Genomic DNA, 72,089 nt, shown 5'->3' with positions numbered 1-72,089 from the left:
CTTTTTCGTAGGATTAAGCTAACATCAATTGAGAATATTGTTTATAATAAAAAAATATTAAAATTTTGTGATTTCAATTCTTAGCCAAGTTTGGCAATTTCGTAGAGCAATTGTTAAATTTTCTTAGGTTTAAAATGTTTAGAATCTGCATTGCAAATTGAACAACCACTATAAATCTTGAACTCTTTGATTTCATTTTTGGAGTTTTATCATTTAACTAAACCTTGGAAACCCCAAAATTAGTAGCTAGCTATGACTATTCCAAGGCTTTACTCAGGTTTATACAGGGCTGCCACAAGAATCTATTTGGCTTAGAAATCTTGTGTCGTATGTAGTGTCCATATTTTATTATTATGGAATATCATGATTGTAGTGGACTGGCTGAGAAGTCTTAAGTAAAATTTTGAAGAAAGTAATATTGACTATTTAATTCTTTTAGTCTAGGAATCAAATCTTGGTGTAATACAATTATTTATTTAACTTAATAATTAATTTATTGAATAAATGAAATACTTGATAAAAAATGGCGAAAAAAGTGAATTTCAGAGCAAAAGTAGAGCAACAAATAAAATTAATTCGCATCCAATAGTAGCTAGAGATCTCTCTCGTAGAAGATTATACTCCAAAAAATCAAGATTTTTAGCCCAAGGTCCTACATCATCATCGTCAAATAGAACATATCGATATCTTCTATGCAACTTGTGGGCATCAGAATTTCTAGATGAGTCATATCCAGATAGAGTAGTTTTTGATATTGAGGATGCCAATTACTTCTTTGTTTTATCTAGCTTTCAAGATTGTGAGGTAAATCCTATTTTGGATTTGTGCCCTAGGTGTAGAGTTTTTGAGGTTCTAGCATCCTTCCTTGGTGAAAATTGTTTAATTCATCTAGTTTTTGACCTAGACAAACATATTTATATCTTCAATCTTATGAAATATGCTTTTCATAATCTCAATCCCTTCAGTACCTAGCAATCTAGATTCGCATTCATCTCAAATTTAGTTAAGACAAGTCGCTTGAAGCAATCTTCTACTAAGGTTCCTCCTAGTTTATACATTCCTCCCCATCATAGATTTCATTCATCTAACCCTTCTCCTCTCTAGTCTTCAATTTCCCCTCAGAACCCTTATGTCATCACACTAGATCAAGTAGACAAGGTTCTTATTATTAGCAACTGTGATAAAAAAGAATGTTGGAATGAATGTTAGGAGGTTGGTTTGTTCACCTACTGGAATGGTCCTAAAGATGAGCTGCATAATCTAATCAAATTGTTGGAGGATTATTGTGGCTACCAGATAAGTATTTCTCACTATACAGACAGATTGGCTTTTATTCATTGTTGTGAGGAAGATGTAAAAAGAGATTTTCTTGCTAACTCTGAGTGTTTTTATAATGGTCATGCTATTAAATTTTTTGATTGGATTCCTAACTGTAATGAAGATAATTTATGTTTTGTTATTCCAATGTGGTTTTTCATTAACCCTATTCCTCCAAAATTAAACCAAATAGGTATCATTAAAAGGACAGGCCAATCTATGGGAGAATTAATTGGATTAGATGCCTCCTTTGAAAGATGTCCTCAAATGGATAGGATCAATAATATAGACAAGAGTGTAGAAAGTGACACCCTCCAAAAGTAAAGAAGTCAGATAGTTTGGAAAAGTGCCCCAATTCAGATAGGAGGACCTTGGTATAGAGCAATTTTGGTTAGAGCGAAAAACATAAGAGGAAAGAAAAGAAGATCAAAGAAAGTAAAGATGCAACTAAGGAAGAAAGTGATCAGAAGAAATCATTAGATACCAATATGGAAGGCTATAAGTGTGTAGCCTCTCCACTTAAAAATATTGAAGATATGGAACAATCTCTCTTATTTGGAGAAGCACCAACGAGTGAAAAAAGTATTCTTATTAAATCCCCTTCGTAGATTCAAAAGCAGCAGACTGAAGAGTCACCTTGGTTGAACTTAGCAACAGATAACAAGAGTCCGAAGCAACTTAAATTTTTTTGGTAGAATCCCTCCCCAAAGAGAGAACATTTTGAAGATAAGACCAAAATTTGCGTACCAAAAATAAAAAGGTCTAAAGATATTCTAGTAAAAGTCTTTTAGTATTTCTTAAATAAGAATTTGGAAGAAAAAGAAGACTTTGGAGTAGAAGTTTTTATGGAGAAGGAAAAGGGAAACATAGAAAGGCTTCCAAAAGATTTGATCTAGGTATTTGACTTCGAGAATGAAGATAAAGTCAGTCTATCTCAAAAAGAAGATCTTTTAAGACAAGTACTACCGTTGGGAGGGGATAATTATACATTTGAAGATCTCAAAAGGGACCTCATATCATTTGAAGAAGAAAATAAGTCAAGAACATTTACTATGACAAAAAGTAGGATACATGAGGACAAAGACACCATAGAATACCAGTATATGATAGATAAGATACTACAAGAATTGAGTGACGAAGAAGAGAAGGTCAAAAGGAATAATCCATCTGATACAATTAAAAGTGCAAATGAGAATCTGGAATAGTTGGGTATAATAAAAAATCTTGAAGGGATGAAATCCCCTAAATGTGGCAAGTTGAAATCTAGGAGAGGAAGAAAATTGCTTAAGGAACTCAAAGAAACATATGGTATGGCCCGTGAGCAGCGAAAAATCAGCCAACTTTTTAACATTGGGAAGGGGAAGATCCTTCCCAAGGACTCATGAAGATCAAAACATGGAATGCTAGGGGCTTAAATGCTTGTAGAAAAAAAAGAATATTAAAACAAAACATTAAAAAATGTGAATCTGAAATGATAATAATTCAGGAAACCAAACTAAATAAGAAAGAAGGAATCAAATTAGGAAATTCTCTAAGTAACTGAAGCTCTATCTTCCATGAATCTAGAAGTGCATCTAGAGGATTAGGTGTTATCTAGGACCACAAGAAAGTAACTTTAGATTAATTAAGCTCTAATAATTACTGAATTAGTGGTTTAGTTAAAAGGTTGAAATCAAATCTCAAGTTTATTCTTATCAACATTTATGGTCTAGCTAGTAATATAGAGAAAAGACCAGTATAGAAGATATTAGCTAGTTTTTGAAAGATTATTAGAACAGTTTAATTTTATTAGGAGGAGACTTTAATACTATTTTAAATATGAATGAAAAAATAGGGAGCTCTCAATAGATCCCTCATTCTACTAAAGATTTTAGAAAATGGTGTGAGAGTCTTAATTTAATTGATATTCCTTGCAATAATGGGAACTTTACTTGGAACAACAAACATAAGGATTTTGCATACATTGCCAAAAAACTAGATTGGTTTCTAATCAAAGGAGACTTAGATTTCGATAATGTTTTCCTCTAGTCCTCGATTCTCCCTATTACTGGCTCTAATCATTTTCCTGTAAAAATTGATATTTCTAAGCCTCAAAAATTGGTCAAAAATTTGTTTGAATGTGAAAAAATGTGGTTTCTAGACTCTAGCTTTTTAAATCACATCAAAGACTAGTGGCGTCTAGGTAAGTTTGAAGGCTCTAAAATGTTTATATTTGTGTCCAAAATGAAGCTGCTCAAAGACAAGATTCTGAGATGGAAAAATCCAAATGGGTATCTTGACTAATAATCCAAAAGAAATAACAGAGATCTTTGTGGATCACTTTTATAAAATCTTAAATAACTTTGACATGTCCAATAGAGTAGCCCAAGCTTCTATGCTCAAAGTAATCCCTAATTTGGTCACGTTGGAGGACAATAAAGCTATTAATAAACCAATATCATTAGAAGAAGTCAAATTGGTGGTCTTCAACATGAACCTAGACAAGTCTCTAGGTCCAGATGAATTTTAGGCATTTTTTAAAATAAAAAATACTGGGATATCATAGGTATAGACCTTTGGGAAGCAATTGAAGCATCACGGAAGGGAGGATCTTTATTATCTGAGATTAATTATTCCTTTTTCACTTTGATTCCTAAAAAGTCGAAGCTTGTAAACCTAGGATATTTTAGGTCCATCGCGCTATGTAATACCATTTATAATAATAAAAAAAGAATTAGCGAATTGTTTTAAATTAATCCTTCCTAAGGTTATTTTTGAGGAACAAACAAGTTTTGTATTGGGTAGATCTATCTTGGATGGCATTCTCACTATTCAAGAAACGATTCATTTAGCTTAAAAGAATAAAGAGGCTTGTATGTTTATGAAGCTTTATATCCAAAAGGCCTACAATATGGTGGACTAGCATTTTCTTTGTAAAACATTACAAGCATTTGGGTTTCCCGCTAGTGGATTAACCTTATCTACAAATGTATTTCTTCTACCAAGATTTTGGTCCTCATTAATGAATCTCCTGAGGGCTTTTTTGAAATATCTAGGGTAATAAGGCAAGGAGACCCTTTGTCTCCATTTTTATACATCATTATGGCTGAAGCCTTTAGGAGAGCTCTAACCGAGGCTTATAAAAATAAAGAAATTAAAGGCATTACTGTCACCAACAATGTCCCCAATATTACACATCAACAGTATGCAAACGATACGATTTTGTCTAGTGAAAGTTCAAAGATAGAGGCTATTAATTTGAGATCCATCATAAAGCAATATATGAAAGCCTCCAGTCAGAGAGTGAATGATTCTAAATCTAAGATTTATTTTTTGAACACGAACCCCATGTTGGTAGACTAGATTTGGCATATCATGGGCTTTAATAAAGGTACTTTTCCTTGTAAGTATCTTGGTATTGAGCTAGAAAAGGGTGTGAAATCTAGTAAGATTTGGGATAATATCATGGAAAAGTTGAAAGCAAGGATTGGTTGTTGGAAAGATAAATGGCTTATGAAAGTCAAAAAGAGTGTGAAGATAAGTTTGATTTTATTAGCCATCCTTATATATCCAATCTTTTGCCTTTTGCTCCCCAAATTTTTTCACCACAAGTTGGAGGCTAAACTCAAAAATTTCCTTTGGAATGATTGTGAAGAATCTAAAAAATTGGTCCTCGTTAAATGGGACAACATTTGGAAACCTAAGGTGTGCGGAGGGTTAGGTATTAAAAATCTTTAATTGCAAAATGAAACCCTAGGGGCTAAATTAATATGGTGTCTTTACTCAAAAAGAGAGTAGAAATGGCCCAAGATAATGTACAATAAGTACTTGGATGCAGGATATCCTACTTCAATTTTTAGGATGAAGATCCTTCCTAAAGGTTTAGAAAGTTGGAACTTCATGACTAAGTGTCGAGACCTCGCTTGCAAATTTTTGACTTGGGATGTTGGCAAGGGTGAAGATGCCCTTTTTTGGGAAGACTCTTGGGATGGGCTCCTACTGTTAGATAGTAAGTATGATGCAAGGTCCCTTAAAGAAAAATTAACTAGTCGGTGGGGCAGGAAAGTTAGCAATTACAAAACAAAGATTTCCATGGGAGACCATTCCTACTAGATTTGGAAACTGCTAGAAGAGGCAGAACTAGATCTGACAAAAATCAAGGTATACAATAATATCATCCAAGATAGGAAAATAAAATAGCTTGATAGGAATGATAAGCTCATTTGGGCTGCCGCAAATGATGGAAAGTATAGTGTGAAATATGGCTACAAAGTATTGATAAACTCTAAAAGATGGGAGGATGTGGAAATCCCACTTAATCTTTATTGGGACTCAACTTGTTTACTAAAGGTAGGCTTCTTTTTATGGTTTGCATTTCAAAATAGGATTTTGATGGCAGATAGACTCAGTAAACTAGGTATTATAGGTCTCTCGAGATGTGTTCTTTCAAATAGGATAGTGAAAATGTTGATCATCTTCTTTATAGCTACCCATTCTCTCAAGTTTGTTGAGAGTGGCTTACTTAGAAGCTAGGTTGGTATGCTCCTTATTCAAAATTGCTTAATGATTTTCTTAGGGGTGGCCTTTGTACCAACACAAGGGTATTTATTACAAACTTTGGTGTATCTGTCCTTCCATCCTTATGTGGGAATTATGGAAAGAAAGGAACAGAAGGATATTTAGTGGTTTTGAGTTGAAATCAGAAGATTTAGTTCTTAAAATAGAAGCTAGCATTTTTGAAATAGCTAATTCTTATATTAGGAAGACCAAAATGGAAGAAGGTTCCTTCTCCTTTTGGGATAGTCAAATAAAAAAGGCATGGCCTAACTTGATCAATCCTCCTCTTGTTTATTTTAGAAATAGTAAGGAGGCTAGGAAAAATTGTAAATGGGTCCCCCCACCAATTGGATGGGCGAAGCTTAACTTTGACAGAGCTACTAGAGGAAATCCAGGGTCGGCTGGTATTGGTTGCATCATCAACAATGATACAGGTCAATGGATTGCTAGAAAAGCGATGTCCATTAGCCCCACCTCTAATAACCTAACAAAAGAAGTTATTAGCCTTATAGATATGTTTGAGGATATTTGGATCTATCATATTTATCGAGAAGGTAATTAGAAGGTGGATCGATTGGCTAATATGGGTGCAGAGGGTGTCAATTTGTTGGAGTTCAGAGATGGACAATGTCCTCTTAGTTTTCCTTTTTCTTTTTGTCCTTTTTCCATTTATGATTTATTAGACTCTTGGTATCTATTTAGATTTACTTAGGTTAGATAGACTTGTTCATCAATATATAAGGAAAGTGTATTCGAGGTTCAACTATTTATATTAGATTTTATATTATGGATCTTTGAGTAAGTTATAGTATTTAGGTGATCATTAGATGATTACATATATATCTAGTATATTGGGTTCCTACAGGGTGCCTTTTTTAGGATTCTAGTTAGACATTATTGGAGTTTTATAAGATTTCTTCAATCACTTAATCTTCGCATTCCTAACTGACCCAATCATCATTATATGGCTGGAGTATGTTCTTGTCTTCATTATGTTATGACGTCAAGTTCCACTAAAACTTCTAGACATCCAAAATGTTTCTAGAGGCTTCATCCTACATTCCTATTTGTATCTTAGTAGTAGGTCTCTGTCATCAAGTTAACCCTAAGTAAAGATGGACACAAACATTTGTGTTTTCCATACCTTAGAGGTACACATGATGGCATTCAGAGGCAACATCAAGCCTGAAAGGTGGAATTGTATCCTTAGGGTAGTAGATGGTATGACTTGTATTGCAATTAGCAGAGCTATTAGGGAAGGATTCTTCAAGTATGAGCACACATGGAGGACAAATAGTGACATTATTAGAACATTGATTGCTACATGGCTAAAGCAGGAATCAACAAGTGGGCTATGGTAAGACTCTGTCTTAACATTTTTGATTCCACTTGGTTCCATGGCATAATTGAAGCTATTTTGAGTTTGGATGTGCCCCTTTCGGAGATGTATATGGACCATCCTCCAGGGAGTCTCATGGTGGCCAATATTCCTAGGAGACTAGCCCTAGTTATTAGAGATAGGCTGGCATTCGATCTGGCTTGGCCCAAGATGGATTCATGCTTCCATTTCCTTCTAGGATGGAGGAAGATTTCAGTAATGCTGACCAAGGTGGGCTTATCAATTAGCTCAGCCTTTTCCAGGCTTATATACATCTAGGAATGGGACTCAATAACTTGGATAAGTTGGATTTTTGTACACCAAATATTGAAGAGTCTAGTAGAGAGAGGTCCTCTTTCGAATTTCTCCCACACTTTCAGGCAGATAATCCTAATAACGTGGTGGAAGTTATCATGGTTTTCTGGAAAAAGTGAGCTGGTCGAGGAATTGCAGATTTAGGTTTTTGTGTGTTTGCCCAAGTATGGGCCAAGTAGCTTTGTTTCCTGAATTGTGTGGGTTTTTGTGATATGGCCCCATTATTCTCAGGTTGTTCTTCTATCTTCTAGCTCTTGTCTGGTTAATACTCTTCTAGATTGCCTTTAGCTTTTGTAGGGTTTAGGTTTTTTTCTTGTTCTTGAGTTGTTGGCTCTTGGATAGCTATTGATTGGGGTGACATTAGTGCCCTCAAATGTAATCTCACTGGTGTACTTTGGCAGTTTTTTGCTATTAGGATGAATGTTGTATTAGACATATTATATGGTGCATTGTTAAATTGGATGGGATACTTGGTTTTATGAATCATTCATCGATATTTGTTTTTAGTTTTATGTGAAATGTATTCTTTAATTAAATATGGTTAGTTTGATTTATGGTACTTAGCTTTCTATTTGTATTTCCATATCTAAGATTTGTATGCATTTCAAATAAGGTGGTTTGTCATTTTATCCCTTTCATACTAGTTTCAATATTAGTTTTTTGTCATTATATTGTGATTGGCATTCAGATTTGCAGTTTTAGCCCTTTGATGTTGATTATTTCTTAGTGGGAACATCTAGTTAATTTTCAAGTTTTGTTTCTCCCCTTAAGCGGGAGGGGTAGCTCTTTTTGTTTGATCAAGCAGATGTGTTTTCTACAATCTATATAGTACAACATTGATATTTATTTTCAGGATGGGCAGTTTGAACACCAATATGTATGACTCTATGATCATTATCTTCTAGGTTATGGTTTCACTTCTAGAAGGATACTCAGAGCTCATTTTTCTCTGATTAGGGCTCGATGTATGACTCTGATCCTAGTTAGCTTGATTATCCTTCTGTTAGTTTGATCTAGGGGATTGGTTGTTCAAGATTTAGTCTTATGGCATTTTAATGGTTTTTGCAGCTATTTTGGGGCTTGCATATGTTTGGTCTTGATTAAGCCTATTGCAGGATATTATTTAGTTTGGTAGAAAGTAGCAAAGTCTTCTTTTCTTCTTTGGAGTTCTTTGATTTATTATCTCCCTAATGCCAGATTGTGAAGCATCTAAGGTGGAGGTATTGAGTTCAAAGCGGTCGATTGGTGATATGTAGTAATTTATTCAATTTATAACTCTAGGTCTGAGCAGTTTGATCGAGACTTGTTTAAAGAGGCTATTGGTTTTATTAACAGATTTAAACTATCTCATTGGATGTGAACATTTGCATATCTTATATTTAATTGGTTTCCTAATACAGACATAGAGTATAGTTTTTTAAATGCAGATTAGATTGTATGATCTCTGATGCTTAGGTTATTAGATTTCACTTCTGAATTTAATATCTAAGGATCATGGTATTTGCATCAAAGGCTGGTCCTCTGTTTTCAATGCTTTTTTAGCAGGGCATGATGGGTTAGGATTAAGATACTTTGTTAGTCTAATAACAGAGGGTAAGCATTTTGGTTTGAGGTGATGAGTTCAGAAGTGATGACTGATGCTAAGTAGTATTTTACTCTATTTATGTAAATATGCTTTGGATTAACAATGGTGCTCCCTGCTTTAGTTGGTAGATTGAATCTAATCCTATTTATTTTGTTGCAAATACAAATTTTTGGGTCTCTTTTTATAGGCATTGGTATGAGGTTTTTGATTTTATTAATCAAAGTTTTGAATTAGACTCAAATGCTATGATTTAGGTTTTGTTAGGAAGATATACAACTTTACTAATATCAAAATTTTAACAAGCTAGTGAAGCTATGAATATATTTATCATGATGTAGGACTTATTTTAATTTTTGTAGGAATTATTAGAAACATTCAGGTATTTTTCTTGGGGTACCATTTTTTTTTGATAGAAAAAGAGGGGTAAAAATTTATTCAATCAAAAGCCAAGAACAAAGTCAGAGCCAAAGGCCCAATACAACACTACAAACTTCTATCCTCCAGAAGCAACTGATTAATAATCTCACGGTACTGAGTAGGTAGCTTATCCCTACCATTAATGTTCCACTCACCCACATTCTCTGAAGCCCACTTAGCCAGACAATCAGCCACCCTGTTCCACTTGCGAGGAATATGCTGAAAGGAGACAGAGTCCACCAGCCTACAAAGGCCAAGAATTTTTCTAGCTAAAGAGGCAAGTTGCCAACTAACATTATCCAGCCTCTGGTTGTTCAACATATCCACCACAATTTGTGAGTGGGACTCACAGATGAAATTCTGCCACCCTAACGAGCATCCACACTCAATAGCAACCTTAATGGCAAGGGCCTCCATCAGGTTATTAGAATGCTCACCCTTGTAAACAAAGAGAAGAAAAATTGCATCTCCATCATCGCTTGTACCAATAGCTCCAATACCGGCATGCCCAAGATTCCCCTAAGAAGACCCATCCGTATTGATCTTCAGGAACCTAGTCAGAGGAGGGGACCACCTCCCATCTCTACACACCCGCCGCTTCCGTTGGCTCAGTTTGTTGCTGGGACTACCTCCCCGCTTGCTATCCTACAAGTTCAAATTCTTCACAATAACTTGATCCCCAGGATCAATATTAGTAGACATATCACACTTAGCATATAACGTCTCCATAATCCTGTTAAGAATCAACTTCCACAAATGGGTACTGCTAGATTTGGTATCACAAAAAATCCTGCGATTCCATTCCAGCCAAAGGTTCTAGAGAATGAAGACTGGACCAACCAACCAGGCAACCTGTAAGAAAGAGATCTTCGCAGGAGGTCTGCCCAAGATTTCCCAAAATTCGATAAGAGAATTGACATGAAAGCAACCATGACCCCAAGCCTCCCACCATCTATGCCATATCTCTCTTGAGAAGGAGTAGAGAAAAAACAAGTGTGAGACACACTCCTCGTTATACTGACAAAGAACACAAATTGAGGGACCTTGAAAACCTCTTTTGCAGATATTCTCCCAAGTAAGGCATTTCTTTTGAGCCAACACCCATATGAAGAAGTTACACTTGGGCCACGAAAAGCTATTCCAAGCTTTCTTCCACCAGTGCACTTCCGCCTGCCCATGAAGGTTCCTATCAAGAACAACAAAGCCTTGAGCCACTGTGAATTTACCTTTTGGACTTGGACTCCAAGCTAAGGTGTCCCTCCCATTGAGAGAGCTACACAATCTACCCTCCAGAACACGAGAAAGGAGAGCCCGTGTAGTGCCTCTTGTGTTTGCAGTCTGTACCTTGTCTATTTTTGATTCGAGAGATACTTGATACTCTTTTGATATATGTACCTTGAGATGACCTGAGGGTCGAATGTTATATTTTGATTTCTGTACCATAGATGCTTTGTTGCTATGCTGTTTAGTTTATCATATTTGCATGTTGATGTTATTTTGAGATGACAATAGATCTATGATAACTGATTATCTGGTTATATGATGTATTGGACCTATTTGTTGACTATGTTATGAGATGGATTCTACGCTATGGTTATTTACTTCATTCTTGTATCTTCACACTTTCTGTGAATGTGAGTGATGTAAATGGATTAAATAAGTATTTTAATACATGTTGCTTCGGCTATGATATTATTTGCCATTGCACTTGATCATGTGTTTTAGTGTGCAGGAATTATATCCCTGGCAGTGGCCTATGGAGTTAGTGATCCAGCTGTTCATATTTGGCCAATGTCGCTCCTATATGGTCGACATATCCTTATTTAGTTGTTTTATGTTAAAACCTTTCGGTGATTAGCAAATCCGAACTCAGTTGCATTATGTGATTAGACCAGTGAACATGTCTGTGCATTTAGAAGTTCGCATTCGTCGCGAAAGTGTTAAGTGTTTTTCTGTAATTTTGGGTTTTCGGGTTTTTAATCTTTTGGATTTAATTTCTGGCAGCTTTGCCTTAGGTGAATTTCCATTACGGATAATAACCTGTTTTTATTTGGGTTGTTTCGGAGTTTAACTACTCCAGCTAGCTATTTTCCATTATCAGCTATTCACTCAAAATGAATAAATATTGGAAAAGTGAATTCATTATTTACTTCTCACATTTTGGAAAATTGAGTTTGGAGAGCAAATTTGGAAATCCTCTTTTGAAGGATTATTGTTTTGCTCGTTGTGGGAGCTGTGAGCGTGGGATCTTTGCGAGGTTGGTCTCATTGGATTCAGCTCGAGGAGTTCTCGCTTTGCCGACAGTTTCAACAATTTTTGCGAAGTATTTATTTTATTCTACGGGTTTCAATTTCGGCCCTTTTTGCTGTCAGGTAGGGCCTTCCTGTTTTAATGTTTTTTCTCTGTTTCTGCTTTCATTTCTTGTAGCAATATGTTAGGAGGCTATGAACTAGTGTTCCCCTCTATTTTTGTTTGCTAGTTCTGCCCGGTTGGTCGGGTATGAACATTTTACCTGTTTTTGAAATGGGGGTTTGGGTTTTTGGGCCGTTATGTTGGCCATTTTTGCATACGGTGTCCGTTTTCAATTATTTTTGGATTTTTGGGGTTTTTGAACCCAAAGGCCAAATGGGTTTTAATTTTGGAATTTTTTCAAAATTTGGGGTTTTTACCTCGTTTTGCGTGCCGCCCTATTTTCTTGAGTTTCTCGACACATTGTGGTTCGTGGACTTGGATGATCTGTTTGGATACCAGTCGAAACACTTTTGCATCTTTCATTGCTTTGGGATGTGTGTAGCATCTGTCATCCCAATTTTGGTTCGGTTGATTGACCTTTGTTTGCATTCTCATCCTGTCCTTGTGTATGATCTCTGTGATGGTGGTGCGCCACACACATGTACATTGTCGGGTGACCTGCGGGGCTTGACCTTCCGTGGTACTTCCGGAAGTTGTGATCATTGGGGTTGGGTTGGGAGTTTGCATGCCTTCGGGCACTCATCGTTGGATGAGCATGGGTAGGGTAGGTTAGCATATGGAGGGGGCTTCTATCCTACAACCTGGTGACTACTTCCCGATTGGCAGAGGAAGTTTTATATAAGTGATAATTAAATTAAAACTTGGGGTGGTAATAACATTACAGATAATAAATGGTACTTTTGTGTATTGGCCTTCCATTGAGGGAGTTGAGCTACATAGTGTATTGGCCTTCCGTTGAGGGAGTTGAGCTACATAGATCCGAGCTTGGGCTTTTGATGCCAAGCGACTCTCCATGATGTCAGTCCCTACATAGTAGCCCATTGAGGTGTCTGACCAGGACCCATAGTTTATGCATCATCTTTGTCTTGGATTCAGTCATCATAGTGCTTGGCGTGTGTGTTAGCCATGGTTGTTGTTTTGTGTGTGTGTGTGGTTGGATCATTATCTCCATTAGCACGATGGGTGTGGACCTACGGGTGCCATGTGGTTGGGAGGCGTAGCTACCTTCATCACTACTAGGGACTGGTGTACAGAGACGGTCTATTGTTCTAGCGTGAACATTGCTGGATGTGTCACTTGGTACTTCGATTTGCGGAGTATGCTTTCTAGTAATTTATGCTTTCATTGGGATGTTGTGTTCCATGTTTACATGATGTTGGCTTTACGCATTCCTTGTTATGATGTTTAGCATATAGTAGATGATGTTATCTGATTACAGGGTTATCTTATGTTACTACTAGCATGTTAGATTTCATTTACTTATATTGTAGCATGTTTAGTAGTGATGTCCCTATCATGACAGTACCGATAATCTGATCGGTGGCTTGGGATGTTACGCACGGGGGATGGCTAGGGCCCAAGATGGTCTTATGACACCATTGATGGTTGGGAGGAACCGCGTACTTAGTTGGTTATTTTGCTCATTGCAATGTTATCTATGTTATTGTGATGTTATTTCAGTTGTCGTGATGTTTCCTTTCTATACTTTCCCTTCTTTGTTTGATAGATGGTTAGATTTCATTTTTTGTATTTCTGTTACTCAATTTTGGTTCGAGTGTTTTGGCCTCAAAATGTGGATCCGGTACTCCCCGGTGTGGAGGTTCTTTTGTCAATTTTTCTCCGTTTTTGAGTTCTGGAAGTGTTTTTACTTTCTATGGGTGACATTTGTTTAGCATTGTGCGACACTAATAAAGTATCACACGCCCATAGAAAGAATGTCATACGATACTATAAAGTGTCGCACGCAGTACTGGAGAAGTGTCGTACGACACTGGAAGAGTGTCGCACAGCTTTATGAGAAATGTCGCGCGATACTTTTCCAGTATCGCACGCCTTCTTGAGAAGTGTCGCACGCAGTAAGTGAGAAGTGTCGCCCTCCCTTAGTGAAAAGTGTCACACGCCTTTTGGTTAAAACCTACATGTGCCAACAGCGGGCACTTTTTGTAGTGTTCTGATATTTTTGAGAGTTGATCTGGATACCCTTTTGGGCGTTCTTCAAGCCTATGTTGTTGCATATTGAATTCAGGAGGTTTCTTTTGAAATTCAGTTTTTGGGTTTCTGTTGTAGTCCTTCGGGGTTTAAAATATATTGTTTAAGTATAAGTTGATGTATATATTTTAAAATATATCATTTAATTCCTTATACTTAAGATATATTTTAATATATGCGACGATTCATTTGAGATGGGTTTCAGACCTCTATGAGCTAAGGTGTAGATTCTAGGAAAAATCAGGGCTTTAGAAATTCAGACTTAGCCAAATTTCAGGGCTTCAGGATTTCAGACTTAGCCAATTTCCAAGAGTCAGCTTATGTCTTTCAGCTTGGTAGCCCTTTGTGGTTTTCATGATTGTGTTCTAGTTGGTAGTGGCGTTTGGAGATCCGTTGGTGCTTGGTTGCCTTTCAGTCTTCCGTTGCGATCTTTTGGTTTGTGTAGGTTGTATCATGTGCACTTACACTTGTAAAAAAAAAAATGGTTCTGACTTGTTTTTCATCCTTGTTTCCAAGGATCTCTGGGCGGGGCATTACAACCGGGTCCTCAATAGATCCATCCATCGGCCACTCCTAGGGATCCTTCCAGCAGGTAATCTCAACTTGTCCTAGGCTCTTAACCGTCTTAAAGTGCTCCACGTTAATCCAACCAGCATTAGAAAAGGATTGGGAGAGGGGGATAAGTTGGGGATAGCTAGAAAGAATAGGAGGATTGCCATCCCATGAGTCCTACCCAAAAAGAGTTTCCGAGCCTTTGTTACAAATCCAGAAGAGTCCCTCCTTCACAATTTTTGCTCCCCTCTTGAGAGTATTCCAAATACAGGAGCCTTTACCCACCAAAGGAAGTCATGGCACCTCAGAGCAATCTGCACCAGGATAGTGCTTGTGGGTAATAATCTTGGCCCACTCTTGATCTTGACTGTTACACCAACGCCAGTATAATTTGGCAGCCAGTGTAGTGACAACAAGGTCTATCGACCAAAGCCTGAGGCCACCTGCATGCTTTGGCCTGCACACAGTCTCCCACTTAACAAGACTCCACTTCGAGGAAAGAAAATTGCCAGACCAAAGGAATTGCCGAGATAAAGCATCAAAATCTCTAACAAAACTAGAAGGGGGAATCTGGACACCACACCTATAGATGGGAAGAGACTACACCACAGACTTAAGCAAAACCACTCTCCTAGCAGAAGATAACCATCTATAAGTCCAATGACTAACCTTACTTCTAAATTTATCCAAAATCCCCTGCCAATAATCTCTCCGTTGAGCACCCAAGGATAGAGGGACCCCAAGATACATTAAGGGGAGAGAGCCAATCTGGAACCTAAGAATTCCAACAATCCTATTCTGGATGAGCCTAGGAGTGTTGAATAAATAGATAGAAGACTTATTATCATTAATTTTTTGACCTGAGGCTTTCAAATAGATATCTAGAGCTTTCCTGATATTAACTGCCTTGCTGATTCTAGCCTTGCCCAACAGCCCAGTATCATCCACAAATTGAAGGTGGGAATAAGAAGGAAGGTTATTACTCCAACTCCACCCTTGGATAAGCCCCTGTCAAACTTGAGCTTTTAAAAATCTGCCAAGTCCTTTTGCCATGATAATAAATAAGTAAGGAGATAAAGGGTTGCCTTGTCGAAGTCCTCGAGAGGCACCAAAGAGCTCAGAAGGCTTTCCATTAATGAGAATAGAGAAGGAGGTTGAGGACACGCAACTAAGGACCCAATCAACCCATTCCATAGCAAATCCAAACTTTAAAAGAATTTTATGAAGGAAATCCCAACTCACCCGATCATAGGCCTTGGCCATGTCGAGTTTTATAAACATAGCTTTCTCCTTAGAGTTGGCCATAGAGTGGATAGCCTCAGATGCTATCACAACTCCATCCAAAATTTGTCTTCCATCCACAAAGCCACCATGTTTCGTAGAGATTAAAGAACCGAGGAAAGGTTTGAGCCTCTCTACAATCAGCTTGGTGATGATCTTAAAGACCACATTACACAAGGCTATGGGCCTGAATTGATCCAACCTGTTAGCCCCTTCCTTCTTCGGTATGAGGGCCAAGAAGGTTGAGTTCAAAGACTTCAACATCTGTTTATTCCTGTGTGATTCCTGGATCACATCTAGAAGATCAAACTTTATTATCTCCCAGAATTCTAGGAAAAATTCAATTGGGAACCCATCTAGACTAGGGGCCTTACCCTTCTTCATATTAAACACAATCTTCTCCAGTTTTGGAAGTGAGATAGGAACTAATAGGGCTTCATTCATTTCTGCAGAGACAAGATGAGGGATGCAATCCAAAATGTCATGCTCCTCATGCCCAACTCCAGAGTCCTCTCTAGAAAAGAGATCAGAGAAATAATTAACAACTTCCCTAGAGATAGCTTCACAAGAATAGATCTGAGTTCCATCTGGTAAAACAAGAGAGGAAAGAGAATTCCCACGATGTCGTGCCTTGATAGAGTTGTGGAAGAAAGTAGTGTTCCTATCCCCTTCCTGAAGCCAATCAATACGAGATTTCTATTTCCAAAAAATCTCCTCCCGAAGCTCCCATTCTTCCAGCTCCTTAAGGGCTAGAGTCTCAGCTCCACTCAGCTCAGAGCTCAACCCATGGTCTCGAATCTGTCGGGTAATATTATCAAGCTTGGTTTGAGCGGCAGTCTTTTGATCCTGTAGGTAGTCGAAGAAATGTTTATTCCATCTCTTAAGCCTAAACTTCACATGCTGAAGCCTCTTACTAAAAGTATGCATAGCCATACCATGATTAGGCAGACCCTCATACCACCAAGTGGCCATTAGATTAGGTAAAGATGAGTCATGTAACCACATCAACTAGAATTTGAAAGAGGGATTCTTGATGATCCCGTGTGAAGTGATGGAAATCTTAACAGGCCAGTGATCCGATCCCCTCCAATCTAGAATTTCAGAACTGGTAACCCACCTGTTGTCCATCCAGTAGCAGGAAACCATAAATCTATCAAGCCTTTCTGAGATAGGCTCGCCACCGTATCTCCGATTATTCCAAGTAAAAACTCTATTATTTGGCTTCACATCAATGAGATGTAATAAGCTAATCATATCTCTGAGCAGATTAGATGATTGATCCAGCTTTGCTAACCCTCCCCTTTTTTCCTCCAAGCTAAAGGTAGCATTGAAGTCCCCTGCTATAATTCATGGAAGAAAGGGTTCCAAGGATCGGATGAATCTAATATGGGCCCATAACTAAACTTTACCTGCAAAGTCTGTAGGAGCATAAATGTTGGATAAGAAGCATCTTTCACCATTCTCACAACTAGTGGCTATCAAAGAAATGGATGACCAACTGGAGAACCACCAAAGAGGGGAAACTTTCCTAGGGTCCCAAAAGCAAGCCACCCCTCCAGAAGTATTCAAGGCACCCACCCCCTACCAAGAGCCACGGGGCCAAATATACGCATCACACTTAGCCAAACCATCCAAAGAAAGCTTTGTTTCCTGAATGAAAACCATATCAGGAGACTGAGACTCAATTAATCTGCGAACAACCTTTTGTCTGGGGATGCTGTTCAACCCCCTTACATTCCAAGATAACACAATCATTTATGGGGTTGGGAGAAGTGAGCATCAATGGGACGTACCGACCCAGACTCCACCAAATTTTCACCCATTATCTTCACTTTCTCCTGATTAGTCTTCCTACCACTTTTTAATGGTTTATCTAAAGGCCCCTTTTTGAAGGACTTCTATTGAATTCCTAAAGCAAGAGAAGCCTTCTTAGCCAGATCAGATGCCCCTTTAGGCTTGTGAGGTACATTGGACACCCTTGCTGGTCCCTGTGGACCCTGAGTTCTACGAAGATCCCCAATATTCTGAACAAGCGGAGATCCATCAGTAACTAATTGCTCAGCCTGTAGATCCCCTGTACCAAGAGGCTGATCCTCCCTTTGCATATCTCCCTCGTGATTCTCTTGCTAAATGAAGACTTCTAGGGAGAGCTCAACTGGGATACCTTCCTCTTGGTCCATGTTCTCAAGAGCATCAAACCTATTAAAAGTGTCATCGGTCTGCCTTTCTATCCAGGTTCTCCTCTTTCCTTTGCCCTTGTTGCGAGATTTAACCTGAGTAAATCCCTCACTGTCAACAGGTTCATTAGAAGCTTTAGCCTTTCCTTTGTCCTCCCTAGGAGGGACATAAGCATCCAGGGAAGGATTCTTGTATCTGGGGCATCGACGTAGTAGGTGTCCATACTCATGGCAGATTTTGCATTTGAGCGGGAGGGTTTCGTAATCCAACTGTTGGATCCAGGAAACAATGCCCATACAAATCTCTATAGAATCTGGCAATGGATTATTCAAATCAACTTCAACACAAATACGAGCAAAAGAGATTACCTTTCAATCTTGCGTCTGTGTAGAAGATCCAATAGGTTTTCCAAGAAGCATCGAAATTGAGTGAAGAATATCCTCCCTCCAGAATTCCAATGGAAGTCTTGGCAGGTGAACCCAGACCGGCACCCGAGAGGGGATCTCCTCTACAGAATTAAAGACTGAGTGCCATGGCTTGATAAATAACCCCACCTGGTTAAAAAAATAAGGGCTGCCTTCAAATACCTTGTTCCTATCCGACATGCAAGAGAATATAACCATAAAGTAGTTATTAGCTGCTAGCAAGATCTCCATATCTCCTTTTGGACTCCACACCCGGTGGGCCCAAGAATCCAGCACTGGCAATGAAAGGCGGAGGCCCAAAAATTTGCATATGAGAGCATGATTATTCTAGTACTCGACATCCTCTACAACTTATTCAGGTTGAATTACAAGAATAGGACGAACCTCGGCTTTCTGTAGACACCCATTAATTTTTTGAAGTCAGAGCATTCCATTAGAAGAGGACTCTCCATTATTCAATTGGGATTTACCCTTCTTATCCTTACTACTGTCATGCATCCCTGAACCAAGTTCTCCCATCACCAGATCTACACCCGAAGGTTGAGGAGAGGCGACCCCTAGATTCCCCATTCACCCGAGCCTGGGCCTAGCAATCCAGCAAAGGAAAAGAAGGGGTGAATGCCCCTTAATCCCCCACTGCCATGAGCTTGAACTCACCACACAGTAGGAGAGAGTCAGCACCCAACAACAAGCCCAAACCTGCGGCCGAGAGGAGCAGAAGCCCTGCACACCAGTAAAAAAACCCCTGCACGCTGACCTTCCCACCGTTCCAGAGCCTGCAAAAGAAAGGAACTCCCCTCCCTATGCAAAAACATCGTCCCCGACCCCTGCACACGCCCAGTTACAGCAGAGAGAAGCTAGGGCACGGTTGCCCTAGCTCTGCGAAAAATTGTAGACACCCAACGCCATCGCTTCCGAGCTCTTGGGGTACCATTAATTTATAAAGATGTTTGTAGTTTTTTCACTAACCATGCTTATTGTGAAGTGAAGGAGGGATGAGAGATTTTCTTGGCAATGGGAGGAGTCCTAAGAACAATGGCACAACTACTTTCAAGTACTCCTATCAATTGTATCAATTCATTTTGTAATTTGATCTATTGTAAACATAGAATATGTAGTATTTTGACTGGGGTATGCCCCTTTTATGATGTAATAATAAATGATGATAGTCCCAGGCTAGACTGGAGGTTTTCTTCTCCATTCTTTCCTAGTGCCCGTTTGAACAGAGAAATGCTGTTGTAAATTATTAATTTGAATTAATAAATATAATCAAGGCCTTCGCCATTTATCGGTCAAAAAAAAATTCTTAGTGTAATGTTTAAGCCGTTCAATGTACCCACCTTTAGGGATGAATAACAAGGATTGGATGCCACCCTTAAACATCACACACTAAGGAAGAAATTGAGCTTGAAAAAAAAAGTCAACTTTGACTATTTAACACTTTTAACCTAGGAATCAAGCCTTTGTGTGTGATTTTTATGTTGTCCAGGATTGGATGAGTCAACCACATTCTATGTACACTCCCCATTTTAATATTAAAAAAGACAACCACACACATCTTTTTTAGCACCCTGGAGCAAACAAAGAGGTCAAATCAGATTACAATTTTGAAAAGTAAATTTTTGACAACGCATAAAAAATGAGCTGATGAAAATTCGTCATATAATAGACTATCAACTAGTAAGCTTATTTAAGTTAAGATATTTTGATTTTAAATTAGCTTGTCTTTAATAAATTCATATATGTGTGTGTGATTTAATATTGATAACATTTATGTTTTATTTTAATTTTGTAAATTAAATTGTATTTTACAAAAAAATATATAAGTAATAATATATTTGATTTTTAATAAGTAAAAATCTAATTTATTATATTATATTTTTGTGTTAAAATATAATTTAATTAAGAATTTATTTTGGATCGTAATTAACTTGAAGTAGTTATAAAATTAGTTGAATTATTATGTAAAATTTGTAAATATACATAATTTAATAAATAATAAAATAAATATATTACTGTTTCAATATTTATGAATGAGAAAAATCTGATGGCCAAATTTTGCTATTGAAAACAACTAAATTTATTAAGTGATTGAAACTTTCAAGTTAATTTTAGAGTTTTATGTTATTTTCTCGTGATGGATTTTTGGGTTGTCTAGTTCGCCAATTAGGGTTGTACACTAGAGGCCTATAAGATTTATTTAAAATTTTATTATGATTTATCTCATTGATTTTTTGACCTATTTTATGGATCAAATGGAATTTTATGTCATGGGATTTATTTTGATGAACACTTATGATGACTTGGGTTTTGAGAACCAATGCATTATTTGGGTTGCTTGTCATGGAGTTGAATTTGATTATAATTTATATTGTGGCATGGAACACAATTGTGGTTTATGAGCTTCGTGGAGGTTGTCTAGGTGCATGTCTATGGGGTTGACTTGCAATAGGGTTCTTAGGCCCAAAATGGTCAGTGGCAAGATAACCTATTGTATGTTGTGTAATAAGTATAATCTAGTAATTAATATTTGGGAAACACATTAAATAGATAAATAGAGATGTTTCCTCTCTCATTCCTTCAGTGCTTGTATAGGCTAAGGATGGGAATGTGACAATGCCTAGAGATAGGTAGGACTAATTTTACTCGTCTTCAAGACAGGGTAATCTGGTTTTGCAAGGGTCACATCGAGGGTCTAGGGTCTAGAGTGAAAAGCCCAAGGTAAATCAACACTTGAGGGTCTAAGGCTTAATGAGAGACCAAATCTAGATAACTCAAGTTATTTGACCATGTAATAAAAATCCCTAGTATGTATGTTGAGTCTCCTCCATAGATTTTATATTTTCCTTTGATGGTGTACTTGTTGTTGGATGTTATTTTTGGCGGGTCTATTTATTGTGAGTTATTACTTATAGTTGGAACTTATTTATTGTTAGTGGTTGACTTTTATTGATGATTATAATTTATTCATTGATTGTTATTATTTGACACTTGACATTGGATTTGGAAGTTTATATTCTTTTAGTGGTTATATCTCTTTAGTTTTGATACTTGATTGGTACTTGGTATATGGTTTTTTTTCATTTGGTATGTGATGTTGGTATTGGTTGATTATGATTTCAAGTTTTGTTATCTTTTCTTTATGAGCAATTGTGTTACCCTTGAGGTAGAATGAGCTATCACGATTCCTTTCTTAGGATTTGATTTTGTGGTTTGATATATGTATGTGGATCATACATTATCTCTCCTACATAGTGGGAGTGGTGCCTGACTAGGTTATCACAAGGCCGAGAGGTAGCAACTTCTTACCAATTGGTTTTTTCCCATAGATTGACATCAATGTTGGATGTTCTTGAGATGCAACTATAGTATTCTTATTCTTTCTTAGAGATTTTCTATTCAATGATGTATCTATGTACTTATGTATCTTGTATTCTGAGATCCTATGGGATGATGTATTATATTATTTAGTATTTGGATATTATTATCACATACCCTATGATATGTGCAATGAATGTTGTGTATTGGATGTACTTCAATATATCAGTTGTTCTTATGTGTTTTCATATGGGATCATTTTTTTAATTCATCATTACTATGAATATTGTGTTTAATATTACATTTAATCAATAAAGCTTTCATTCATGTTATTCAACATGAAGGAACCCTTGATATATAGAAATTGTATGTGCATTTGTTAATGTGTATGTTTTAGAATGCTTCAGATTGTTATGATGATGTTATGTAAACTTGTTAGAAAAAAATGGTTCATTAAACATTGTAACTTAATAGGTTAATTTTTCTTGGGTTCCCAAGCGGGGCATGACATCTAGTATCTGAGCCCAAGTTTCTACACTAAGAACTCTAGGAATATTATGCACCACAAGTCAACAAGTAGAGAAACTTGCAACATGAGTAAGCAATTAGAATTATCAATATAAAACTTAGACACGACAGTTGGACAACAAAATTAGACATAATATAACTCTTCAAATGAAATTTGCATTTGTAACACTTGGCTTTTGAGACTCTTATTTTGTGATTATACATTTTGTCTTTATTATCTCTTAACTTACTTGGAGTTATTCTTAATTAATTTAGTATGATAGACTTTGTTTCTTATACACTTGGTACATGGCATTTGATTATGATTGATGCTTAGATGCATGTGTATAGATTAGATCATATTGAGCATTTTAATAAATACTTCATGATTGCTAGTAAGTAGGGCTCATAATTGCATGGAATATCATAAAAGATATTTGTAACACTAATTAATGACCTATCTATTCATTTTTTTTAACTGCATTCTCTAGCACATCCATTATACTAGACCCTGGTATCTCGTGAAGCAGTTACTCCATAGAGTGTGGCTACCACTAGTCACCTTGTTATGTGAAACATATTCTTATGGAGATTATTTTTTTTGTTATTGATGATTTGTTTGTGTTGTGAGTGGGCTAGCATTGAATTTTAAACTTTCTTTTGACTAGATTAGTCACCTTACTCTCCTTTTTCTATCTATTTGTGACACTAGTCACACTTGATTTACCTTTTGAAAATGACTACAATGTCCTTTTCAATTATTGTTGAACTTGATGTTCACTTGGGTTTTCCTTTGAATTCTACAGTTACTATCCAAATATTTGGTATTGTTGGCTCTGTTATGTGACAAGTATTGTTCTTATCATGTTCATTAAGGACCCTTGATAGTATGTGTAATAGAGGACACTATGAGGTTATATTATGATTGCATGTAGAAAGGACAAACATTTGGACCATATAGGTTGCATGAGTGCCACATTAATTATGATTGTGTGAATGTTGTATATTTAACTTGGATTTTATAGATTCTTAATTTATTATTCAAATATAACATCAAAGTTTAGATGTCTTTTATGATGATTAATGAATACAACTCTAAACCTATTTGAGAAATTGTTAAAAGACGTATGTTTGATCAATGTGGTTTTTGGTTTATGCTTAAAGTAGAACCATATTTCTACAAGTGGTTGGATGTGAATATATAGGAAACTTGATTTTGTAATTTCCTATTTGACCCTTTGCATGAATTTATGAATAGTGCATTTGATCTTTAGTTACCTTAGTTGTAATAGTCAACTTCCAAGAGTAAGCCTATTTTAAGGGGAGGAGGATGTAATACCTGTCCTTTTTTATCACTGTAGATTTCTTTACTAAGTCCTATCTGACTCTTTTGTGAATTTTTTAGCCCTTAACTAATATTTGAAGTGTGGTACTTTGATATGTAGGGTAATTGGCTATATTAGCTAGTGGTGATTGCCTGCTTGCAATGGTGATACTTTAATTTCTCTTGGTAAATAAAATTACTTTCATGGTGATGTCATATTATGGGTCTTTAAATGATTTTTATTGTATCTTCATGATGATGAGTTGTATATGTTAGAATACAATATTAGTTACACTTGTAATTTATTGATTATACTTACCCCATACTTGTATATGTATGGTGTGTGTGTGTGTGTGTGTGTGTGTGTGTGTGTGTATTTTACACTTATGTTTGACCTGCCTGATGTGGTTGAGGGAGGGAGTCATAGTCACCCTCAAGTCAGGATCTACATGATATACCACTCCCTGCCATTGCCTATTTAGCTTAGATATATGCACATATACATGCTCATATTTATGTAGGTTTATAGGTATCAGGCATTGACTTCCTTGAATTGCCAAGGTAAGTGTTCCATATCACAATAACTCAATAGTAAGAATGGGGAGATAACGTTCTAGTTTGATCCCAACCAAAGCCTAATTACAGTCTTGAGAAGGAGGACATGTATTTGCTTGTCTATCCTTTTTAAACTCATGAGTTTATCTTTGTGTATTTTTTGATTTTGGTTTTTGCTCGATTTATTTGTGTTGCTTTTACGTAGTTTTGGCTATGTGATTTACTTGATTAACGATTAAATTATGATACTTAGATTAATCATATAAAATTGGAATTATTAAATATTCTTTAATTAATAGGAAATATCAAAATATGATGATATTTAATCAATTGGGAACTAATTAAATATGTGCTTTAATTTAAAAAGACCTAATTTAAAAGTCTAAAATGAAATTGAAAAAATTAATTAAAATATTAAAGATTAAATATCGCTTGATCATAATTATTTAACTAATGATAAATTAGAATTTCACATAGTTAGTGAGATTTAATTATGATTATTAATTAAAATAATAAATTATGCTTCTAAAATTGCTCACACAAATAAATAAAGTGGAAAAAATAAAATAAACTAACATTTTAATGTAACAGTGCATCAAGTGTGCATGAAATATTAAATAAAATTGATTTATTTAATATTTTTAATAAAATAAGTGCCCTTTTATAAAACTAGGGAACATAAACCATAGGTAGGGTTATGACTCTTTATTAAAGGCTTTTTGGTTCATTTTACAGACACAGGGTTTCACACAGAAATTTGGGAATTGAAGTTAGAGAATTGTTGAAAGCTTAGGAGGATTCATATTTGTAAACATTCATAGATTATTCATAATTTTAGTTGTTAGATTGAGGTAGGGTTGTAGAACCATCTTAGAAAATTACTTGGAGAAATTCTATCTACTTTATGTTTGCCATGTTGTTGAAATCTATTTTGTTGAAATTTGGAGAACAATATTGTTGTTATTTGCAAATAGAATTTAATTCATGCTTTTTTTGAAACTTTCTGAAAGATGTAAATAGTACAACCATGCTCTTAAAAATTGAATTAAAAAACCCAGATCTATACAACTAGTAGAAAACTCACATTGAAATTTGAAGAATTTGGAATTTATGATTATTAGTAAACCCTTGTCAATATTAAAATTTCAACAAAAGAATTGGAAAAAGAACAATTAAACTAGCTGGGATTTGACCAAAAATTTATGTGGTGTAAACCCATAAAATTATCTATTTCCTATGTTTGAAACATGCAATTTTTTCCTTATTCATAAGTGAATAAAAATAAAAATAATGAAATTTAATTGCTGAAAATGATTTCTCTTATTAGACAACAACAACAATTTTGATTAAAATAATATATTTAAAAAAAATAATTAAAAACTAATTTTAAATAAATAGTGGTAGGGATGCATGATTGCTCACCCCACTCCCTTCCGTTCACTTTTCCCATGAAAGATTTTATAAAAGAAAAACTGAAAAAAAACAAGAACAAGAATGCCATGATTTAACCATAACATTATGTCATGATTAGTTGTGTATTTATCAAAATTTCATCTTTAGTAGCAAAGAAGAAATTGGTTGTAAATTTGCACTATTCTTAGTTAATACTTAATAATAGTTTTCTTGTTATCCTACACTCAAATACTTCAAGTATGGTGAAATGTAGAGCTTTTCTTATTTTGAGACTTTTAAAAGAACCTTAATTAGGAGTGAGATAAATTATGGAATGCTAATATGATTGCAGGCATCAAATCTATTTGGGCGAGAAAAATAGTTGAATTTGAAGAAAGTTAAGCTTAAGATTAACCCCTAAATATATACACAAGGCATTGAAAATTCAAACTAGTTACAATCCAAGCTCTTCCCTATAGTTGTTTTTTTTGAAAATAATGACATCGACCTAGATAGAAGCACAGTGTGAGTGACAAGCTAAAATTGATTTTCAAGGAAATAACCTCAAAGAGGTACATAACATTAACAAGTCAACTCTGCACTTAGGGATGTAATATTAAATACTCTTAGAACAAAAAAAATACTAGAATGTGAAAAAGTTCAAACCTATACTCTAGAGTCTAGGAAAAAACATCACATCCATGATAAGACAAATAATAGGGCTTGGATGAGACCTTGACAATACCATTTGCACATGATCATAATTTGGTGGATCTATTTGACAAATATTCAAAATGCTTCTTTTCCTCAAGATCCTGGCTAGACATTTTTGATAACATATTCAAGATGCTTCTTTGTTGCATCTTCCCTTCTTTTTCCCAAGGTTTTGAATTCCCATACCTTGTAAAACTGCCCTCATTCAATTGACGCTTATTATACTCCTAAATCCAATTTAGGCTTATGCTATGATACCAATACAAAAGATGAAACTTAAAATGTAACACCCTGCTAGGGAACCCAAAAGAAATTAACCTATTATGTTGCTAAGTTTGGTAAACATTTTTTTTTTGAAAGATTAAAACAACAAGGGATAACATAGCAAAAGCAATAACTCACATTCATACACAAGCAATACATTAACAATTACATCTCTCAAGGGTTCCATGATGTTGAATCACATAAATAAGTTTTATTAAGATTAAATATGATACATAACAAAGTACACATCATAGGATAATCATAAGTACAAAATCAAATGAAATAATATACAAGTACGTAAGATGTCACATGGCATAATCCAATATGCATAATAATCCTCTATACAAATCACAAGGTATGAAATGCTAAAAGAATATACATCAAGATAAGATACAACATCTCACAGGATCTTAAATAATCAAAGTACAATTAACTAGAATACTACCATAGAACAAAATCACAAGATTGGAAGGATAAAACAACTACACAAGTACATCCAGAAATGACATTTAGTTGTCAGATCTTAATGGTACAATAAACACTACCACCCAACCTCATGGAAACTAAATGGCTCACTCCTACTGTGCTAAGGAGATAATCTCAAGTCCTAAATGGATAATAATCCACAAGTCAAATAAGAATCTAGGTCAAGAAATCCTGATATCAATCTATCTCAAAGGTACCAAGTACACAAATAAAATCTAATCCCAGAGGCAACAAACACATGTAGGAAACCTAATATGCATGTGGGAAAGTATCATCACATGAGTCAACTCTAAGGTTACCCTGATAGTCTCTCTGAACTCCGACCCCCTAGTGACTCTATGTGGCATCAATATCCTTTCTTATAGACAAGGTATACTAACAAGGAAAGGTCATAACCAAGCATCCTCTCTACTCCCATCCTAGATTGAACTAGCACTCGAGGCATGAGTGAGGTAATGCACTGACTCTTTTTAATTCATTTTAACCCCAGTAATGAAATGTTATTACTTATTAATACAACTTACAATGGGTTATCTAGGCAACCTCTTTAGGCCTCCGACCTCCATTGCAAGCCACTTCCCAACATACACATAGATAACCTACCCTAAGCTCATAAAAAAGTATATCTTGTAAAATCACAATATTCACCTTGGTCCTATACAAGCAACTAGAAAACACCAATAGATAAATCACAATATTCACCTCAGTCCTATACAGGCAACTGGAAAGCACCAATAGATAATTGATCAAAAACCTCATAGGTTACATCAAGAAAATCACAATATACGAGCTTATAAAAAAGAACTTGATCTCATCACACAAACACATAGATATAGCACATTGGTTGGGAATAAAATAATTGGGACTAAATAACATCACAAAAACAACCACTTCCCAAGCCTCTAGTAAACATGTCTATCTGGTCAAACTACTACGTTTCCCCAAAAAACTCATCACAAGATAAAACACGATATCTCAACATGCATTTAAATGAGTGTAGTTATTTAGTCATTTATTTTATTTTATTTTAAATATAATTTCATAAAATTTGATTTGCATCAAATTCAAGTTTTCATTTCATAATTGTTTCATAGTTGGATAAAGGTTATCAACCATGCAATATTACCATGTTATTAATTTAAATAATCTAAATCATGAATGATTTAATTAATAACATAAATGTATATTATTAGATTAAATCTTAATATCAATTTCACTTTTAAAATATTATTTTGACTTATATTTAAGTCTAATATTAATATTTACTTTTTCTTTAATTCATAATAGAACTCAAGATAACTCAAACTTGAAATTTTAATTTTAATTAAGTTATCTACAATTTCTCTCATAATATTAAGTATTCATAACTAGATGATTATATAGTGAACTCCACTAGAACTTCTTTTAAAATATAACTAAATCACAATTAGATATTTATTAATTAGTAACTCCACTTGCATTAATAAATATATAATAAGTTATATCCGACTAAGAGTTTTAAAAGTAATTGAAAATAAATAGTATTTATTTGTTTAATTTTTATAATTTAAAAAAAAAAAATTTAATTTTTGAAATTAATAATTAATCATAAAAAAATTTGCTTTTTATTTTTTTTTTAAATCAAAAAATTATATTATATTTTTATGCAATTAGTATTTCACATGCCTTTTGACCTCTCCAATCATGCAACCATAATATACTTAGTTTTCTATATTTAGTACATTTGTTTTCACATGCATATATAAGTTTAGCTACAACATGCTTTCCTCTCAATTAATTTTTTGCTTTTCCAATAAATTTTGCAATTAAATTATTTTAGATATAAGAAGAATATTTATCTTTATTTAGAAAACCCACACGACAAATTTAAAGTTCAAACCATAGAAGGTCAAATTTTTGTTTTCTTCCAATTTTTTATAATTGAATTAGACAGGGTTTTAAAAGAGTACAATTATAATAATTTTCTAAAATTGTCTATAGTTTTCCTCAATTACGTTTTCTTGATTAATAGGTTTTCTTTTGTAAAATCTACATCATAATTCTTTATCCAAAGATTAATATAATAAATTAATAAGCATTATGCAAGCACCCAGGAAGAGACGAAGTAGACAAATCTTTCTATAAAATTCTATAATGGCTGTTCAAACCCTACCTCAAAATAACAACTAAAATTTGAGACAACCTATGAATGCATGCAAATCAAAACTCTCTGAAACTTTTAACCATTATTTTGCTCCAATTCCAAATTTTTGCTCCCCAAAACCTATGTGTAGAAATGAGTTCTAATCTCATAATAAAGAATTTCTCAACCCAGGGTTTCATTTTTAAGAACATGCAAAAGCCTTCTCTTTTATTTTTTTAATTAATTTAATTCTTTATGCATACTTTTTACATTTTAATTATAATAAAGTTTATTAAAATTATTCTCACTTTGATTTTATTAAATAATAAGACTTGATGAGAAAGTATATTTATTAATTTAACTAATAATAATATTTAGAGTTCATTTTAAAAATGAAACTTCTAAATTAATTATTATTAAATATAATAAATATAATTACACCAAATTTAATCTTTTAATTAAATCTTTAAATTTATTTCTTCTATTTGATTAATTTTTAAATTAATTAAATATTATTAAATTTAGAATTTTCTTTATACATTTTTGTTAATCAAATCATTTAATGATTTTTTTTTTGATTTAATTATAACCAACATCATTATAGACCCACAAACTGAATAGGAAAACTCATCTAAAAGATAAAGTACAAATTCAAAATCAAAGGGTCAACATCTTGAATTTACGTCTCTTGACAAATTTGGAAGGGTACATAACTCAGATACTTATCCAATATTCTAGGACTATTGGCTTAGGGTTAGGATTTAGACTTGAGATCTATCTCCCCTCTTTACCATTAAGACACTGTGATAGGGCACACTCATCCTGACAATTCAAGGAAGTCGATGCTTGGTACCTACAATCTACATAAAAGTCCAACATATATATATATATATATATATATAAAATAAACATGCAATGGTGGGGAGTAGTACATCATGTAGATCCCGACTAACAAATGACTACGACTCCCTCCTTCAACCACATTAGAAATGTTAAACATAAAGTAAAATATACATGTACACCATACACATGAAAGTATGGGGTAAGTAATCAAAAAAACTATATATAAATCATGCATCTAACTATCATCATAAAACAACTAAAATCACTATATGAAACATACAAAACATCATCATCGAAAGAATAACCATGAACACACAAAATAACTGAGTATCAAGTAGCTCATCAAATACATAACTAAGTATGAAATAACATCAATCAAATTAGGTAATCAAGTACCACTAAATCATTACACATAGCCATAAAAAATGGCCTAAAAAAATTCAGCAATATAATATGAAAAGTAAACTTGGGGTAGGCACTGCATAAAACATACATAAAGTTCTTAAAAACCACAATGTTCAAGCCTTGGATGAAACACTTCCCTCACCTTTTAAACTATTTGAAATGTGCCAAGGTTTTGTTTCAAATGCCTTCACCAATTTAAGAAAAATAGTTTCATTTAGTTTATAGAAAAAATATGGTTCAAAATATTGGATAAGACCTCTTTCTCAACATGTTTCAGAAGATATTAGTAGGAAGGGTTTCAAGTTGAGGCTCTCTATTTTACTTGTCTCATATGTTGTTAATTTGAGTGTTTTCTAATCTTTGTGAATTATTTTCTCTATGAAAGCAAAAGCAGTGATGGTGGTAGGGGTGGTGGCTACATGGTAGAGGTAAAAACTATGGTGGTGGTGACTATGGATATGGGGACCAATATGTTGGAATTTTTTAGAATAACTAAGAGGGGGGGTGTGAATTGGTTATCCAAGGTCCAAATGTACAAATAAAAATTTTCACAGCTTAGTGAACCCATATTCATGCATGCATCCATTATATCATATAATCACTTAAACTTTGTAGATTACCGTTGAATCAACTTTGCAGAAATGTAAGCATGAAAGATAATAGATTCAATAAAACATTTTACATAATGATTTTACCTAGAAACCCAATTTGGAAAATACCACCAGTAACATGCTACTCATTCTCACTCTTTTGGAGTGATGTCTTGTGAAAGGCCAACCCTATTAAAGGTTACAATACACATTTTTAAATATGATCTGGTTAGAGAATTTTAATCACCCTATTAGGAGTAAGCCTTGTTAGAGGACTCTAGATCATTAACTTGGAATGTCACCTAGTTAAAGGATTTAAAAATGACTGTTAGGTCAACTTTAATCCAAAGAATTTATCCTAGACTGGTACAATGAGTAGAAAGTAACAATAAGCTTTGATCTAATAACAAATTACAACTCACTTATAGATTATAGATCTTTGTTTTAGTCCTCCATTCTATTTGGCTTTCACACACTTCAGCTTTGATAGGTTTTACACCCTTCAAGCATTCATACTCTTAAACCTTCTTGCTTTTCTTGCCAATAACAGTCTCTTCTATTTGGTCTCTGAATGAAGCAATACCTTAGACCTCTTGTCTAACTTAGGTTCTCGAACATTGACCAACCTTGCTTCTAACCAGCCATCTCTATAAATAAAAAATTAAGATATTTTATCATTCACCCTTTATCATCCATTTTAGGGTTAGGTAGGATTAGGTAGGATTCAATGAATCTACCCATCTTTTAATTTTATTCCCTTCTAGAAACTTCTTCTTCAATCCTCTTTGAATTTACTCAAAATGTTTTACCATGAATTTTGTGCCACTAACTCATCATAGTTATCTTCCACATGCTTCACAAAAATCAAGAAAATAAAATAGTTAGCTTAGATTCGTCAAATCCATGATTTAACATGAATACTGACATTTGCCATCAATATGTTGTCACTTGACTTCCATACTATTCTTCCACTTGACATCCACTAGATAACTCGTCAAATAGTAGAGTTTACTGGTTCTTAGCATCAACTAAACTTTACTCGGCTTACACTGTGTCACTCAACATACACTAAACTTTGACTTTGCTAGACTCCAACTGATTTTTTGCTTAGCTTAAACTAAATTTTCTTGACACCTACTATCTGCTCGGTCAAGCTTGGAAAACTCAATTCTTCTTACTTACGATACGATAACTCAACCTTTTCTCATATGATAACTCAACCTTTTCTCTAGGTGCTTTTATTATCTCATTTGATGAAATCCTCTTTATCAATCAAATAAATGATAGTACTCAAATCAACTAAGTAGTTGTTTTACCAACAAGTAGTAGGTTTGACATGAGTGACAAAATAATGATTAAAACACATTATCATACTTGTATCAATTTGTTTTCAACAATCTCCCTCTTTGGCATTGATGGAAAACTAGTACCAACAATAATACCAAAAAGAAAATAATTCCTTGTATTGAGATCTCTCCCTCTATCAACAGTTTTCATCTTTTGTATATGTTACAAAATTATGTTCTTATGAACAGATAATCAATTCATCCTTATGACTCTCTCTTGATCACTTCCTCTTTCTAATATTTAGGTATCTATCTTTATCTATCTATTCTTATATCTCCCTCAACACTATCTCCCTCTGAGTAGATATTCCATGTTTCTTCCTTTCTGTATTTTGTCTTATTCTATGTTTTTTCCTCTTTGACAACAATGCCAAAGACTTGTCATCTTAATATGCAAATAGGAACATTTTTAGTTTCTCCCCTTTTCATCTAGCTTGTGACTGATCTGTAGCTCCAACTCTTTGATTACTTTAAGTAGCTCCTAAAGTAAGATCCACTGCATCAATATGTAACATATGTCAATAATCTCAGTTGATGTAGGGCACTTCTCATGCTTCTTAAATAGCCTTGGATAGGGATATCACGCCTAGTTTACCTCTTAGATACTCATTAGAATCCTTAGGTAATATTTTTGTGAAGATATCAACTACTTGCTCTTTCGTGTTAACATATTCCATCTTCATCTCTTTGTCTTGAACTAACTCTCTCAAGTAATGATACTTGATTGCAATGTGTTTAGTCTTTGTATGCATCACAGGGTTCTTTGATATATTTATATCACTTGTATTATCACTATAAAGTATCACAAATTTAACGATTTCCTCCTTCATACCTTTAAGTAGCTGTTTGATCCATACAATGTTTGCACAATTTATTGTAGAAACAACATATTCAGCTTCAACAGTAGATTGAGATATGCAGTTTTGTTTCTTGCTAGTCCATGTAATCAACATTTTTCTTAAGACAAATGATCCTCCACTAGTGCTCTTTTTGTCATCAATATTTTCAGTCAAATCAACATCAGTGTAGGCTCTTAGCTCTAACTTCTCATTTTTCTTGTAGTATAGACCATAGTCTTCTATTCCTTTTGGATTTCTCATTATTCTATTAACAACCATCAACTGATTCTCCATAGGATTAAAAGAGAATCTTGACACTATCCCAATAGATAATGCAATATCACATCTTCAATGTACTACACATTGTAGTTTTCCAATTATAGACCTGTACAATGTTTGATTCACCTCAACTGAATCATCATTCTTTGACAATTTGTGTCATGTCACCATAGGTGTGCTTACTAGCTTAGAATCTTCCAATCCAAAGGTTTTCAATATCTCCTTTACATATTTTGACTGAGTGATGTATATACCATATTTCATTTGATGTACTTGCAAAGCACAAAGAACTTGATCTTTCCAAACATAGACATCTCAAATTCTTTCCTCATTTCATTTGCAAAAGCTTTACATAAAGTATCCTAATCTCAAAATATGATATCATTAACAAAAAATTTAGATAGTAAAGTACCTTTTCCTTTTTCTGTCTTCAAATACAGATTGCTATTATCATTAGTCCTCTCAAATCCAATATTTACAAGATAATTGTGAAGCCTTTCATACCATGCTCTTGGTGTTTTCTTCAAACCATATAAATCTTTGTGTAGTCTACATACCATATTTTTGTTGTTAGTATCAACAAATCCTTCTGGTTGTTCTATATAGACCTCTTCTTCCAATATGTCATTCAGAAAAATAGATTTAACATCCATTTGATAAACTTTGAAACCTTTGTATATAGAGTAAGTAAGCATAGTTCTTACTCCTTTCAATGTTGCAACAAGAGCAAATGTTTCTCCATAGTCTTTCCCTTCTTCTTGTGCATACCCCTTGCAAACTAATCTTTCCTTATTCCTTATGAATTCACCATTTTCATCTAACTTGTTTCTATACACCCACTATGTACCAATCACATTTTTATCTTTTGGTCTAGGAACTAAAGTCCATGTCTTCTTCTTTTCAATTTGTTTAATTTCTTCTTTCATGGCTTTACTCTAGTCCACATCTTATAAGGCATCTTTCACTATTTTAGGTTTATGCATGCTAAAAAAACATGTATCACTTCTCAACTTGTTCCTTGTCATTGGTATTGCATTTTTATCTCCAATAATTTGTGCAACAAGGTGATGTCTTTTGACATACTTTGACAATCTTGGTTCTACTCTATTTTCCTCATTTGGTCTATCAACTTCTGAATCACTATGTACTTCTCTATCAGGTAATTCAACATCTCTTTCATGTACACTAATATCAGAGTCAACATGTGCCTTAACTTCATTTTGTAACTTGGCACCTGATTGTAGCTTGGTTCCTAAATGCAACTCGACATTTATTGTATGTGACTCGACAATCCCTGAAACTTGCTATTGATTTGCAAATTGATTTACAACATCTTCATCAGTAGGCATACCTTCATAAAATTATACAAATGAATTGCATTCCTCTAGTTCCTTCATAGGTTTAGCCTTATGTCCTTCTATATATTCATCATATTTCACATGTGTACTTTTCACAACTTTGTTAGTGTTAGAATTTAAACACTTTTAAGTTTTACTTCTTTTGGAATAGCCAAGGAGTATACCTTCTTCACTTTTTGCATCTAATTTACCATTCTTAAAATCTTTGAGAATATAACACTTGCTTCCAAATACCTTCAAATATTTTACATTGGTTGAGTATCCATACCATAGTTCAAAAGGTATTGAATGAGTACCTTTCTTGACTTGCACATAGTTCAAGGTATATACAACTGTACTTGCAAACTCTCTCTAGTATTTTAAAGCAACATTCTTCTCCATCATGAGTGTCCTACCACAATATATTATAAATTTGTTCCTCCTTTCAACAATTCCATTTTGTGGAGGGGTCCTAGGGGCTAATGTCTATCTTTTGATTCCTATGTCACTACAAAACATCTCAAACTCATTTGATGTAAATTCTCCTCCTCTGTCAAATCTCAAACATTTTAGGCTTTTACCTATTTCCTTCTCAACCCTTGCTAAGTACCACTTAAACATTTGAAAAGCATCAGATTTCTATTTCAAAAACATAACTGTCATCATCTCAAAATAATCATCAACAAATAGCATAATGTACTTATCACCTTTGTAGCTTTGCAAATCAATTGGTCCACACAAGTTAGTATGAAAAATCTCCAAAATTCCTTTAGAGGTGTGACTCTTACTCTTAAAACTAGATTTTGTCATTTTGCCTAATTGACATTGTTTGCAAATTATATTGTCATATTTTTTTTCAACTTAGGAAAACCTCTAACTCTTCTCATGTTATTGATACTAACCAAGTTATCAAAATTAACATGACATAACCTCTTGTTCCATAACCACACATCATAAAATTCTACAACTAGACAAGTAGCATCATCCATATCAAGGTAGAATAGATTACCTCTAGTTTGATCACCTTTTCCCATTAGTTTTCCATCAATCTCATATATTTTAATTATCTTATTCTCAAACTCAACATTACAACCTAAACTATTCAGTTGTGACACACTCAAAAAATTATAGTTAAGTCCTTCAACATTATAAGAATTTTCACATAAAATCTTTTCTGTGAGTTTGATAGAAACTTTTCCTTTTATCAAATAGTGTGCATCATTACCAAACCTTACACTATTTCCATCATAATAATTAAAGATAATGAACTTACTTTCATCTCCAGTCATGTGATGTGAACATCCACCATCAATGATCCATCTATCATTCTTGTTCATAAAAGACACTAGTGCAGTTGCCTCATCCTCGTTAGAATCATCCTTCATTGCAACATACACCACTTCATCATCATGATCATTAGATCCATCTTTGGTTTCTTTTTTTGCAATGTAGCAAGAATTCTTGCCTTTGTCTTTGTAATCTTTGCTATCTTCATCTCTTCTACTTTTATTTTTTTACCTTCTTTATTGTTCTTCTTCTTTGGACATCTAGCATAAATATGACCAACCTCATTGTAATTAAAACACATGATAGGTAACTTACCTTTGAATTTGAATTTACCTCTGTGAAATCTCCTTGCTAGTAGTGCTTCAAGCTGTTCTACATCTTCCTCATCTATATCATTGTCATTGGAAACATATTTTACCTTTTTCTTCTTCTCATTAGCTTCCTTCAATGACAAATTAGCTTTGAAAGTAGATTCAACATTGTTAGATTTGAAGTTGTCAAAATTAGATAGCTCAAAAGCAGTGAGCCTACCTATCAGATCTTCAAGAGTCAGATTAGAACTTGATATACATCTTAATTCTTGTATTGTAGAAACTCTAATAGCATATATGGGCAACAATGTTCTCAAAACTTTACTAAATATAGTCTCATCATCTATCTTACCAGTAGATCCTCTTATAGCAATAATAAAATATTTTATCCTAGAGCAATATTGAGCAATATTATTACCTTTTTACATCCTCATATCATCAAACTTACCTCTAAGACTTTTAGATTTGGATCTCAAAAAAATTGCATCAGCTCCATAGATGGTGTGAAGAGAATCCCACATCTTCTTTGCACTATCACAACCCTTGATGTCATTGAACTCAACATAACTTAGGGCAGAGGAAATCTCCAACATTGCCTGATTGTGTCCTCTCTTCATTTTTCAGATCTTTAGAAATTAAGACTCCAATAGGATCAACATGCTCATTAGCGATGGTAGATTTTGCATGGTTTCCAAGACCTCCTAGATGTAGCTTCATCAGACTTTTTCATGTAGGAAAGTTGTCCCTATTAATCTTGGGTACCTCTCTTTTTGACATCTTGATCTTTTGCATCTAGTACCTTCAAACTAGTCCTCTTAAGTAGATGGCTCTGATACCAATTGTTGGAATTATTTAAAATAATAGAGAGGTGGGGTGAATTAGTTATCCAAGGTCCAGATGTAAAAATAAAACTTTTCACATCTTAGTGAACCCATATTCATAAAACATATTCATTCATGCATCCATTAGATCATATAGTCACTTAAACTTTGAAGGTTACTATCAAATCAACTTTTTATAAATGTAAGCATTAAATATAATAGATTCAATAACACATTTGACATAATAATTTTAAATGAAAACCTAATTTGGAAATAACCACTAGTAACATGCTACTCATTCTCACTCTTCTGAAGTGATGCCTTGTGAAAGACCAACCTTGTTAAAGGTTACAATACTCACTATTAAATGTGACTTGGTTAGAGGATTTTAATCACCTTGTTAGGAGTGAGCCTTATTAGAGGACATTATATCATTCACTTTGAATGTCACCTAGTTAAAGGATTTACAAATGACTGTTAGGTCAACTTTAATCCAAAGAATTTACCCTAGACTGGTACAATGATTAGAAAGTAATAGTAAGGCTTGATATAATAACTAATTACAACTCACTTGTAGATTAAAAATCTCTATTTCAGTCCTTTATTTTTCTTGGCTTTCACAAACTTCAACTCTAATAGCTTGTTCACCCTTCAAGCATTCATACACTTAAGCCTTCTTTCTTTGCTTGGCAATAGTAGTCTCTTATGTTTAGTCTCTAAATGAAGCAATACCTTAGACCTCTTGTCTAACTTAGGTTCTTGAACATTGACCAACCTTGCCTCTGACTAGCCATCTCTATAAATAAAAAATTAAGATCTTTTGCCATTCATTCTCTATCATCCATTTTGTAATGCCCCGCCAAGGGATCCAAAGAATTAACCTAGAATTTCACTAAGATTAGTAGCATTTCTTTTTAATGCAAGTAAACACCACATATAACTTATGCACAATAACGGAAGCAATAGCAATGTCCATATGAAATTAAACATAACATAAATAACAGATTACATTCTTTAAGATCCCTTAACGTTGAATTACATACATGAATCCATCTAGTACAACTTCCATATGAAATAATAATGATAAGTCCAATGTTTATACATTACATTCAAATACTTAATCATCCACTGTACATGTCACAAGGTATGACAAGCTCAAAAGAATATACATACATAGAATAAGGTACATCATCCTATTCTAATCCATGATACATCAAAGTAGAGATAATCACATGATACAACATCATAGAAAACATATACATCCATCATAAAGATCAAACATAATAAACTAAGTGCACGGTTCCTCCCAACCATCAATAGCATCATTAGACCATCGTGGATCCTAGCCATCCCTCCGTGCTAACATTCCAAATCACCGAAGAGATCATCAGTATTAACATAGTAGGAATGTCACTCCTAAAAAAATCCTACTAACATGCAAATAAAAGCATAAGATAACATCATCTAACATATGCCAATCATCAATGAAAAAGGATACATATCCACCATCATGAAGGATGCATTAGCCACGATGTCTCAATGAATCTCAAAATGATAAGAGTGGGAAATACACTACCACCCAACCGCGTGGTACCTAAGTGGTCCACTCCCACCGTGCTAAGGAGATAATTTCAAGTCCCAAATAGGCTATCAAAATCACATAGCACATATCTCTATAAGTCCAAGAATCCTAAAAGTATACTAACTCAAAGGTTCCAAACACAAAATCTAACATCTAATCCCAGAGGCACACAATGACATGTAAGAACCTACTATGCAAGCAAGAAAGTGTCATCACAATTATCATGTACAAGTTACCCTGGCAGTTAGCTAAACTCTACGGGTCCATACTGATTTCATGCGGCCACTAGTATCCTCTCATACTGACGAGGCATACTACGGAATGTAAGGTCGCAACCATGCGTCTCACTACTTCCATCCTAGTCTGTACAAGCACTCAAAGCATGGGCGAGAACAAAACACTTATCTTTTTAGGTTCATTCAGTTAGTATTAGGTGTGAATGTTATCACTTATTAATCCAACCTATAATGAGTTACCCTGGCAGCCTCTTAGGGCCCCGACCCCCATTGCAAGCCACTTCCCGTCACTACATGCAGATATCCTACCCTAATGCTCATGGACTCAAAAATCTCAAAATCACAAAAGATAATCCATAAAATCATCAAATATGCGTAAAAGCATCAAATCTCCATGAGCTAACATCCATAGAAAATCATGAACACAATAGCTCTCTATTGGCAACTGAAGTATCACTGATAATCAAATATCCAATGGTTCTCAATAACCTATATATATATATATCATACTGATCGAAGACTCCAAAAATGGTTGAGTCAAATATGTCACAACATGACATCATCAAAAATAATTTCACATTTCAGTCCCATCATGGTGACTAGAAAATAAACCAAGGATAACTGATCGATGACCAAAAATAATGGTTAAGTCAAGTGTCTCATACATAAGAATCTCAACTATAACAATCAGTAATCACAACCAATACATAGAGCATTCCATCACATAACCATGGTTGGGTTTATAAAGATCGAGATTAAAACATCATCATGTCACCACAATCACATAACCCCAAGCCTCTGGTAGATGTCCTATATTGGTCAACACTAGTCAACCCAAAAACTAAAACAATAGCATAAAGAATACACAATGCAAACACATGTTTTGGTTTTACAACTTGAGTTTAAATGTAGAGATCTCAGTTTAAGTTTCCAAGTTTGAAGAATGAATGGAGGAACACATATATTGTTTTTGGAAAAAAAATCCATTTTCCAATTAATAACATTTGTTTGATACATCCCCCACCCAACTATCAATTCCTTATTTAAACATTTAAATTATTAAATAGTTGAAAGTTATTAAAGAGTCACCTTATGAAAATAAACCTTCAATATAAATCATTTATCAAATAAAAATAACTTAAATTTATAAATAACATATTTACATATTACATACATACATACATACATACATACATATATATATATATATATACATACATACATATGTAAATATATTAATACATTTTCATAAAATCGATTTAACAATTTCGATTGACTTCATATTATATAGCAATGAGAAATCAATTGTTTATAAACATTTTAACATAAACGTTTTTTTTTTCCTTGCATCACATTAACATTAATAACCCCCAAAACACTTGTTGCGGTACGCAGTACCTATGGTCGCAAGCACTGCGCCGACAGCGGGTACGTAGTACCCTTGTTGCCGAAAACCTGCGACGGCAGGTCTCCGCCTTCTGCTGACGTAGGGTACGAATCGTGCCCACGGCATATAATATGTATACTTGTTTCATGCAATATGAATCGCGATGCGATTTAATAAATTTTCCACTGCGATTTTATCAATCGCTCAATTCGGTGCATTATATACATAGGTATATATATATATATATATATATATGTATCAGTATATATATATTCGAATTTTATAATTGATTCATAATAAATGTATACATATGCATATGCATATATATATATATATGCAGATCTGAACATATAACCATGTATGTCTCTCTCTTTTTTTTTTCCACAAAGATTATATCTACAATTAAGAATAAAATATTTGCAATATAGAATGCATATAAAATTCTCCAATAAAATTAATCTACCCACATTGAGAATGCATATAAATATGAAACTTTTCAGAAGACATATGGAAGACACGAAGAAGACAGGGAATGCATGATGCGAAAATAGCATAAATAAAATCACAAGAATCTACCCGGATTTTGATGCTAAATAGCTCTTCCTTAGAAAATTTGTAGAGCAAGCTTCTCCCTTCTTCAGAATTCTCGAGTCCTCCAATGCCCCAATTGCTCTCCCAACGTTATGTCTAAGCTTCTATGACTGCCTGATTATAAAGAGCTTTCAGGAAACATCTAGAATGCTTCTAGAAACAGCTAGAAGGTGTCACCAACTAAGCATGGGTCTTTTCCAACCTTCAAGATGAGCCATAGGGTTGTAGACACCATGTGCTTAATTGATGCACTAACCCCCGTGTTGTTGACACTTGAGAAATAGAGAAGTGCGCTAACTCCCATGCAAGCTTATAACTCCAATTCAATTTTTATATAATTTCTATTTAAATATTTATAACTTTCATTTTAACTTTTATAATTTTTATTATTATTATTTATTTATTACTTTATTATTATTTTATTATTATTATTAATTTTAATTTCTAATTTTCTTTTATTTAATTCATTTTTCCTCAATAATTCACATTTAATTAATTACAATCAAAATATCAAATAACATGATATTTAATTTTCTCAAATAATTAATTTATTAATTAAATCTATTTATTAAGGCTTAATTAATAGAAAATTCACCATAGAATTCCAAGATAAAATATGAAAACCCATCATAGAGAAAATCACTCAAAATCAGTCTAAAGGGTTAAAAATCATGAATTATGTCATCCGACACATTCGGCGAGTAAAATATCCAGATACTTGTCCTACCTCACTAGGACAATTGGCTTAAAGGTTTAGGATTTGGACTTGAGAATTTATCTCCCTTCTCTTATCATTGAGATAGTATAATAGGGTACGCTCATCCTGGCAATTCAGGGAAGTCGATACCCAGTACCTGCAATCTGCAGAAAAACTATGCATGTACATACAATATATATAATGCTAAGCTAAACAAACAATGGCAGGAAGTGGTGCATCGTGTAGATCTCGACTAAGCAGGTGACTACGACTCCCTTCCTTAACCACATCAGAATCACCATACAATAAGAAAACACACACACCGTACACATGCAAGTATGGGGTAAGTATCCATAATAAAACACATAAGATAATAAACCATCCATCTAATCATCAATAATAACTGAAAACAGTATAATGATCATCATGTATGCATGAAATGTAAAATCTAAATGATCTCATCATATAACCACTGAATCCATAACATAATGTCTGATAGTGTCAAAACAATACCACTAATCCATCAACATAAGACTAGTCTATCATAGTCTGATAATAATAACAATGTCCAGAAAAGATGTGGACAAGGGTAGGCACTACATCCACCCCCCCTTGGGTTAGGCTTACTCTTGGAAGTCTACAAACAAGTAGGGATATAACTCCCTCAATCTAGCTGCATCCTCCCAAGTAGCTGAAGAATCATTAGTAGGGTCCCATTGGACCCTTACCTACTCGATGGTTTGACCCCTGAGGGTCAACTCCCGCTGCTCCAAAATACGAACCGGCTCCAAAGCCAGCTGCCCGTCCTCTACTTGCAACACATTCCAATCAAGGACATGTACAATATTAGGAATATACTGCTGAAGCACTGAAACATGGAAAACATCATGAATGCGAGCTAGGTTGGGTGGTAGAGCAAGACGGTAAGCAACCAGGCCAATCCTCTCCAAAATCTCAAATGGTCCCACAAAGCGAGGTGCTAGCTTAGAACCCTTTCCATATCGGATCAGACTCTTTCGCAGTCGCACTCTCAAGAAAACCTTATCACCCACAACAAACTGCTTATCAGTCCTATGAGCATCGGCATACTTCTTTTGCCTATCCTGTGCCATAGTCAAATGCTCACAGATACGGACTACCTATTGCTCCATATCACAAAGCATCTCTGGAGCCAATAGGATGTGATCCTCAAGGCTGTCCCAACTCAATGGTGTACGACAAGGACGTCCATATAATGCCTAAAATGGTGCCATACCAATAGAACTATGATATCCTTTGTTGTAAGCAAACTCCACTAAGTAGAGATAGTCCTCCCAATGTGTCTGCCTATCCATCACATACATTCGTAACATATCCTCCAAAACCTGATTCACCCTCTCTGTCTCACCATCAGTCTCTGGATGATATGCCAAACTAAAGTTTAACTGCGCTCCAAGCTCATGCTGCAACGATGTCCAAAATGTAGATGTGAATACAGGATCCCTGTCAGAAATGATCTTTCTAGGAATACTATGTAACCTCACAATATCACGCATAAAGACATTAGCTACAAAAGCTATTGTGTAGGAAGACCTAATCGGTGAAAAATGCGCCACCGTAGTCAACCGATCAATGGTGACCATGATAGCATCATGACGTTGAGCTGTCATAGGTAATCCCACAATAAAATCCATGGAGATGATATCCCACTTCCAAGAAGGAATGAGATTTGGCTGCAAAAGTCCAGCCGGGTGCTAATGTTCTGCCTTAACTCTCTGACACTCAAGGCACCTAGCCACAAAATTAGCAATATCTCGCTTCATCCCAGACCAAAAGAACAAACGTCTCAAATCAACATGCATCTTCTTGACACCTGGATGTGTTGAGTAAGGTGTACGATGGGCTTCTACTAGTATCAAGGTGCAAAGCTCATCCAAAAATGGCACATAAATCCTCCCCAAATGTCTCAAAAGACCATTTGACTCTCGAACGTAACCTGCAAACTTACCTTCCAAAGATCTTCTTGAATCAATCTCTCCGCACACTTCCTGATACCAAGAATCCATAGGAAGTGCCTGAAGAATCTGACTCCTCAAATCCACACTAAGGGTCATCGATGATACCACATGTCTCCTGCAACTCAAAGCATCCGCCACCACATTCTCCTCACCCTGAATGTACTTAACCTCAAAATCATACTTGCATAGAAACTCCATCCATTGCCTCTGGCGAGCATTCAAATTAGGCTGAGTAAAAATGTACTGAAGACTACGATGATCGCTATGTAGCTCAAATCTGTGCCCCAACAAGAAAGTATCCACCTTGTCAAAGCATGAACTACTGCTGCTAACTCAAGATCATGTGTAGGATAATTTAACTCATGATCCTTGAGCTTGCATGATTCATACGCAATCATCCATCCATTCTGCATTAACACTACCCCAATCCCTTTAAGAGAAGCATCTGTACATACCATGAAATCACCGTCTGGATCAGGTACAGCTAGAATCAGTGCACTGGTCAAAAGCTCCTTGAGTTTCTGAAAAGCTTCCTCACATTTCTCTATCCATACGAACTTCTTTCCTTTCCTTTGAAGAGAAGTGATAGGATGTGCTATCCTAGAGAAGTTCTGGACAAATCTGCGATAATAACCAGCTAAACCCATGCAACTACGAATCTCTGACACATTAGTCGGTGTCGGCCAATCTATTATTGCTTGAATCTTTGTAGGATCCACTAAAATACCATCACCTAAAATAACATGCCCTAAATACTGAATCTCCATTTTGAAGAATTTGCACTTAGCTGCATTAGCATAAGGCTGATTGTTCCTTAAACACTGCAATACCAACCGCAAGTGTTCCTCATGCTCCTTCTGAGTCTTAGAATATAACAATATGTCATCAAGAAACATGAGTACAAACTTGTCCAGATAAGATCAGAACACACCATTCATCAAACTCATGAAAAATGATGGAGCATTAGTCAATCCAAAAGGTACCACTGTGAACTCATAATGCCCATAACGAGTTCGAAAAGCAGTCTTGTGAATATCTGCTTCCTTAATGCAAAGTTGGTGGTATCCTGACTTAAGATCAATTTTGGAGAATATTGTAGCTCCCTTGATCTGATCGAATAAGTCATTAATCCTAGGAAAAGGATACCTGTTCTTAATAGTCACCTTATTCAACTGTCTATAGTCAATACAAAGGCGCAAAGAACCATCTTTCTTCTTCACAAAGAGCACTGGAGCTCCCCATGGTGATACACTAGGTCAAATGCTCCCTTTGGCCAGAAGTTCCTCTAGCTAAAGATGTAGCTCACCCAATTCCTGAGTAGTCATGTGATAAGGAGCTTTAGAGATAGGCTCCGCTCTAGGAATTAGATCAATACTAAAGTCAATGTCCCTCTTTGGAGGTATGCCTGGAATCTCACTTGGAAAAACATCTGCATACTCCTACAAAATCGGGTGATCTGAAGTCTCCCTCATGGAATCTTCCTCATCAAGATCATTTGCCATAACAACAAATATCTGACATCCATTACGGAAACTTCGCTTCAATTGCATAGCAAAAATCATCCACAGAGATATAGGCCTCGGTATCCCAACTATCTGCACATCATTCCCTTGGTCACCTTCGCACCTAATAATCTTCTTCCTGCAATCTATACTGGCTCTATGAGATCCAAGCTAGTCCATGCCTAAAACCACATCATAGGAACCAAGGGGTATGACTCGAAGATCCACTGCCGTATCGAAGCTTCCTAAACTAAGCCCACACTTATGAACTACAGAATCTGTGGAGACCTTAATGCCTAAGGCTAGTTCCACTTGCCAACCATGATCTTGCTTCACCTCATTCAGCTTACACTTAGAAACTATAGATGGTGAAATAAATGAATCTATAGCTCCTGAATCAAACAATACTAAAAGAGATATACCTCTAATAGCACCTGTGGTCTCAACCACTATTCCCTGATGATCTGCTTGACGTTGATCAACTTCTGCAAAAACTCTATGAGCTCTACCAGCATCACCAACTGTAGGCTCTAAAATAGTAGATCTAGGTCCTAAAAATTGAGGTGCTTGCTGAGGACACTAAGCTGCATAATGTCCAATCGGACCACATGAAAATCATTTCGTATTTCTGCCAGAACCTCTTCCCACAGGTGGTACATTTGATTGCTGACGACTGTTCCTGCTCACAAAAGACTGGCTACTCTGAGCTGGCTGATTGGTTTGATTCTATTTATTGTGTTGATCATTGCAGTTGTTCTTGGTGTTAGAACCTTTGCCACTACCTTGAGCTTGAGAATTCGAGCCCTTCTGTTGTTGTGTCTGTTGAGATTGCTGCTGATATTGTTTCCCCTTAGAGAAAGAAAACTTCTTGTTACCACCTGAATTGTAGTTGCCTTTAGATCCTGATGCCGCTGGCACTCCTACAAAACCACTTTGACCAAGGTTGACACTTTTCTCAACAAGGATAGCTCGATGCACCCCATCCTTGAGGGTTTTTGGTTCAAATACCTTAACTCCCCCAATAATACGATTATTCAAACCCCTAATAAAATGTTATGTCAACTGAGCTGAATTTTCACCGAACCCTGAAAAAGACATGAGCTCATAAAAATTATGCTCATACTCGGTCACTGACAAGGTGTACTGTCTGAGATTATGAAATTCATCAGCCCTTTGCTGTTTCTATTCCTCTGGTAGGAATCGTTCACGAAAACTCTCTAGGAATAACTCCCATCTAACACTGCTCATAACAATTCCCAACTTCTTCTCCTCTATCATCCACCAAGTGGCCCCAAAATTCTCTAGATTAGTGATCCCAAACCTTGCCTTAACATTGCTGTCGAACTCCTGTATGGCAAAAATCTTGTCGAGAGAAATAAGCCACTGTTCGGCCACATAACTAGAACCTTGCCCATTGAAAGGCTTAACCTTGGATCTTGAAAGATCCTTCATCTGAGTGGACACAATGGACCTCTGACATTCCTTCTGAGGACTTCTAGATCTGGGTCTGTGCTCTTGTTCTGTTTGATGCACTTTAGGCTATTCTTGAATAGGAGGTAGACGTTCTAGAATAGTCTGCATCATCTGCCTCAAACCAACCTCTTCAGACTTAGCTTGGTCCTCTCTATGGCTCTCTTCCTGCTGCCTACTAGAGTGCTCTTCCTTGCTCTCTACATGAGCCGATCCCTCATGGGTAGACCCATGGACACTGATAGTTCTGCCACGTCCACGGCCTCTACCACGGCCTCTACCACGACCTCTAATAGAAGACCTAGTCCCAGATACCATCCTACAACAGTACAAGGTACTAAGTTCAGTTCTATGTCTAGGTTTAAGTAAAATTTAGTCCTGTTTCAATTCACCTAGATCAAGTTTGGAAAGTTACACTTAATAGTTCATAGTCCTAGTTGTTCCAGAATACCTAGAGCTCCCAATGTAGAAACTCGGGCTCTGATACCAAATGTAATGCCCTGCCAAGGGATCCAAAGAATTAACCTATAATTTCACTAAGATTAGTAGCATTTTTTTTTTAATGCAAGTAAACACCACATATAACTTATTCACAATAATGGAAGCAATAGCAATGTCCATCTGAAATTAAACATAACATAAATAACAGATCACATTCTTTAAGATCCCTTAACGTTGAATTACATACATGAATCCATCTAGTACAACATCCATATGAAATAATAATGATAAGTCCAATGTTTATACTTTACATTGAAATACTTAATCATCCACTGTACATGTCACAGGGTATGACAAGCTCAAAAGAATATACATACATAGAATAAGGTACATCATCCTATTCTAATCCATGATACATCAAAGTAGAGATAATCACATGATACAACATCATAGAACACATATACATCCATCATAAAGATCAAACATAATAAACTAAGTGCACGGTTCCTCCCAACCATCAATAGCATCATTAGACCATCATGGATCCTAGCCATCCCTCCGTTCTAACATTCCAAATCACTGAAGAGATCATCGGTATTAACATAGTAGGAATTTCACTCCTAAAAACATCCTACTAACATGCAAATAAAAGCATAAGATAACATCATCTATCATATGCCAATCATCAATGAAAAAGGATACATATCCACCATCATGAAGGACGCATCAGCCACGATGTCTCAATGAATCTCAAAATGATAAGAGTGGAAAATACACTACCACCCGACCTCGTGGTACCTAAGTGGTCCACTCCCACCGTGCTAAGGAGATAATCTCAAGTCCCAAACATGCTATCAAAATCACATAACACATATCTCTATAAGTCCAAGAATCCTAAAAGTATACTAACTCAAAGGTTCCAAACACAAAATTTGACATCTAATCTCAGAGGCACACAATGACATGTAGGAACCTACTATGCAAGCGGAAAACTGTCATCGCAATTATCACGTACAAGTTACCCTGGCAGTTAGCTAAACTCCACGGGTCCATACTGATTTCATGTGGCCACTAGTATCCTCTCATATTGACGAGGCATACTACGGAATGCAAGGTCACAACCATGTGTCTCACTACTCCCATCCTAGTTTGTACAAGCACTCAAGGCATGGGCGAGAACAAAACACTTATCTTTTTAGGTTCATTCAGTTAGTATTAGGTGTGAATGTTATCACTTATTGATCCAACTTACAATGAGTTACCCTAGCAACCTCTTAGGGCCCCGGCCCCCATTGCAAGCCACTTCCCGTCACTACATGCATATATCCTACCCTAATGCTCATGGACTCAAAAATCTCAAAATCACAAAAGATAATCCATAAAATCATCAAATATGCATAAAAGCATCAAATCTCCATGAGCTAACATCCATAGAAAATCATGAACACAACAGCTCTCTATTGGCAACTGAAGTATCACTGATAATCAAATATCCAATGGTTCTCAATAACCAAAAAAAATATATATATCTCAATCATACTAATCGAAGACTCCAAAAATGGTTGAGTCAAACATGTCACAACATGACATCATAAAAAATAAATCCACATTTCAGTCCCATCATGGCGACTAGAAAATAAACCAAGGATAACTGATCGATGACCAAAAATAATGGTTAAGTCAAGTGTCTCATACATAAGAATCTCAACTATAACAAGCACTAATCACAACCAATACATAGAGCATTCCATCACATAACCATGGTTGGGTTTATAAAGATCGAGATTAAAACATCATCATGTCACCACAATCACATAACCCCAAACCTCTGGTAGACGTCCTATACTGGTCAACACTAGTCAACCCAAAAACCAAAACAATAACATAAAGAATACACAATGCAAACACATGTTTTGGTTTTACAACTTGAGTTTAAATGTAGAGATCTCAGTTTAAGTTTCCAAGTCTGAAGAATGAATGGAGGAACACATATATTGTTTTTGGAAAAAAAATCCATTTTCCAATTAATAACATTTGTTTGATACATCCCCCACCCAACTATCAATTCCTTATTTAAACATTTAAATCATTAAATAGTTGAAAGTTATTAAAGAGTCACCTTATGAAAATAAACCTTCAATATAAATCATTTATCAAATAAAAATAACTTAAATTTATAAATAACATATTTACATATTACATATATATATATATATATATATATATATATATACATACATACATATGTAAATATATTAATATGTTTTCATAAAATCGATTTAACAATTTCGATTGACTTCATATTATATAGCAATGAGAAATCGATTGTTTATAAACGTTTTAACATAAACATTGTTTTTCCTTGCATCACATTAACATTAATAACCCCCAAAACACTTGCTGTGGTACGCAGTTCCTGCGATCGCAGGCACTGCACCGACAACGGGTACGTAGTACCCTTGTCGCTGCAGACTTGCGACGGTAGGTCTCTGCCTTTCGCCGGTGTGGGGTACGAATCGTGCCCACGACATATAATATGTATACTTGTTTCATGCGATATGAATCACGATGCGATTTAATAAATTTTCCACTGCGATTTTATCAATCGCTCAATTCGGTGCATTATATACATAGGTATATATATATATATATATATGTATCAGTATATATATATATATGTATGTATGTATGTATGTATGTATATATATATATATATAAATTTGAATTTTATAATTGATTCATAATAAATGTATACATATGCATATATATAAATATATATATATGTGTGTGTGTGTGTGTGTGTGTGTGTGTGTGTGTGTGTGTGTGTGTGTGTGTGTGTGTGTGTGTGTGTGTGTGTGTGTGTGCAGATCTGAACATATAACCATGTATGTCTCTCTCTTTTTTTTTTTTTTTTTCCACAAATATTATATCTACAATTAAGAATAAAATATTTGCAATATAGAATGCTTATAAAATTCTCCAATAAAATTAATCTACCCACATTGAGAATGCATATAAATATGAAACTTCTCAGAAGACATATGGAAGACACGAAGAAGACAGGGAATGCATGATGTGAAAATAGTATAAATAAAATCACAAGAATCTACTCGGATTTTGATGCTAAATCGCTCTTCTTCAAAAAATTCGTAGAGCAAGCTTCTCCCTTCTTCAGAATTCTCGAGTCCTCCAATGCCCCAATTGCTCTCCCAACGCTATGTCTAAGCTTCTATGAATGCCTGATTATAAAGAGCTTTCAGGAAATATTTAGAATGCTTCTAGAAACAGCTGGAAGGTGTCACCAACTAAGCATGGGTCTTTTCCAACCTTCAAGATGAGCCATAGGGTTGTAGACACCATGTGCTTAATTGATGCACTAACCCCCGTGTTGTTGACACTTGAGAAATAGAGAAGTGCGCTAACTCCCATGCAAGCTTATAACTCCAATTCACTTTTTATATAATTTCTATTTAAATATTTATAACTTTCATTTTAACTTTTATAACTTTTATTATTATTATTTATTTATTACTTTATTATTATTTTATTATTATTATTAATTTTAATTTCTAATTTTCTTTTATTTAATTCATTTTTCCTCAATAATTCACATTTAATTAATTACAATCAAAATATCAAATAACATGATATTTAATTTTCTCAAATAATTAATTTATTAATTAAATCTCTATATTAAGACTAAATTAATAGAAAATTCACCATAGACTTCCAAGATAAAATATGAAAACCCATCATAGAGCAAATCACTCAAAATCAGTCTAAAGGGTTAAAAATCACGAATTATGTCATCCGACACATTTGACGGGTAAAATATCCAGATACTTGTCCTACCTCACTAGGATAATTGGCTTAAAGGTTTGGGATTTGGACTTGAGAATTTATCTCCCTTCTCTTATCATTGAGATAGTATAATAGGGTACGCTCATCCTGGCAATTTAGGGAAGTCGATACCCGGTAGCTGCAACCTGCAGAAAAACCATGCATGTACATACAATATATATAATGCTAAGCTAAACAGATAATGGCAGGAAGTGGTGCATTATGTAGATCCCGACTAAGCAGGTGACTACGACTCCCTTCCTTAACCACATCAGAAATGCCATACAATAAGAAAACACACACACCATACACATGCAAGTATGGGGTAAGTATCCATAATAAAACACATAAGATAATAAACCATCCATCTAATCATCAATAATAACTGAAAATAGTATAATGATCATCATGTATGCATGAAATGTAAAATTTAAATGATCTCATCATATAACCACTGAATCCATAACATAATGTCTGATAGTGTCAAAACAATACCACTAATCCATCAACATAAGACTAGTCTATCATAGTCTGATAATAATAACAATGTCCAGAAAAGATGTGGACGAGGGTAGGCACTACACATTTAGGGTTAGGTAGGATTCAATGAATCTACCCATCTTTTCATTTTAGTCCCTTATAGAAACTTATTCTTCAATCCTCTTTGAATTAACCTCAAAGCAGTTTACGATGAATTTTGTGCCCCCATCTCATCATAGTTATCTTCCACACACTTCACAAAAAGTTAAGAAAACAAAAGAGTCAACTTAGATTCATCAAATCCAAAATTTAACATGAACACTGGCACTTGGCATCAATATGCTGTCACTTGGCTTCCATACTGTTCTTCCACTCATCATCAACTAGATAAGTCGATAGACACTAAAGCTTACTAGTGCTCAACATCAACTAAATTTTACTCAGCTTACACTGAACTTTGGCTTTGTTCGGCTCCAACTAATTTTTTGCTCAGCTTGCACTAACTTTGCTCGACACCTACTATCCACTTGGTCAAGCTTGGAAGACTCAGTTCTTCTTACTTGTTCTTCTAGACTTAAATATCCAACCTTTGCAACTTCAAGTAGATAATCAATGCACTATATCATCATTATCTTAATTGATCTTTGTACTCCTTTTTACATACCATAACTCAACCTTTTCTCTAGGTGCTTTTTTTATCTCATTTGATCAAATCCTCTTCATTAATCAAACAAATGATAGTACTCAAATCAATTAAGTAGTTGTTTTACCAACAAGTAGTAGGTTTGAGATCAATGACAAAACAATAATTGAAACACATTCTCATAATTTTGAGTTAAAATATATTTTAATTAAGAATTGATTTTTGGATCATAATTAACTTGAAGTAATTGTAAATTTAATTGAATTATAATATAAAATTTGTAAATATAGATAATTTTATGAATGATAAGATAAATATATTATTGTTGTAATATTTATGGATAAACACAATTTGATGGTTAAATTAGATGATTGAAAACAACTGAATTTATTATTTGACTGAAACATTTTGGTTGATTTTAGAATTTTATGACATTTTCTTGTGATGAATTTTTGGAATATCTAGTTGGCCAATTATGGTTGTGCACTAGAGGCCTATAAGATTTATTTATTTATTATTTATCATGATTTAACTCATTGATATTATGAAGTATTTTAGGGTCCAAATGGAAGTTTATGTCATGGGATTTATTTTGTGTTGAAATAATTGATTAATTGTGTATTCTCTTTGATGTTACACAAAATCTCATATCATTATCAGTCAATGTATGTTGAGCTCACTCAGACATTGAAAATAGTTTTCTATGGCTACCGAGCATTCCATAGTTTGTTTAATTTAGAAGGCAGTGTCTACCGAGTTCACTTAGGCGTCAAAGGAAAGTTTAGTATTAACCAAGCTGACTTAGTTAATGAAGGAATGTTGGATAGAACTAGTGTTAACCAAGCTCACTTAGTTACCAAAGGAACTATGTGAATATGTAGTGTTGACTGAGTTCACTTCGTTAACACAAGAAAAATATTTTTGAGCTAGTGTCTATCGAGTAGGGTTGGCCAATGAAGGATTTTCTTGTTTTGGCATATTGAGTTCAATTGATTTATCTATTGGTTCTAGCCGACTGAGAAGATGAATATTGATTATTCTAAGTTGTATTTGAGGCAACTTGACAATATGAAAGATATAAATAAAATGTCAAGTTGAGGCTTAAAAAGTGTGAAAAGGCATGGAAGATAATTGAAGATTTGAAGATGCTAAGAGGAAGCAAATCAAAAGGATAATTAGAATATCCTTAAGAAGCTAAAAAGATATATTTGATCAAGAAGGGTCAAGTATAAGCCATAATTAAGATCTATAATCATAAATTCAGTTGCATCCAAATTAGGTTATGCCATTATTACTCTCTAACCATTGTAGCAATGATCTAAATCTCTTAATAAAGTTGGCTTAACAACTATTTTTAAATCCTCTAACAAGGTGGTAGTTCTATTGAATTGTCTAAAGACCTTTAACGAGGCCACTCCTAACAGGGTGATTAAATCCTCTAATAGAGTCACACCTAACAATGTGTTTTGTAACCTTTAATAGTGTTGGCTCCTAATAGGGCTCACTTTAGAAGAGTGAAAAACAATAACTAGTTGCAATTGCTGACTTTTCCCAATTTGGGTTTCCATGTTAAATCTTGGTGTCAAATGTGTTCATGCTATTTCTTTTATGTGCTTTCAACTAAGTTAAAGTAATAAGTAATCACAAATAACATCTTAATATTTTCATGTTAAGTATTTGTCGAGAAATTTCAATATTCACCCAGTTACAACATTTTCAATGTGTTTACTGAGCTTTAGTAGAGTTTAATTTTTAGAGTTTTATTTTATACTAACATCAAAGGGATTTGTGATTTATTTTTGTAGTAACTGATTCACCTCTCCCCTCTTAGTTACTCCTATTATACTTCCAACAATTGGTATCACAACTTTTGGTGCTTGTAGAGAAGGTTTCAAGGACCTAAGCTAAAGATCAGGATGTCTTATAGAAGAGAGATTCCCAAGTTGAACTGAGACAACTTTGCATCATGGCAAGAACTTACAAGATTACATATGGAAACTATCAGTGATTCAGGTTGTAAGTATCTTGATACTAAATCTAAAACTCCTTATGGAACATTATCTGTTGAAGAAATTTCCAAAAAGAAAAATCATAACATGATGATTAATATTGCATCTGCTCTTAATTATGCTGAATTTGATGAAGTAAAAGCTGTAAAATAACCCATGAAACGTGGATCAAACTAAAAGATATTTATGGAGGAGATGACAATGTAATAAGAGATAAAGTAAAAAGTCTAGAAAAAGAAATTGGAAAGAAGTTAAAATGTTTGAGATCAGAGAGAGGTGGTGAATTCATCTCCAATGAATTCAATGAATTCTACATAGAAAAATAAATTAAAAGACAAGTATCAATTCTTGGTACACCACAACAAATTGGTATAGCAAAAAGAAGGAACAACTCCATCATGGAGTGCAAGAACATTGATGATAGAAAAGAATGTTGTAATCAAATACTGGAAGGAAGCAATCAATACTGCAGTTCATACCTTGAACAAAGTACAACTGAAGAAAGAATCAAATCAAACTCCTTATGAACTATGATATGGCTACAAACCTAATGTAAGTTACTTGAAAGTATTTGGTAGCAAATGTTATATCTTGAAAGAATCTAGAAAAGAAAAATTTGATGTCAAGGGTGATGAAGGCATATTCCTAGGATACTAATGTAGAAGTAAACCATACAAGTGTTTGAATTTGTCTACTCATAAAATCATAGAAAGTGCACATGTGAGAATTGATGAGTTTGCAGAAAAGAGCGAAGAAGAAAGCATCAAAGAGCCTGAGGATTATAGAAGATTTGTTTACTATGAACCTGATACCTTGCTAAATCTATTTGAGAGAAAGGAGGCTTCACCTCCCAATTCCCCAAAATCTCCAATAGCTACCGAGTTGTAGATAGTGCAACCCAAGTCATAGTCTGAAGGACTCGAGTTAGAGGCTACTAAGCTAGAGCAAACCAAGTCTAATGGACCCGAGTCACAGACAATGGGACCCAAGCTTGATACTAAAATTCATGACGAAATCAACGAAACCCATTCTAAATCCAAAGAACTTGTGTTAGCAAGGTATGTTAGAAGACATCATGCACCTAATCAGATAATTGGAGATAAATCAAATGGAACAATGACAAGAAGCAAATTGAAAGTTACATGTTTACTTGCTGAATTTGAACCTAGAAATGTTAAAGATGATTTGGATAATGAAAGTTGGATTAAAGAAATGATCGAAGAAATAGAACAAATAAAGAAGAAAAAAACTTGGACTCTTGTTCCTAGACCCAAGGATAAAAATGTAATTGGCACAAAATGGGTGTTCAAAAACAAGCTGAATGAAGATGGAAAAGTTTCCAGAAACAAAGCAAGGTTGGTATGTAAAGGCTATTCTCAAGAAGAAGGTATTGATTGTGGTGAAACTTTTTCTCCTATTGCAAGATTAGAAGGTGTTAAAACTTTATTAGCTTATGTAGCTCACAGAGGATTTAAAGTTTATCAAATGGATGTAAAATATGTATTCTTGAATGGAATTCTAGATGAGGAAGTCTACATTGATTAGTTTGAAGGTTTTGTAGATCCTAGTAAAAAGGACATGGTCTGAAAAATTATGCAAGGCATTAAATGGTCTCAAGAAAGCTCCCAAAGCTTGGTATGAAAGACATCATAACTACTTGATACAGATTGGTTTTCAAAGAACAAATGATAACAGTAGTTTGTACATCAAAGAAGGACCAGACAAGAAGATTGTGTTGGCAGAAATATTTGTTGATGATACTTTATTCACATGAAATGATGAGTTGTGCAAGGCATTTTTAGAAAAAATGAGTAAGGAATTTGAGATGTCTATGTTTGGAGGGATAAAATTCTTTGTTGGATTGCATATTCAATAGAAGAAAGATGGTATTTACATTACTCAATCTAAATATATCAAGGAGATACTAAAGAAACTTGGAATGGAAGACTCAAGACTAGTTGGAACCCCTATGTCTACTAGACATAAGTTTTCCAAAAATGGTGATTCCAAAGAGGTAGATCAGAGCACTTATACATCAATGATTGAAAAATTGCAGTACGTAGTACACAAAGGGCTTGATATTGCATTAGCAGTTGGTATGGTGGCAAGATTCTCAACAAATTCCAAAGAAAATCACATGATGGTAGTTAAAAGAATCATGAGATATCTAAAAGGTACTAAAGAATATGGTTTATGGTACAAAATAGGAGGCAATTTGGACTTAAAAGTATTCATAGACGTTGATTAGGTAGGAAGTATTGATAACAAAAAAAGCACTAGTGGTGGAGCATTCTTTCTTGGTAAAAGACTAGTGTCTTGGAGAAGCAAGAAACAAAATTGTAACTCTCAATCCATAGTAGAGGTAGAATATGTGGTAGCAATAGTCAAATGTTCTAATATTGTTTGGTTCAAAAAACTGATGACAGGTATGCAGATAGAAATTGAGGATCCAATAGTTATATATCGTGATTAGACCAATGTAATCAATATATCAAAGAATCTAGTACTGCATACTAAAATAAAACACATTCCTATAAAATATCATTTCTTAAGAGAATTGGTATAAGATAAAGAAGTCAGATTGGAATATGTAAATACAAAAGAAAAAATTGCAGATATATTCACCAAGCCATTATCTAAGGATGCATTTCTGTATCTAAGAGGTAAGCTAGGGGTCATTCCCTATCTAAAGCTCACTAAATAAAGTTTAGTGATGCATCAACTAGAGCATTATTGAAGATCAATTAGGTTGTACAATATTGACAATGGCATATTGCAAATGAATCGGTACTTGAGGTACATTGATATTAACTAAGCATTGTCTTTGGCATGAGATGTCAAAGAAGGAGAAGTTTACTCTCATTTCTCATAGAAATTTTTTGTTAAAAAGAGGGAGAAGTTTTCTGACATAGAAATCTTGTATAGAGGTAAGGGAGAATGAACTTGGTAGAAGTTCTAGTAGACAGAAGCTTTTTGACAGAGGGAGAAACTAAAGATAGAAAGAGTTCACACTAATAGAGGGAGTTCTCATGGATGAGAATCATAATGAAACTAACCATATGTTCCTTACTTTATTCTTGCTCCAAAATTTCATTGTATTATGACATGTTGTGTTTCCATCAATGCCAAAGAGGGAGATTGTTGAAACAATTGATTAACTGTGTATTATCTTTGATGTTACACAAAAATGTCATATCATTATTAGTGAGTGTATGTCAAGCTCACTTAGGCATTGAGGACAAATTTTTGTGGCTACTGAGCATTCCAAAGTTTGTTTAGTTTAGAAGGTAGTGCCTATCAAGTTCACTCAAGCATCAAAGGAAAGTTGAGTGTTAACCGAGCTCACTCAATTAATGAAGGAATGTTGGATGGAACCAGTGTTAATCAAGCTAACTTGGTTACCAAAGGAAATATCTAAATATGTAGTGTTGATTGAGTTCACTTGGTTAACATAGGAATTTTTTTTTTTGAGTTAATATTTACCGAGCAAGGTCAACTAATGAAGGATTTTCTTGTTTTGGCATATTGAGTTCAATTGATATATCTATTGGTTCTAGCTGTCTGAGAAGATGAATATTAGTTATTCTAAGTTGTATTTGAGCTGACTTGACAATATGAAAGATATAAATAAAAGGTCAAGTTGAGGCTTAGAAAGTGTGAAAAGGCATGGAACATAATTGAAGATTTGAATACTCTAAGAGGAAGCAAATCAAAAGGATAAGTAGAATATCCTTAAGAAGCTAAATAGATATATTTGATCAGGAAGGACCAAGTATAAGCCAAAATTAAGATTTGTAATCAGCAATTCAATTTTATCCAAATCAGGTCATGTCATTGTTACTCTCTAACTATTGTAACAGTGATCTAAATCTCTTAACATAGTTGGCTTAACAACTATTTGTAAATCGTCTAACAAGGTGGCAGTTCTGTTGAATTTTTTAAAGACCTCTAACAAGGCCACACCTATCAGGGTGAATAAATCCTCTAATAGGGTCACACCTAATAGTGTGTTTTTAAACCTTTAATAGGGTTGGCTCCTAACAGGGCTCACTTTAGAAGAGTGAAGAATAGTAACTAGTTGGAATTGGTGGGTTTTCCCAAATTGGGTTTCCACGTTAGATCTTGGTGTCAAATGTGTTCATGCTATTTTTTTATGTGCTTGCAACTAAGTTAAAGTAATAAGTAATTACAAAAAACATCTTAAGATTTTCATGTTAAGTGTTTGTCGAGAAATCTCAATATTTATCGAGTTCAATTTTTAGAGTTTCAGCAGAGTTCAGTTTTTAGAGTTTTATTTTGTATTGACATCTAAGGGATTTGGGATTTATTTTTATAGTAATTGATTCACCTCTCCCCTCTTAGTTACTCCTCTTATATTTCCAACATTTTGATGAGCATTTATGATGACTTGGGTTTTGAGAACCAATGCATTTTTTGGGTTGCTTCTCATGGAATCAAATTCACTTATAATTTCTTTGTGGTATGAGAAACAATTTTGTTTTATGAGATTAGAGGAAGTTGTATAGGTGCATGTCTATGGTGGTGGCCAGTGCTAGGGTAACCTATTATAAGTTGTGTAATAAAAAATTATACATTAGAAAAGATAAATAGAGATGTTGCCTCACCCATGCCTTTAGTACTTGTATAGGATAATAATGGGAATGAAATGATACCTAGTGAGAGGTATGAATAGTTTTCCTCATCTTCATGAGAGGGTATTTTGGTTATGCATAGGTCACATTGACGGTCTGGGATCCAAACTAAGCAGTCCTGAGTAACTCAATGCTTGAGGGCCTAGGGTCTAGTGAGAGACTAGTCTAGGGTAATTCAAGTAGTTTTAACATGTGAAAAAACTCCCTAATATGTAGCCCAAGTCTTCTCCATAGATTTTATATTTACCGTTGGCAGTGTACTTATTGTTGGATGTTACTAATGGTGGGTGCATTTATTATGAGTTGTTATTTATTGTTGCCTATCGACTTTTATTGATGATTATCAATTATTCATTGGTTGTTATACTTTGACACTTGGCATTGGGTTTCAAAGTTGATATTCTGTTAATGGTCATATCTTTTTGGTTTTGATACTTGATTGGTACTCAATTTCTAGTTGTTGACTTTGGTATGTGATGTTGGTATATCTTGATTATGATTTTGACTTTGTTTATCTTTTCTTTATGAGTAGTTGTGTTACCCTTGAGGTAGAATGATCTATCAAGATTCCTTAGCAAAATCCAAATTGATGAAGGGATGTCAACTCTAAGCTCAAATTATATCAAGAAATTATGCAAGCAAGTCCTCTTTCATGCAAGGTAAATTGATTTAAGATATGCAATGTAAATATATATATATTATATATATACAATCAATCTAGTTAAAATATGGAAATAGGTTTATGCTAAAATATGAAATAAATAATGAAGGTATTACCTTGAAATGTGTGAGAGAAGATGTCTTTTTGATTTGAAAATCGTGGAGCTAAAACTATGACTCAATTTTTGATCACGAGTCTACAATCACAACAAAAAACCCAAAAAATCATGTTTTTCTTAGACCTTTAGGAATAGGTTGACTTAGCAGAAAAGCGTCTAGATAATTTATGGGAAGATGGACATGTTCCTAGTGCACTAAAGAAAAATTTCCTAACTTCTCTAAAAAGTTCTCATTGAGTAGTACTTTTCAGATCTATAATCATAACTTAGATATCTTGCACATGCACACAAGAAAAAAATGGTTTTGGTTTTTTGGGGAGGGTTTACCTTGGTCAAGCCCTAGATTGAGGAATCGAATTTGAAATGAAATTTAATTTAAAGCATAAAAGGAAGAAAGATAAATGTAAATATTCACCTTGCTTGATGAAACCCTTATTTTTGAAATGCTTGTATATTGTTGATGTTGAATTTGTAATGAAGGATGTAGGAAATCTCCACAAATGTAATGGATCTACAAAAACTACATCATGGAGCCATGGATGTAAATGTGTATTAATGAAGAAGATGGTGAATTCCATGATGTAGATCTCCTCGTTTGATGGCCAACAAAAAGCTAAATCTTGAAGAGGAAATGCTCACAAAGGATCCTTGAATCTTGAATGCCTTAAATGCTTGATGGATGCTTGAGATGCCTTAGGAAAATGCTATCTTGAGTTCTTGAACACTAATATAGATTTCATATAATTTCTATAATGGATGACATTACTCCTAAAAGTAATCATATTTCCAATTAGTATCAAAATTTCAAGTGAAAGTGTGCATAGAAATCGAGTCACCATATTGCTCGAGCAATGAAGGGAAGAGATGAATGAGTTTTATTATTATAATTGAGCTCAAGTATTCACTAAGTGAATCTACATATACTGAGTAGAAGTCATAACCAAGTTTGGAAGAGACAACATTGAGTAGTTAGAGTATATCAAGCACATAGATTATCAAGCTATATATAGATCACTGAGAAAAGACTATACCAAGCAACAATATAAGAACACTACATTTATCGAGTGATACATTTTGAATTGACACAAAATATGATGTGGCACGATCATACTAAGTTCAAAAAATGGTTTACACTAATCGAGGTAAAGATTTGATAAGATTTTCTTGAAGAATGTGAATTGATTATTCTTGATTTCAAGGCTGAAAGAACCAATAAAAACAAATGATAGAATGGAATGAAATGGTAAATAGTTCCAAACTCTTGATTTTGATCAAAGAAGAATTCTAGAAAGTTCCAAAACCATGATTAGGTCAGACAACATTCAAAAGGAAAAATAAATATAAAAGGACATATCAATATTGATTTTAAGGTTGTTGTTGTTGTTGCTGTTGTTGTTAAGAAGATTGCAAGGTTGTTACAATTGTTGAGTATGGTATTGAAGAAAGAAAGGAAGATCAGAGTTTAGTATAGAGGCCAGAGATCAGAGACAAAGACACTATAGAGAGGAATTGCAAATCTATCATAGAAGGTGATAACTAATGAGCAAAAGAGGTATCTAATCAAGAAAAGTAAGTTACTATTGTAAAGATTATTCGCTACTACTTTCTAATCACTGTAGTAGTTTCTAAATCCTTAGAAAAGGTGGATCTAACAATCTTATATGTAAATTGCTTAACTAAGTACACAATTAAAGAACATTGTAAAAATACTTGGAAAAGGTCGATCATTTTAGATCTAACTGTATACTCCTAAAAAGCAAGTCATCAAAATTGACTAAATAGTGTAGCCCTAATAAGGCACCCTCTTACTATAGTAGTGATGGATTTGTGGGTACAATCCTCACCACATTTTCCCCTCTAACCAAGGGTTTCTATGATACCAAATAATTTTGTTATGTGTTTTTTTCTTATGAGCTTACATGTTTATAGTTGGTGAATGTTGAATTAGTTATGTGACTTTCATTTACAAAGTATTGTGATAAAAGACTAGTGATTACCGAGTTACAAAAGAAGAGAAAAAGTTCTAAATTTTCTTAAGGATAAATTTTTTTGAGGACACTAATTGATGCAACCATCTTATCATCCTATCTCTCCTAATAATTCTAAAAATTGGTATAAGAGCTCAGTTATGTTGTTGAAGGTTTTACCACCCGAGGGTAAAATATCTGAGTCATAGAGAGATATAGGATTGATAGGACTATTTAGAATTAGATACTAGAGATAAGGATGACCATGAGTCAAATTAATGATATGAAAGATGCACTAAGACAATCAATGAAAATAAGGAAGCAATAGCTCAGAAAACCAATGAAACAACTTATCAGGAAGAAGTTAGTTAATTGATGGAAACTTGTCTAATGAACCTGATGCTTCCATGATCTATTGGAGAAAAACCATAGTCTTACCAAGAATTTTAAATCAATGAATAGATAACAAGAGTTGTAGTCTACTAGGATGTATGAATTGATGGAACAAAAGTGAAAGGATGAGGATGAAAAGAAAATTATTGAAGAAGACAAGAGGCAAATCACTGTAAGACTAGATGCAAAGGATGAAGAAACCATAAGGCTGACATAAAATAATTATGATCTGGTAAATCAAGTACTTAGTGCTAATTATGAGATCGATCTAGAAGAGATTGTAAAGTTAAGAACTGAGAATGAAAAATTGAAGAGCGAATTGAAATATGAAAAAGAAATTATTGAAAGAATGAAAAGATCAAAAAAAGTGTCAAGATAGTGGATGAAAAAATCAAAGGATAGAGGCAACCGAGAGATACATCTAGATTAGGCTATACAATGCACCCCACCATCGAGCAAGATGAATCATCAAAGAAAGTTGAACAAAGGAATGTGTACACCAATCCAAATCTAAAGAAGCATACATGCTATAATTGTGGAAAACTTGGACACACTACTAATGTTTTTAGGAGCAAAATTGGTAAGATCAATGTTACACCTAAATTTTACGGTTGTTATCATTACAATAAGTGTAGACATAAAGAATATGTATGAAGATCCAAGTTCAATCAATCACCTAAGAAATATGCATTCAACAAATACTGCTACACTTGCAATAAGTATGGACACAAATCACAAGAATGCAAGTAATTGATGAAGACTAATTGGAAATTGAGAAAGAAAGGTAATAAAATCAATTGGGATTACAATACATGGTATTCATGTACTTCATGTGGAAATCATGGTCATATCACTACAAATTGCACGTGATTACATTTTGGAGGAAGATTTGGTAATTGGAGGAATTATGGAATGACATGCTATCATTTTCACAAGGCCGATCATTTAAGAAAAAAATATAGAAATCAAGTATCAACACCTAAATAATAAGATCCAAAAGGTAAAGATAAAGTCAACATGGATGAAATTTGTGAACAAATAAATAAGACAAGGATGAAAAAGTCAAAAGATAATGAGACATCAAATGCAACAAATGGTGACACCTCATCCAATGGATTAGGTAAAACCACCATCTCTAAATAATCCTTAGAAGAAGGTAAGGAACTACACTAATAAAGACATATCTTACACTAGATCCTAGAATGAAGTGGAAGGAAGTCTATATGTGCATAACATTTGATGCATAAGAACGACTCATGAAGTTTGGAAATCTTGCAAATAGACAGTTTAACCAAGTTTTTTGGTAACTAAGTGCTAGCAGTGTTGACTGAGCAAGTAATTTTGGAAGGAATAGTAATGCATTACCCAATTTTGAGACTACTTTACTATTGCAATCAAGCAATGACAAAAAAGGGTTGTAATCGAGCAGCTAGTGGTAACTGAGCTCATTAAAGATGATAGAACGTGGAAGTATGATACATTTAATTTACCCTAATGACCATAAAGATAAATTTATCACATTTCTATTAGGGTTTTCAATGTTTATTGTTTTAACTTACATAATAAAGAGCATAGTGCGGTCTCGAGTGGTTTGTGCTAAGGATTACTTACAGAAGCTTGAAAGTGTGAATTTGGTAGAAAATTTGAGCACTGAAGAAATTTTGAGGAAAACTGAGTAAAGAGTGAACTATATGTCGAAACCCTATCTAGCAAAAATGGCTTCAAGTTCTACAAATGTGAAATGAAAGAGAAAGGAAAAGGCGAATCTTGTTAAGCTAATTTAGAATGAAGTGCATGAAAAGTCAAAGTACAAGTTATACCCATAAATTGCTACACAAATGGACAAGGTGGGTGCCTTATCTTCAATTCCACCTAACATTTTACTTGTTAATGATATGCATTCTATTTATCATTGCAAAATTGCTGAAGTCAGAGATCATGAACTACATGAGGTGTATGTGGAATGGTGTCTTGATAGAAAACTGAAGGATGAACATAAACATTTGGAAATTACACATCTCATCCATGCCCTACATTTCCATAAAGAATTTAAGGAAAACTAGATTCAAATATTGTTGATAAGAATGCAAGACATGCACATGTGGCTAGATGAGGAAATTAAAATAAAAAAGGATGTTACTCATATGGTCATGCTACCCAATTGTAGAGAAAGTAAAAACTATTCAGACGAGGCCAAATAATGGAATTGAATAACATACTAAATAAAAATGGGATAGAAGAGGTTTGAAAGTGAATACAATAACTAATTTGTAGATAAAATTTGGAGTATATGTGGTCACATACAAAACCTTCCAATCTAGCAGGCCAAATAGTGTGCCATGTATGGAAGTTGACCTAGCTTAAAAATTGTGAAGAAAGGACACATGTATGATATTGATGAGTTACAATTAAAGTAGTTGGTAGATGATATGAAGACTATTTGAATTGCAAGGTCTAATACATGTAATTTTGGTTCACTTTTGGTATACATTTTATTCTATATGCAAAATTGTTATTTGTCTATTGGACAAGTGAACTGGAAGACAAAATACCCCATTAATTTACCAAATTAATGAGTATATTTAGGCACTAGGAGATAACTTTGAAAGTATTATGATGACTATTTAAAAAAATTTAAGTTGAGAATGAATCAAAGATTTAGGATACCCCCAACATTGGTTGAGAAATATCATGATGATATTTGTTTCCTAGTTGATATTGATAACATGCTTGTAAAAGTTATACTAACTAGGGTTGTATGACTTGAACCCATAGATTCTAAAGTGAATATAGAAATATCCCCCAAGGCTATTGAAGCTCTATTGAATGAGATGATAAAAAAGGATGCCCCATGATTTGGGACATATGAAGAAGCCAAGAAAAATATTAATTTGGATGTAGTGGTCACAAAAAATGATAAGAAATATAAGAAAATTATGATAATACTTGAGAGTACATTCGGTGGAAATGAATGTGAACAACCAATAATGATCACCAAAGGAAAGGATGGAGATGGTGTAGGAGAAGAGGGTACAAGAAAAGTAATTGTTGTTGCTGAGCCACAAACTAGAAAAGGAGAAAAAGAAGACTTTTTGCTACCCCCATGAGCCCAAATAATACAAGATCTAGAACTTGAGCTACACAAGAGGCTACTCCAACATTAATGAAAGGCATTGTTAAAATCACTAAGCCCACTCAGCCACAACTCAAAACATATTAGAAAAGAAAGTAAGCCCTCGAGTCATCAAGAAAACTAGTCAATAAATTCATTCAAAGGAGAAGGAAACTAATTGTAAATGATGATGGTGATGTTGAAGTAATGCCCAAGCTACTATATTAAGAATACCTCAAAACATAAATGAAATTACACATGCTATTAGTGAGAGCAGTGGTCTGTCAATATTCAAATATTATAAATATGAAAAGATGAATGATTAGGATAGGAGGAAAATAGAAGATTCTCTAATTTTTATGATGAAAATGTTCAAATATACACCACTAGAAATTGGAGATCAAATCCCTGACGATCTATATCAAAGAATTGATAGTTGGTGGAAGTATGCACTTATAACCAAGAAGGAGATGAGAGGGAGATCGTTGGCTAAAAACAAGTCAAATTTTTGTCTATAGTAAATCATTTAAGCTTTGGAGCATTACAAGGATAGATTTGTATAGAAGCATAGAGCCATTTACATTTTGTTAGATAATTTGCAATTGTTTGATGAAGATTCTTAGAGGATTTGGAGGCAAGTTTACAACATTAAAATCCAAATGAAGCCATTGAAGTTGATGATACTCAAACCAAGAAAAATGTTGAACTTGACAACAAGGAGGATGATTATATCAACATAACCTTGCAAGACTTTGCAAATTCTTTAGATAAAATGGTTGGTGATATAATAGGGAAGTAGGAGAGTGTAACCATTGAAGATATGATAGAAAAGGATCCTATTGATAAACTTAAGAAAGATGAAGACATCAATGTAGGAACCAAGCTGGACATTAAGAGGCCATCACTTATCAAGCCAACACATGCACATATATCTAGCTTTGACCTAGTAATCAATCAAATCAAGGAATTTCCTAAGCCAACAAAACAAAATGTAAGTGATATTCCAATTGGTTCTTTACATATTTTGGTAGATACAATTCCTATGAACATTGAGGGACAACAAAATTGATGAAAACACCATGAAAGAGGCTCAAAATACATAAGGTGAACAAAGAGAAAATATAAGAAATAAAAATATAGATGTTGAACACGCTCAAACTAGAGGAGACTCCCTAGAGAACAATGAAGATATTTCAGGACCTTGTAGTGAGGGAGCTATTGGGAAAGATCAATTAGTTGTTGAAACGGAACAAATACAAAAGCACTTAAATTTCTAAGTCAATTACTAAATTTTATTACTAGTCCAATTATACTACAAACTTCAAGCATAGGATTACTTGAAGTAAAAATATGGGAGCTACCAAGTGAGGAGGTGAAGGACAATGAGGATGGAAACACATTATTGAGCATGGATGTAGTACCATTTGCACTACCAATAGTTGTATCCACTGCTGAATGATTAAAAAGGAAGAAGAACCACATAAAGAGTTTGGAACCACACACAGAAATCTGAAAATTCAAGTTCTTGTGCGATAGAACATCTCATTGAGCATTAGTAAAGGAAAGAAGATAAAGAGAAAGGAGTGACAATCATTCAAGTCTAACCCATTGACATTAGAAGAAGAGATTGTCATACCTACCTAGGATCCTAACACATTGGATGATGACCAAATGGCCATTTATATTGAGCTTTGTGAGAGAAAGAAAGAGCAAGCTAGATTAAGGAAAGAACAAAATAAAATATAGGTACTTCATTATATGAAAGATATATTTCTTGATGTTGTGCCATAAATTTTTATTAGGAGATGAATAATAGTTTCCTAATTTACCAATCCATAAATTGTCTATAGTAATTGAACAAGTTGAAGACCGATCAAGCATTTAGCTCTCCACTATTTTAGGTTTAGAAAGAAAGAGTTTCCTGTTGACCTTATTTGATTTTTTATTTGACAAAAAAAAATAAAAATAAAAATGAATGCACTTGCTCAACAGAAAAAATGAACATGAAATGCATAAAATTATTTTGTTTGACAGAAACTTAACCAAGTCAAAGCTGACTGCGTGCCTATTGAAGAGTGAGATGACAACTTGTAAGTAGTGGCTTGGTTAGCATCTTGTTTCAAAATGATCTTGTTTATTTCCATTCAAACTTTTTTTTTTCTATATTAATTTTATCAATATTTATTTTGGGATAATAAATATTACAGAAGTCACAAACTAGAAAATCTTTCAATGTTTTTAGTCTTTTCAAAGATTTATGTTTCTAATTTAATTCTTCCAATTTATGTAACATAATACACTACAATTTGAATGAAAGAAAAACCTTTTTGACGATAGAGGTGACAAAATGAGTATTTTGTACAAGTTTTTTTAATACAAAGGTGATTCCTTACATTCGACACCTAGGTCAAGTAGACCTCATTCTTGTAAGAGCATCTGTAGCACTCATAGAGACAACTCTAACTTTATTATTTTCTAATAATTGTTGTGCCTCACAAGTCACACTTATTGGTTCACCAATTGTATTGTTATCTTTAACTATCAAAGAATTGTAAATTCTAGGCAAAGCACATATATTGGATTAACTTATATAGATAGTTGATAAGCTAAATGATCTAGATATAGACACTCACTGAATTGCTGTAGAGAAATGAGAAAAGAAATTTGAAAATATGGTATTGGAGAAAGTCTCTACAGAAATTGATATTCAACAAGTGGCTTTATCCACTTATGTTACTAAATTAGAGATCATTGTACAAAATGTTTTTTTATTGTTTCAAAAATTATGTGATATTCTCTCAATCACCAAAGACGTCAAGGATAAATTATAGAAGATCAATGAGGACTTGAAGATGAGTGCAAATGAATTGAAAAATGATCCAAGCACATCATTCCTACACTACAACTGATTGAGATTTCTCACAGGCCTTCAACATGAGTTATTACAAGAAGAGAGCAATCTAAGAAATGAGATAAATGAAATCCAAGAATTGCCATAACCTCATCTTGAGGCTATGAAAAATCACATTAAAGATACCAAGGTTCTCAAATCCACCCAAAGTCTTTCCATTGTTGATCACATGATTGATCTTGTCATTAACCTAAGGGTTGAGAAGCAAAATATAGAGTCGATTAAGTCCAATTGGGAAAACACCTTGGAGATTATATTGAAAAATCATAAGATTTTTTTGGACCACTTTGGATTACATCCAAAGTAAGCATTTTCTAGGTTACAAGTTCTTTCAACATAAGTGTCAAAAAAGGGGGAAAAATATGTTTCTCATCTTAGTCTATATGTTTGTTTGTATGTATTTTGGAGTTATAAGAGGATAATATATATACTACAAGAAAAACCAATTTTCAAAAAGATTTTGAAAAAAAATAGTTGTACCAAGGAGACATATGTATAAGGGGAGTTTGTATAAATTTCAAGTTAGTTATGCACATAGTGTTTTTGCCACTAATGTCAAAGAGGAAGAATGTTACTCCTACAAGTAATCATATTGCCAATTAGTGTCAAAATGTCAAGTGAACGTATGAATAGCAATTGAGTCACCATATTGCCTGAGAAATGAAGGGAAGAGATGAATGAGTTTCATTATTATACTTGAGCTCAAGTATTCATTAAGTGAATCTACATAAACCGAGTACAAGTCATAACCGAGTCAAGTAGAGACATCACCGAGTAGTCAAAGTATTTCAAGCACATAGATTACTAAGCTATACAAAGATCACCAAGAAAAGACTATATCAAGTGGTAGTATAAGAACATTGTATTTACTGAGTGACACAAAGACTACATCAAAGTTTGAATTGACAAAAAATATAATGTGACAAGATCATACTGAGTTGGAGAAATGGTTTACACTAATCGAGATAAAGATTTAACAATATCTTCTTGAACAATATGAATTGATTTTTGTTGATTTCAAGGTTGAAAGGACCAATGAAAATAAAGGATAGAATGGAATAAAATGGTGAATAATTCTATAGTGTTGATTTTGATCAAAGAAGAATTTTGGAAAGTTCCAAAACCCTACTTAAGCCAGACAACAAAAAGGAAAAAGAAAACTATAAAAAGGACATCAAGAACAATTTTAAGGTTGTTGTTTCTAACTTTTTGTTAAGATGATTGTGAGGTTGCTTTTGTTGTTGAGTAAGGTATTGAATTGAGAAAGAAAGATCAAAGTTTAGTATAGAGGTCAAAGATTAGAGACAAAGACACCATAGAGAGGAATTGTAGATCTACCACACATGGTCATAACTAGTGAGCATATGAGGGATCTAATCAAGAAAAGTAAGTTTCTATTGTAAAGATAATTTACCAATACTTTCTAATCACTGTAGTAGTTTCTAAATCCTTGAAAAAAGTGGACCTAATAGTCTTAGATATAAATCTCTTAATCGAGTACACACTTGAAGTGTGTTGTAAAAATCCTTGGAAAAGGTAGATATTTGCAGATCTAATTGTATATTCCTAATGGTGTAAGTCATCTAAAATGACTAAACATTGTAGCCCTAACAAGTCACCCTCTTATTGAAGTAATGATGGATTTGTGGGTACCATCCCCACCACAATTTTCCCTATAACCAAGGGTTTCTATTATACCAAATGATTGTGTTATGTTTCATGATCTTACATGTTTATAATTGGTGAATGTTGAATTAGTTATGTTACTTTCATTTACAAAGTATTGTGATAAAAGACTAGTGGTTACTGAGCTACAAAAGGAAGAGGAAAAGTTCTAAATTTTCTTAAGGATATTTTTTTTGAGGATAGCCCTGGGTCTTAGAAACCACATAGGTGAAAATGAAAGAAGTGGGAAAAAATGGGAGAAAGAGATGATTTAGCATGAATACATCCATGGTCCATAAAGTCAATAAAGGGTGGGAGCTAAAAGGTCTTAAATGATGGGTGCTTCCAATTTAAGAAAATATAATATTTGATCACAATTTTTTCCTAAACTTTTCCTAATGGTTTAGATGGACTAAATAAACATGTTGGTAAATTTGTTTGCAATATCATGTATATATTTTAAACTTGTTAAAGGTTTAATTTTTGAAGTCACTAAAGAAATTTTATGTAATCAATTTTGAAGGCCTTGGAGGCTTCTAAATAGCTTAAACATGTTCAAAACTGGCATAGTAAGTTCTAGCTGGACAAAGTACATGTTGAAAATGTTATTCAACATGTAAAATAATTCTAATAAAATTACATGTGTTGGTATGTATTTTGACACACCATAGGTAATATTTGAATGGAGATAAGATGGGTTCCAATATTTAGGTGGTTTTTATCCCATGATATTTTAATACCTCTCATGTATTGATGTATTGTATTTATTATATATTAGGTACACAAGTTAAATGTTTTATGAAAGAGTCTAACAAATTTTGAGTTACCTCTAGTGCTATGGTTTGCCATACTCTTGTAAAAATCTTTCTTTTTAGCATGAATTCTAATGGTATTCCTTTAGGGGAGTATCCTAATCACTGGAATGTTTGTTATCATGATTGACATGTTGCATTCATAACTATGTTTGTCATTGATGTTAACATAGTATGTTTCTATAAAGACTGGAAGATAACAGACAAAGAATGAATTCATATAGATTGTGTATTAATGATGAGGTCAAGTGTAGGTGAGGATATGTTCTACATTGTATCTTAATGAAGTGGTCAAGTGCACATGTAGAGAATCAAAGACATGCAAGAATTATTCAAGAATTACAGAGGACAACATGTAGATAGAATACCTAAAAAGTAGTTTTTGTTGTTTTGATTGTATCCCTTAACAAGGATAGAATTGTGATAAGAAAATTTAGACAATGATATTAGACAACCTGATGATGACATTAGCAAGTGTGCAAGATGAGAAGTCACACAAGTGAAAATTTGTAGTTACTATGAGCTAATAGTGTTTTTATAATTGTGAAAAGATGTAATGAATTGTAATATCTTAATGAGGTCCTATTATAATTAATTGGGAAAGCCTCAAGGCTGACTCAAAGAATTATTTTGAGGATATTATATAAAGGAAGGTTATTTTCCTTTTGGTGAGTGTGAAATACAAGTGAAGTGAATGATTGTGCAAGTTCAAATTATACAAGTGATATGTGAAGTTGGTCAATGTGTGTGAGCAATCCAAGGGATTATTGGATGTGAGTCGCAATATATGGTATTGAGATCTAAAGAGGTTTGGTCTAGTCAAGAGGATAGAAAAGGAGTTTGAGTTATTTTATTTCTATTATTATGCAAGGAATAATACAGAGATCAATTGGACAATGTGTTCGATCGTCTTGCCCTAAAGCTATTTGGACATCGGATCCTTCTACCTTCTATAACTCCTAACAATTTTGGCACAACTCCTAATAAGGTTTGAATCTCCTAACATGGATTCAAAGTTTCCTAATAGAGACTGATATATAATAAATGTATTTCATTGAATCCTAACATAGTCCATCCTCTTACAAGGAAATTTTATATTAGTACATCATTTTGTGGGTACCATTCCCATCAGGGTTTTCCCTCTAATCAAGGGATTCCTTAGTTAACATATCTGGTGTTATTGTGTATGTGTATCTTCTTATGGTTGTTGGTTATATTGTTCACATGGTGAAGGATTAATAAGTTTGATAAATGTTTTAATAGTTGGATAATTGATTCACCCCCCCTCCCTCTTAGTTATCTTGGTGGATTTTACTTTCTAACAATTGGTATCATAACATCAAGTCATTTAAGGAAAAACTTAATAGCTTAAGGATATCAATGGTAGGTTATTTTAGAAAAGATAGTCCTACATTTGATGGAGTTAACTATGACAACTAGAAAGAGAAGATGAAGACTCAATTGCTATGTATTGGTCCAAGATATTGGCTATTGACAATGAATGGAAATAAGATTGTGGAAAAAAGAAAACTTGAGGAATGCAATGAAGTTGAAAGAGATCTATTTATGTGCAATATGCTTGCCAGAGAAGCATTATCATTGTCTCTTACTAAAAAAGGATTTAGTTAGGTAAAATCCTTAGAGACATCTCATGAAATTTGGAAAGCTTTTGAATCTACTTTTGAAGGTGATGTGCATGCTAAGAGAATCAAATTACATAATTAGATATGTTTGTTTC

This window comes from Cupressus sempervirens, chromosome 5, assembly GCF_028749045.1.
Source record: "Cupressus sempervirens isolate cs-2001-9-10 chromosome 5, ASM2874904v1, whole genome shotgun sequence".
Taxonomy (NCBI): Eukaryota; Viridiplantae; Streptophyta; class Pinopsida; order Cupressales; family Cupressaceae; genus Cupressus; species Cupressus sempervirens.
The sequence above is the reverse complement of the archived record's forward strand: the minus strand, read 5'-3'. Positions refer to the sequence as shown.